The sequence below is a fragment of the Haemaphysalis longicornis genome, unplaced genomic scaffold (genome assembly GCF_048455015.1).
Source record: "Haemaphysalis longicornis isolate Haplotype H1 unplaced genomic scaffold, Haemaphysalis longicornis Haplotype H1 scaffold_1, whole genome shotgun sequence".
Classification (NCBI taxonomy): Eukaryota; Metazoa; Arthropoda; class Arachnida; order Ixodida; family Ixodidae; genus Haemaphysalis; species Haemaphysalis longicornis.
This window is the reverse complement of record NW_027526203.1, coordinates 84,772,196-84,841,211: the sequence shown is the minus strand read 5'-3', so window position 1 is coordinate 84,841,211 and position 69,016 is coordinate 84,772,196. Positions and strand designations below refer to the sequence as shown.

At 46.8% G+C, this 69,016-nt stretch overlaps 1 long non-coding RNA gene across 1 annotated transcript; it reads right to left on the bottom strand.

Annotated features, from left to right (window-relative positions):
- Window positions 1–18,084: 18,084 nt before the first annotated feature.
- Window positions 18,085–68,240, bottom strand: LOC144177844 (uncharacterized). Its single transcript, XR_013323871.1, has 6 exons — window positions 68,025–68,240; window positions 66,576–66,626; window positions 64,854–64,923; window positions 59,513–59,663; window positions 46,511–46,603; window positions 18,085–18,216 (listed from the first exon to the last, which is right to left on the bottom strand). It is a non-coding gene; the product is annotated as an uncharacterized LOC144177844 (long non-coding RNA).
- Between the last annotated feature and the right edge of the window lie 776 nt (window positions 68,241–69,016).

The following is a 69,016-nucleotide window of genomic DNA, read 5'->3' as shown; positions in this document are numbered from 1 at the left end:
TTAGCTATCTTTCATTCTTTCTGTGTTTTTTGTTCCTTTGCGCATGCTCCCAGCTAGGGCTTAGACACGATATACCAGACAGTACTTCAAATAAAAAAATCCCGGGCCACCTGCACTAACGTGAAACCTGGAGAGGGGCGAAGCATGCAGTGTATAAGTGTATTCTTGGCGCCTTGGCGTTTTTGTCAGCGGAGATTAAACCGTTGGGGGTACAGGTAAAGTCTCAGCACGAAGCTCTGTAGCGCGAGACGGAAACGAGTGTCCCGGTGATTTTTTAGTACGCGTTACGAAACGCTCCAGCCCGAGGCGTGTCCCGATGCTTTTCAGGAAGCGTTACGTTGTAGCGCGAGACGTAAACGAGTTTCTCGATGTTTTAGTACAGTGACTATATGTGACTAACGACGGTTACGACGACCACGACGACAGGATATGCCAACAGCCCAGTCCATAAGCGGCTTCGCCGCTAAAACCAGTTGCGAGTGAGCGCTTGTCCCGTTGTCTTTCTGTTGTCGTTGTCCCAGTCGCGCTATAATTTTATCACCATTCTCAAATCCGGTTCCCGTTCGGACCCGTTTGCGCGCCAACTCTCGCTGGCGCTCCCGATATGCGGCTTCTTCCGGAGGGAGGGCGGCTTTGCCCATCTTTCGAACATTCGAGAAACGACCGCCAAGCGCACTCGTCAAATATGCGCACTCGTCCGGACCATCTGTTGGAAGCGCGCTCTCCAAATGGCCGGCTCCTGTCCTCCTCTCCTTGACACCGCTCACCTGGGATCGGCGCGTGCTTTCGCCCGCGCCTTGGATCCGCGCACCTGCGCTTGGCTTCCGCTACCCCTCTCCCCAGTACCTGCGCTTGGCGTTTGCTCTCCCTCCCCCCACTACGCTGCACGTGTGCTTAGCGCTTGCTCTCCCGTTTGCCAGTCTACGCCCTCCCCACGTCGCTTTCCCCGCGTTACCACGCCTCGTCCCATGAAAGCTTTGACCAAGAACAGCTTCGCTTCGCTGTTAAAAGATGTGTATGGTCTACCATCGAAAATTGGGTGGCAGGCAGGCTAAACAGGTCGCTGCTAAAAAAATTCGCGCCAGTCCACCCTGTGAAGATGGTTGAAAACCGAAGCTGTAAACGACACCCACAACGATTACCCATGCGATGTCGCTTGAATTCACACACGTGGCTCTAAGACAAAGAGTTAAACCAGAGACAAGTGAAACGCACTTAACCACACCCTTCAGATAAGCTTCAGATATTCTTTGCTAAGGCTAAACCAATGCGTGATCCATGAATGGTGGTTGGTTGAGTTGTATTGGTGAAGCACATGAGTGGAAGCTTTTTATAAAATTAAACAAAGTTCAAACCCAGTGTTAGACGATCTCACTTCATGTCTGCCACCGCCGACGGAGGCGACGAGATCGGCAGCCGAGACGGAGAAGTGAGATGCCATGCGTTGGTGTGAGCTTCCTTTAATTTTTACTAACTCCTAGCGCATGCGCCAAGCACGCACATGGCCGCTACACGTGCCGTGGGCGGAGCGCACAGCGGCGCGAGAGGTCGCGTGACGCTATCACGTGGCATTATGCGGGAACGTAGGGGGTAAACCCGCAGATGCGTTCGGTGATTGAAATGTCTGTCTGCCCCGTCTCCGCGTGGGTTCGTATCTCAATTGGGAAGACAACGAGCTCTAGCTCCGTTTCTCTATTCGTTCCAGGTTCGATTACTGGCGGTGCCAGGAACTTCTTTTATTTATTCGCGGGAGTTTTCTGTTAACACCAATGGTCGTGACAGAACCCTTAAGGGGTAAAAGTAAAAAACTTCGCTTTAAAATGGCTGCGTCTCAGCTTAGCTAACCATGGATATGGAAAGCGAAAGCTTGGCTTAGCCTGGTTAAGTCTTGGTTTCACTCGGTTAACCTTCAATTTAGCTGTAATTATTATAATATTCGTCCAAATTCTGCCTTTGTCTACGGTTGTGGTCCCGTTTGCGGCAGTTTTCCGAGCCGAGCGGCTCGCCGGGCGATACCGCGGGATAGTCAGACGCCGCTTGTCGACGATGGTTCAAAAAAAAAGGATCGAGGTTGTATAAAACTTCTGGAGTTGAGACGGCGCTCAAAAACTGACGCCTAAGGACGCCATCTTGCCTTGTGCAGAAAACACAGCCCGTCGTAGCAGCCATGCCACATCAGTCACATTCTACCGGCTCCCCGCTGCATGTCTGGCTGATTTGATTGATTGTAGGGCTTAATGGGCCGACTCAACGCAGGCGATGAGGCGCGTCGTCATGGAGAGCTCCGGATTAATTTTGACCACCTGGCGATCTTCAACGTGCGCCTAAATCTCGTACACAGGGGCGTTTTTGCTTTTCGCCTCCATCGGAAAAGCGGCCGCCGCGGCCGGGAATCGAACCCGCGTCCTTCGGCTCAGCAGCCCAACGCTGCACGTCTGGCGATGTTGCACATTTCCACGTGTGCTTTCCACGTTTCCACGTGGTAGCGCGCTTGCGCGCTTGTGCTTGTACAAACACCTACCCACATCCATAGGTAACATATGCACATTGGCTCTTGTTGCATGTTTCCTAAAAATGAGGCGCTTCGTTTTGCGTCAGAACGTGCTGCTAGGCAAGATAACGGTAATTAAGCCGAGAGACTATACGACTGACCGCCTGTTCAATTCACTTTAAAGTAAAATTCCTTAAATTCCAATTTCTGTGAAATTCATCAAGGATATTGACTTTGTACATTGAATAAACAAACTGTTTTAACGAGCTCCAGCGCACGCTTTATATATTTTTAAAGCACAAAGAAGAGTTACAAGTGGCAGACACCAATCGAAGCAGGAAATTGTGAAAAGATGGCCGCATAGTAACTCAGCATACTACTTAATTTGGTCTTGTGCATGGGCACAGCGAGGATGTTGTATAAACCAGAAAACTCAATGTGTGTGCAAGGCATATAAACACTGCAATATCAGGGTGTAAGGCAGCGTAGCTGGCACACGGACAAAAAGAACAAGACTGGACGCACATTAGCGCACATTACTTGCAACACTGCCTAAAAACAAGTCTACTCGCTGCAGTGTTTTGACACAGCTTGCTTGCGTGCAAGAGTTGCGTAATTAACATTCATTAATTCCGGCACTGGTGCTTAAAGAAGCAAGTGTCAACTAACAACGTTGAAACAAGGTGTCTTTAACTCCCCAGCGCGAAATGCGCACATTAAAAGCCGTTTTCAGGCGGCATCTCTTGCATGGCGTGCAACCTGACGTTATTTTAATGCTTAAAGGAGCCATGAAGAGAAAATACAACTTAGTTTAATTTGAAAGAACTAGGATTCAGTATCTCACTCAGCTCCATTACAGCCACAAAATATGTTTTTTTAACGAAAAAAAAGCCAGAAGTATTTAAAAACTTTCAAATTTTGCGCCACAGTGACGTGTTATGAGCAAGAATGACGTCATACGGGCCAACAATAAAACATAATTTTCAGTGCGTTAACTGCACTTTAGCATTCAAGTGATGCGGTCAAATGGAACTAGAGGCCCTATTACAGACGTCCAGTCATGTCTCGTCGCGACAGGTCAGTTAGGCGGCCGCCAATCGCACAAACAAGGTTCCGTGACGTCATAGAAAAATTGCGGGAAATTGGCTGGGGGGTCGTGACTGCTTCACACGTTTTCTTTAATATATCTGTTATTCGTTCGAAGATTGCGATGATATTGTTATCATTGTTATCGGGACTAAGCAGTCTTTCTAATAAACCCAAATTGTTTTTTGTCTTCATGGCTCCTTTAAGAAGTGGCCTATGCCCATAGAGACGCCGAATAAACGCCGAAATGTCGAAATGCAAGCAGGAGTCTTTAGCCCAGAGCTAGGCTATTTACCGCGGAGACGGGTCGTTTCAGCACCAAAACAGATGCAAGCGCTAACTCGCTGCTCGAATCATGTGTATAGCTTACGCGTAAGGTGAAATTAAAGCTGCCATCAATTATCCTCATCGACAAAGCCAACGCAGTGGTGGTCCCAAGGCGAGGGGGGGGGGGGGCCGAAGGGGGCGATCGTTTCCACTTGTGCGAGGTCGCAAACGTGTTGCGAGAGTCAGAAATGCGGGCTCAAGCCAGCCGTTGTACCGCCTAAGAGGGACCAAAAACCACTGTGCCGCTAAGTGATTGTGCGCAAGCGGGATATATTCCGCACACGCGCGCGCGCCGGCATGGTTATCACCTTCTCCGCAAAACTGGTGCAAGGAGGGGAGCGGTTCTTCATCCCCCCCCCCCCCCAAAAAAAAAAAAAAAAAAGAAAATTCGCCCGCTCCACAACATGACCTCAGCCGCCACCGAAAAGCTGCTACGACTCGCCGAGGCACTCACCTGCCGCATAGCCGCCCTTGAGCAAACCAACAGCACGACGTGTCCCCCCGAGCCAAAGAAACACAAAGCATCACCGACTGATGACCACATACCCATCGATGACTGTTGACCCCTCAACCGTCACTCTCTACCAGTGAAATTTCCGGTCCTTTAAAGGGACACTGAAGTGATATGTAAACATTGCGGGATTACTAGCGCAAATTGTAGCCCGGAGTCCCCAGGCCATGTTTCGACCACTCTAGGCGCGTTTACGCGATTTTATTTAGTAGAAAAACTAATTCGAAAACGCTGTCCTCCTCTCTTTACGCTCGCCCATTTTCTGTGGCGTTTTCGTGTGACGTCAGGAGGGGAGGAGCTGGCAATTGGCTGCGCCACGGCTGCGCTACTGCACGGCTCCCCGGCCGACAGAGCCAGTCGGCCCAGCGTTTCGTCCGCCGGCCGCCGGCGGGTCGTCGCAATCAAGGAGGTTAAAAAAAATTGCTTGGTCGCAATTCGTTCGCTTAGTTGAAACGAAGCCAGGACACGTTTTTGAATGGAAGAATGTGCCTTTCTTTACTTGGTTTGTTTGTACACTGTATCTAGCTCCAAGTCAAGGTCGCTTCACACAAGCGCTACACATGCGACGCTTCGCTGACTGGTACGCCAGTGGAAAATATAAGGCCTCTTGAAGGCGGGAGAAGAGTCAGCGAAGTCAATACAGATACTAAGGAAATAAAATCAACTGATATTTTTACCGTACAGCGTAAAACTAGGGCGCGGGAAGCACTTTTTTGCGCTGGGCGAACAAGCACAGCGGTCAGCAGCACGACTACGCATCTGCGAATGCTTTTCCGTCTACGAAATGCAATTGCTAGACGTGAGCTACTGTGGAAACTCGGGCGACGCTTACTGCACGATCGCAGTACAACAAATAGTCACCTAAGCGGCTTGAAATGCCAAAACTAAATAAAAGTGTAAACTGGTTGTACAATATATACCCTATATTAGCAAGGCTTTCGCGTCCCGCTCCGTGGCCTAGCGGTCTGGGGCGCCAGGAATTCACCGCGAATGTTTTGCGAGTCACGAGTTCGAATCCCCGCGGGTACGTGCTTTTTTTTTTTTTTTTTGTAAGTTAACTTTTTTGTTTTCCGCCGATGTTTTCTATATTGAGTTCACCTTTTCTGGTGCCGCAACGTTCATGGCTACACGAACTAGTTCACAAAACGCGCGCAGGCTGGCACTGGCGCGCTAGCGAGTTCTCGTTGGCGTGCTGTTGCCATAAGCACCGACTGCTTGCAGGCAGTGGGCACAGGCCAGAATGAACAGACCCTTGGCCTGGTGCGAACACGCTTTTTACGATACAGGCATGAGGGAAGCAAGCTCCAAATATGGGGGAAAAGCGCATGACATTTGGGCGTCTGCGGGTACGCGGAGGGCGTTCATGCACTGCGTAGGTCTCGGCTAGTGAATGCTACGACTACAAGCCGTCCTGGGAGGCTTATCTTGTGCATTTTACAGCCGACAACATGGCAGAAGCGCGGTACGATGATTACTGAGATATTGAGAATGCCCATCCAACAAAGCCAGCGGTTATGTTTTACAGAACCGAAACCGAAACCGAAACTTGTGTGATTGCTAACCTTGGGCATCGTCCAATCACGGCGCCCCTCCTCTCAACGTCACAGCCTTAGTTGGTGCGGCCGCCGCAAACCGCGCATGGTAGTTTTTCTTCTTTCGCGCTTTATAAAATAATTACCGATTTGTCAACCGGATAAAAGATGAAAAGTGTGCTAATTTGAGCCAGACTACGCAGTGCAAGCAAAAACGGGAGCTTGACAAATTCCCTTCAGTGTCCCTTTAAAAGCCAAAAAGCCCAACTGGGGCACTGCATCTCCACCTCGCCTCCCGATATTATCGCCTTGCAAGAAACCGATGCACCGAAGCCCGAACTACAATGATACGATACCTACACCCAAGACTCTACACGCCGGACTGAAATTCTAACGGCCCGAACGCTCACCGCCCAACAGCATCACATCTCATCCCCCATAGCTCATACATCCGTCGAAGTGATCCCACGAGAACCTGGACAGCCCAGCCTGTTCATATTGAACGTATACAGCCCTCCACAGCACGCTCTCCGTGAAATTGACCCCCTTCTGTGAGAATCCATCAAGATCGCCGGCGCCATTCCACTCATTCTGCTTGGGGACTTCAACGCCCCGCACCATTCCTGGGAATATCCCACTGCCTCCGAAAAAGGCACAGCACTGCTTCACGCGACCCAGCATCATGTTTTTACTCTGTGCAATGACTTGGCGATGCCGACAAGACAGGGAACAAGCGTTACAAGAGACACCACCCCGGACCTCACGTTCGCGCGACAGACAGGCAAATGTTTTTATTTGGGACAACGTTTGCGCGACAACCACCACACTTACAATGTGCACGCCACACTTGGAAGTGACCACTACATCCTTGCCATTACTCTACCTCAACTCCCTCTTCGCCGCCAAATTGGACAAGCAACACTCCTCGATTGGCCTTCCTTTCGGGAAGACCCTACCTCCCTCCCCCCAGCTGACTCAAATCTCGACCGATGGACCACGGAGCTCATAGGCCTGGTACAAAAACACGGCAAGACCATAGCCCTTACACCGGAAAACCCATCCGTTGACTCTCACCTAGAGGCTAGACCACCTATGGGCTGCAAGACGAGGGTTAGTCAACAGATGGAAGACACGTGAACATGATCGTTCCCTGAGACGACGGATCGCCGAAATCACACAACAAGCAGCCAACTACGCCATAACACTTCAAACCCAGAATTGGCACTCATTCTGTGACCAAATAGGAGGTACGCTAACCACGAAGCGCACCTGGCACATACTTCGCACTCTCCTGTGCTCCAAACCGACCCAAACAGCTACGCAGCAGCAGCTTCGACGGCTTATCCACAAACACAAGCATCCACCACAACAGCTCTTAGAGGAAGTCCGCGAAAAACTTTTTGGTCCATCTTCCTAGTCTCTTCCCCCTGCACCCCCCACATACCTGGGGCTCCCAAATCCGAACCTCGACGCCCCCTTCACAATTCAGAAACTGGAACAAGCGCTCGCCCGTCTGACGAGAAACACAACGCCTGGCAATGACAAGATTACGAACAAGATCCTGCGCAACCGCGACAATCAGGCCCTCACCTCTCTCCTCGCACTCTACAACAAGAACTGGGAAGCAGGGACCCTTCCGCCCGAGTGGAAGCATTCAGAAATAACTCTTATACCCAAGCCACACAAACCGACAGCTCCTGACAACCTCCGCCCTATTTCGTTGACGTCGTGCGTCGGTAAGCTTTTAGAGCACATGGTACACTAAGGCTTGACTGCGTATCTGGAGAACAACGGCCTGTATCCCCCCACCATGTTTGGTTTCCGCAACCACCTATCTACTCAAGACGTCCTTCTCCAAATGAAAGATCAGGTAATTTATAATCTCAGCAAAACACAGCCCAGCTGCATACTTACCCTTGATGTGCAAGGCGCTTTCGACAACGTTACACATGGAGCCATTCTTCAGGGACTTCAAGCAACCAACTGTGGACAGGCAATTTACAACTATGTTCGCGCTTTTCTCAACCGGACAGCCACCATACGCCTCGGACCAATCCATTCTGACACTTTTCCCCCTCCTGCGAAAGGAACACCACAAGGGTCTGTATTCTCCCCTCTGCTATTTATTATCGCCCTTTTTGAACTGCCAGCCAAACTCTCCAACATTCCTGACCTTCACCATGCCTTGTACGCCGATGACCTAACGATATGGACGACAACCGGCTCCTCTGGACAACAGCAAGACAATCTCCAACAAGCTATCAACGACAACGTTCGAATACTTGGAGCAACGAGGAGTCACCTGCGCCCCTAACAAATCCGCCCTTCTCGTACTCCGGGCTAGAACACGCGGTCGACCCCCAAAACTTTCGCCGGACCCAACCGTGACCATCACCACTGCTCCCGTACCACAAGTCCGTACCCTCCGAATTCTAGGAGTCCCCTTTCACACAGATGGATCGGGGGCGGCACTTCTACCACAATTACACCAAACGAAACTGACTAATCTAATTCGACGCATCTGCACCCAGCGCCATGGCCTAAAAGAACAAGACACGTGCTGTATCATCCAAGCACTGCTGACCAGCCGCATAGCATACGGAACACCTTATGTTCAGTTGAAACCAAAAGGGCATTCCAAACTTGACGCCCTGATACGTAAGACATATAAATTATCCCTCTGACTTCCGTCCTTCACGCCGACTGAGCACCTCCTTAAACTCGGACTGCATAATCCACTGTCAGAAATACTGGAAGCCCAACGAGCCAACCAACTCACGTGATTGTCTCTAACACCTACAGGCCGCACTGTTCTCGCGACACTTGTCCGCCCCGTCATAACTCCGACAGAAGCACCCACTCGTATCCCTCCCGACATCCGTGCAAAAATTAAAGTAGCCCCAATTCCACGCCATATGCACCCCTTTTACAACAAAGGCCGACGAGCAGCGCGAGTCCGCTATCTCCACAGATACTATTCGAAGGACCCCGACACCAGATACACCGACGCAGCTGCATATCATAACCGACAATCTCACGCCCTTGTAGCCCTCAACACCTGCAGAAAACCCTCCTGACGTCCGCCACGCTATCCGCTACCACCTCCACGACAGCAGAAGAAACTGCCATAGCTCTAGCTGCAACCACAGCCACGACAGATTACACTGTTATCATCACAGACTCCCAGGAAGCATGCCGCCACTATCAAAAAGGATGTATCTCGCCTCAAGCCATCAACGTACTACGACGCATACACAAGCTGCCCTCCATCTACGTCGTGTGGACACCTTCCAGGGAATGAGGCGGCACATGCCGCTGCCCGCGAATTAACTACCCGGGCATTCCCTGAATGCAAAGAAGACCCACCGGAATGCCTCAATCACCTCCCAGTCCCGAGTCGTTACACAGACATCTTGTACCACTACCGTCGAAATCGCCTCATCTACCCCCCTCCTCATCCATCTCTCAACACCAACGACGCACGCCTTTGGCGACGACTACAAACCCAGACATACTGCAACACAACAATTCTACACAACATATCACCAACCATGTACCTCTACGAATGCCCATCCTGTAAAACCCCCAACACCACATACCACCTTGTCTGGGCTTGCTCCTATCACCCAAATCCCATCCCTTCCTCCTCCCTGGAGCAGTGGGAGTGCGAGCTGACCAGCTGCCTGTTAGAGACGCAGGTTAACCTCGTGTCTCGCGCAAGAGCAGCTGCCACGACTCGCGGCTATCCGGATTAGGAAGTGCCACCCACAACAGCACTTTCCGTTCCAATACACGTTTCTCTTTTCCTCATCCTCCCATCCAAAACCAATCTCTGGAACCGCTACTGAACAACGTAGCTACCGTTTTCTCCCATGTAAACCCTAAAAAAAAACACGAAAGAACTTCAGCGGCCCTGCCATCTCAGCGCCCTTTCTGCCCATGGCAATTTGGCCGCCGACCAGTTCGGCTTCACCCCGCTGTTGTCGCCACTCCAGAAGTTTTATACAACCACCTTGCAGCCCTTGCTCAAAGTTTCCGCCTCCCGCGCAACGTTCAGAGAAGACGGTCCAGAATCGCTCTCATTCATGGCTCTCACATGACTCTCGCTCGCACATGCATGCGGCGAGGTACGTGGTCAAGAGCGAATCAGCTGCGGAGCGCGCATGTGCCAAGCCGGTAGTGGCCAGCGAACGCGGCCTTCAACCTTCAACGCAGCTCCGAACAGCGAGTCACGTTATGCGCTGCCAAGGGTACGGCGCAGCTGCGGTCAAATAAAGGTCACGTTTACCCATGCGTTTGCCGTTACAGCGAAACTGCTCTACGAGATTAGCAAAGCTTCGATTTAAAAATGACTGGGCAGATCTAATGGGGCAGCTTGCTCGCCTGCCACGCGTTGCGCCCTGAAGTCGCGATGCCCATCTCATGTCTCGTTGGTCTCGTAGTCATGGGCGCGCAAAGACCTCAATCAGGGGCTATGTCAGTACGTCTAGAGGGGGAGGGCGGGGCGGTTGCCACCAACGCCCGTTATTCAAATCCGCCACTGATATTGGTGCAAGAACCGTGAAATGCACGAGAGTAAAACCTGGTAAACCTATCGAATAAGCTAAAAAACAAAATGGCGCATCAGAGTTAGTTTACTTTTTAATGCTTCAATTTGCACACTCTGGCGGTACTCTCAAACGCAAATCACGCAAATCTCGATAACGCAAAAACGCGTCACCTTTCTTTTGTTTTGAGGTTTTTGTCGCGACATAGAAAGTTTATATTTGCAAAATAAATTCTTTTGTTCGGTTTTTAACAAACTTTACGACCCATAAATAAACGGCATACGATCGTCTGCTGTTTAGCTCAAATCCGGCGCGACGGTTTACGGGTTTACCGTCTTTGCGGCAGCTGCGCGCGCGGGGTGGTTGGTTTGCTTTTGGTGTATCATCTGCTGCGACGTACTACCTTTAAGACGTAATTTTTTTATGATACTTCGACTACGCCAAACGTGCGTCAAAACGAAAAGATGGAGAGGGACGGCGCAGTTTTACTCATGCGCTCACCCAGCGGGAGTTGGCCGCGCAGGAGCGTCGTGCTGAAGAACTTGCCTGTCAACGGCGGCAAGAGCACTTAAAGGTGTTGTGCCACCAAATTTGTTGCTTGTGCATTCTTTGTTGCAAACGTTTTATAATTCGTTAGAAAGCATGATACATGCTCTCACACGCACATATTCTGAGTGAAAAATTTATTATCGCACGATTCATGTGAACAGGATTCGGTTTCGGTTTCTGGGCGCCGATTCAAGCAGTGACGTCACAGCGTTGCGCCATAGCCTCCTTTAGTAGGTTATATAGGAGGCTATGGTTGCGCGGACGCTCTGCCACGCGTGTCTACCATGCGGCGCTGCGGTACGTTGCGACTCTACTGCGGCGTCTGCTCCTCCACATACGTGCTTCACCACGGAAGTAAACACGCCAACTCGTCACGTCAAGCCGCGACAGCTCCGACCTGGATTCTTTGTCTGCATCCTCGGATGCAGACAAATGAAAACCATGGATTTGCAAACCATAAAAATGCTAAAAAAAAAACGCTAAAAAAAAAAAAGCTGCCCCCGCCGCGAATCGAACCGGCAACGTTGACCGGATGGGCGGAACGCGCGAGACCACTGAGCCAGCGAACAAACGATTCCGCTTCGCGATATGGCCGGTGTACTAGATGGAGGCCCATCCTTGGAGTCGTACGTCGGTGTTTACTAGCTAGTTTACAGAATTCCTGGCTTGTAAACTCACATTTTTTAAATAGCGCTTGCGCAGCAAGGTTCCGCGAAGCCCCCGCGACAGCTTATCGCCATCAACTCTGCTCTTCTGCGAAAGCGCTCGCAAAAATAAGTGTGCCCGGCTGCGACTGCGATTTTGCACTGAAGGGATAGTGCTTGCCGTACTTTGGTTTTACGTTTTACGTTAAAAACCTTTGCCGATACTGATCCCTTATTACCCAAATTACCCTACGTAACTGTTCTTCTGCACGAAACTGACCTTATATTTTCTACAGGCGAGCCGATCGCACACACATTCCGGGGTAGCGGCGTCGCCGAAGAGCACGGCCGAAGCGTCGAACGCCAAAATACGGATCGCATTAGCGCTAGTGTTGAGTTGTATGGGCTTCATGGAACTTACTGAGCTTATTACCCTCCAGAAACTAACAAAATAGAGCCGCGTTCATTGCGGCACGAATGTTGTCGGGGCGCAGTTCTCGCTTCTCGGTCGATTGACGACGCGTCGTGCGACCAGTCAGGCGACCGGTTTTGTTGGCGTCTTCGGTCGGCGAGTCAGTCACACTATGGCGACTTTCCATCGGCCGACGTGTTTGTGTCGCCGTCGGCGTGGTGTGACAACGCGGTCTGGCAATTCGGCAGTCGGCCGATGTTAACGACTCGCCGGCGTCGCGTCGTCGTCGCCGTCGTATCGGTATAGTGTGTCGATACGACCAAGCGACCAAACAAACTGTGGTAACTGGAGTTCACGTTCACGTCGCCCGAGTCGCTAGCGTTGTATGACGTCACAAACTTTGCGGCGCTGGCAATTCACTGACGTCATGGTTAGTGGCGCTAGCGATGGGTCCCGATTTCCAGAAGAGCATTTAGGTAATTTTTAGAAGCGAATTAAAATATATATTAAGCGCTTGCTGTACCCAGCACTTCGTGTTGAGGGTCGTTGCATGCAGAGGAAGCCTACAGCAGGCTTTTTACAGACTTAAAATTTGGTGGCACAACACCTTTAAACAAGGTTAAAGCGGACATTAACAAGTATGACGAACTCACCGCCAGAGTAGACAACGAACTGAGGAGCGAAACGGAAAAGTGTGAAACAAAACAGTTGTGCCTCAACTCACTGAAGCAGGAGAACGAAGCTCTGGTGAAAGAAGCCACTGAACTGGAACAGCAGCTTTTAAAGGAAAAGGAAAACTCGGCGGCAAAACAGGCGGAGCTGTCGACGCTTGAGAGCTCCACCAACACTTTGCGACGTCAGGTCAACTCCGTGACGAAGAAAATTAAGAAAGTTTACGGTGTTTGGAGCCTGGAAAAGGCGGTCGCTGCGCTGCACAAAGAATGTGAAGAGAAGCAAGCAATCGTAAATGCCATGGATAAGGAAATACGGGAGATTAGGGCTGCGGAAGCGGCGCGCGTCACCGATCGGAACAAGTTTATTGTCAAACTTGCCGAAGTAAAGGTTAGCACCGAAGCTACCAAAAAGCAAATTCACCAGGCGAGAGCCGAGGTCGTAAGACTCGAGGCCATAAAGCGCGCACTTGAGGACGAAGAAAGGGCTCGGTCGAAAAGCGCGGCTCAAGTAAGGGCACCAGCACAGAGTCCGGCCCCCCAACCCCCACAAGAAGGAGCATCTAGCATCGACTCAGCCAAGGTGCACCAAGGCCTTAATACCACTACCCAGCCTGCCCCATTGGCTCTGGCACCTCCCAGGCCAATTCACCAGCACACTTCTTCGATCCGCCATGATGCAAGACCAGATGCTTCGCCAAGCTTCCATGTAGGAAACTCCACAGCCAGTCAGAGTGCAGCTCCCCAGCCCCTGGGGGAATCCGACTCTGGCTCGCCGGTCAGTAAGCACAGCTCGGGTGAAACACCTCGAGGTCATGACTACACTTCTCCGCCTACCACTCGAGCGGCCACGCCATCCAGGCCAATTGATCAGCATACTAGCCCCACCCATCGTGACGCAAGCCAACCACCACGATCACCTTTTGCATCTCCCCAGCCCCAAGGCGTATCTCATACGGACTTACCTGCTAGGAGGTGCCCCCCATCCGAATCTCCCCGAGCCCACACTGCTGCTACTGCGCTTAACACGCTAAGCACGGCGTCCTCCGCCCCTGGTCACCAGTATGCCTCACCAAACTATCATTCCACAAGCCCACGAGCAGAAACGTCTGCAGCCCTGCAGGGCGTTGCCTCCGAGACCCAGAATAGCAGACCCAACGTTGGCACACCCGTCGCTGAACGTGTCAGCCCCGACACAGCTCAAGCGAGCGACAGGTCCGATACGTTGTCCCCCCAACCGCGCCGCATTCTGGCTCTCGTAAGGCCACTGCAAAGACCTGGCGCCGACCAAAGTGTGCAGCCACCGAGTGACCAGCGTGCGCTGCAATCACACGGTTGGGCCCCCTCCGTTGCCCCCGCCACTCAGACACAGCCTGCGCAGTCCCCGATGGCGTCTTCCCAGAGGAGCAGCCCTCCACCGACGCAGGCCACCGACACGGATCTCAGTCCAACGGATTCCGAGTTTTGTTTCAGCGCCAGCGCACAGAGCTCTGATAGCTTCAATTTGTTCGGCGAAGACGACAATGCAGGAGCGAGTGGGGGCTTCCAGTTCTTCCTCGCTGGTGCGGGCAGCAATCCACCGGCTTTCATAAGGCCACTGCAAAGAGGGAGACCTGGCGCCGACCAAAGTGTGCAGCCACCGAGTGACCAGCGTGCGCTGCAATTACACGGTTGGGCCCCCTCCGTTGCCCCCGCCACTCAGACACAGCCTGCGCAGTCCCCGATGGCGTCTCCACCGACGCAGGCCACCGACACGGATCTCAGTCCAACGGATTCTGAGTTTTGTTTCAGCGCCAGCGCACAGAGCTCTGATAGCTTCAACTTGTTCGGCAAAGACAACGATGCCGGAGCGGGGGGGGGGGGGGGGGGGGCTTCCAGTTCTCCCTCGCTGGTGCGGGCAGTAATCCACCTAGGTTCAATTTCTGAACCTGTTCCGTTCTTTTGTAGTGTTCACAAAGTTAGCTGAATAAGCTTTATTGCAGAGCATAGATTTTAGAGCTGTCCCATTTCTGTCTCACAAAGACAGTGTTATTGGCGAATGTTAGTTTTTTTCTTTTTCTTGTTTTGAGTTCGAGTTGCCGAGAGCTCCAGTTTTAGTGATGGTTGTAACAGTGACTTGACCCACCCTTATGTGAGGTATAGTTTTCAGCATTACCATGTTTCATTATTACAAGGCTGTTACAACGCTGCTATTAGTTATTATGCTTTACTGTTAGTGTTCTCCTCAAGCTCAGAAAGTTTTCTCGAGTGTGAACACAGAGCTTATGTTTCCTGTTTCCATAACTTTCAAGAAATGGTTACACTGTTTATTTCTTTTAACTAGTTAGCTGCAAGAGGAGTATTAGGTAATATTCCTTTTGCTACGTGGCATTTAACAGAACTTGCTTCAGTGCTACTAGTTACTACGCATAAACTGTTTTTTTACTGAACTGGTTTTCATTTTCAAGCTTGGCAAGTTAGCTAGAGCATGAACACAGAGGTCTGTTTGCTGTTCACATTACTATTTTAAGAAATAGTTCTGATGTTTATTGCTATGATTTCATACTACCACTACATTTTGCTATTCGTTAAAATGTGCTGCGATTTTACCACTAGTTATTAAAGCATTGTTGTCAATTTTTTTATTTAAAGTTCAGCACGTTGACTTGAGCCTTAACACAGACATCAGTTTCTTGTTCACGTTACTGTTCTAAGAAATGATGCCACGTTTTAATTTAATATTCCCAATAATGTTTGTAGCTTATGAAATGTAATGTGGTGCAATGCTGCTACTATTCGCTGAGCATTGCTGTTATTCTTTTTTTTTTTTGTAATAACAAGTTCGCTAGAACACCTGTGATTTCTGTTTCGTCTGTTTTCTGTTCACATTACTGCTTAATAATTTTGTGTCTGTTGTTCATTGGCTAGAGAGAAAACACAACTCACTCTCCTGTTCCCATAACTGTTTTCTTTTAGTATTTAACCATATGCTGTTTTAATACATTCCACATTTCATCGCAGTTCAGTGTTCTGTGAAGTGTAACATGTTGCAACGCTACAACCAGTTACTAAGCGTTATTCATTTTTGTTGTTTTTTTTAGCCAAGAAAATTAGCTTCAGCATTGACACAGACCTCAGTGTCGGTTCTGTTTGCTGTAGTGTTCTCAGAAATACTTATGTTGTGTGTTATTACTGAAGTATTCTTGTTACTGGTCAGCTTTCATGGAATGTAAGGTGTTGCATTCAACTACCGAAATAAAGTGCGAGCACTTTAGGGGCTTGCGTTGTCGTCGTAGCTCGCTCGCTGGACCCAAGTAGAGCCACATGTTGTTCCGTTATAGCGCTTGTCGTTGCGGCGTAACCCAGGGGCTTCAAAAGTCAAGCGGTCTATATAGTCGCAAGCGTTCGAAGCTTGTGAACCGCTTTGTGCTTGTCATACATCTCCCCGTTGTTTAGCACAAAGAAAACTTTAGGCACATTTGAGTTAACCAGTAGCGCTCGCGTTCATTTAGTTAGGAACGCTCGTTGGGATGGTTTTTACAATAGTAAGTGAAAAAAAAAAAAAGTGGCAGTACAACGCCGGCACGTGCAGGAAGAAAAGCACAAAGAGAACAGGACTCCCGCTGGCAGTTTCAGGCAGGGGGTGCGCGAGCACTGCGAAGGCGGGAAATTTGAAATGCGTTGGACAAACCTCCGCTGAATTCATCAGGAGAGGAGTGACAGCGAAGAGCATGATGGGGGGGGGGGTAAGAGTGGGCAGATATCGGCGCCACAGCCCATTATGGCGAATCTCTGCTTTGCACTTCTGACATCTTTCACATTGAGTGGAACTGCTTTAATTTTTTCAGCTGCTGTTCGGCCTTGTGTCTTTCTGTAAAGATAGATCACAATGTGCTTTTTTTAGCAATACCTTCAATGCTACACACTGGTTAGAAAATATGAGCTAACCTCTGTGAATGACTGGTGTGAACATTTTGCGGTAGTGAGGAAGTGGCTGAAACAGTTCTCTTCTAATGTGTTCGGTCATTGACGAGGTTTTCCGCAAAAACTGTGTTTTAACAGCAAAGCTGTTGAGGAAATCATTTGTGCAAGGTGGCCGCAGTTAGAAACACCAATAAAATGCCAAGCGCTTGTGCACGCGTTGCTATGGAAACTGATGGCTTTTGTCTGATAAACTTCAATGCAGAAACACAAACAGCTTTAAAAAGGAGAAGGTGCATAACCAAGACCGGTGAAACAAGCTTGAGTGAAAATTTGAAGGTGGCTTGCTTTGAGCGTGGAGCAGTGTAGATACCTAAGCATGTTTTTATCTTCACATTGAAATGTGAGAATCTGGAGCATTTTACGAAAGTGAAAGGACTGTAGAGTTATACAGCGGTAGGTGAGCACCAAATTTGCACCAATTGGCCATTGGCCCATAGTTGAGCAGAAGATCTCTAAATATAACATTACAATTGATGGAGGACCTGACAATTTTTGGCAAATGTTGTGCTGAAGATATAAATTTTAATCACCTCCCGCTTGCCTGCTTAACGACTCACTCGTTCAGTTTGGTTGAGGGAAAAAGTACGAGCCAATGGCAGTGGGCCTGGCAGGCACTATCAGGAGCGAAAAACGCGTGCAGCCAAGCGAAGATAGATGCAGTCTTCAAAAATAAACATGAATTCCTAAAGAATAAGCTTCGGTGCTTGTTTAAGTGATGTTCCCAATCCCAACTTTTTTTCAGTAAATATATAAATCCTGAAATCAATTGTCGGCTACTCTGACGTTATCCCCATTATCTCTGAGCTGGCTTACTCAGTAAGGTTGGTTACCTTTCCACAGGATAAATAAGTTCGATAACACATTCCGCTTAAAGGACAATGTCCGCATGGGGCGCATCAACGACAATCCAAATCCGGATGGCGGAAGTGATTGAGCTGTGACTGAGCCTTTCGGAGGCATAGGGAACTGTCACTGTTGCCACGAGCTCCATGACGAATCATACTTGTTGAAATGCGATGCGTCTGTGGTGGTACACGCACAGACACATACTCACTCAGCACTAACATGTATCATACGTTCGCCTACATTTTTTTTACAAATTTGTAGCTACTTGCAAGGTCACCAAGGCTTCACAACTCATTCACAATGTATACTGCCCTGGTATACTGTATACTGTACGGCCGTTCCACTGCAGCAGGGGTTTTAATTGTGGTGTTGCAGCTCTCATCCAGCCCTAGAATAAGTACAGCCAAGAGCAGAATTTATAACCTTGTAACAGCAATCATTCGTGCTTTTAAGGAAAAAAATAAATTCAGCAACTGACAAAGACTGTGTTTATTACAAAATGTAGGGCAGATTTATTCCCGGAATTGCTGCCCATACAGTGATGCTGCTTCCATTTGATATGACCGCTATGGTGGTCATGGACACAGTACAGCTGCTTTGCTCCAATGGAAACCACAGCTGCCATGCTCAGGAGCGCCTGCAGCACGGAACAAAAAGAAAAAAAGGATGAGTTACAACACTGCACAGCCAACAGTCCCCAGACTCAGCAAGGCAGTTCGAGGCCCCTACAGATATTTAAACTGCACATGTGCAGTGCATCTTGCTTTAAAGGGACCAAGCAACACTCTTTGAGCAGTAGAACTAAACCTGCGCGACGTTTAGATTACACTGCCAGGGATACCTGAGCCAAATATTACACATGCACGTGAAGCAGTGGGCGCGCAAATCACTGTGAAAGACGCAGAAAAACTAACCGCGCTTTCAATTTTCCTCATTATGCACCCCTGGCATGGCCTAAACGACGTCATTGCAGCCATGGCTGTCCTATTGGCTGCTGCTGGTGAACTTCGCGGCTTATTTCTCGCATTTCCTGTGACGATCCGCCGCCGTCGGCGCTGTGCACCAAACTCTTCCAAGCCTGAACCTGTATGCACAGTTTTTAGGTTTCTTTTGTGTTTTGAGTGCGCGGAGTTTGAGTGATGAACTAAATACTTCCCTTTCAACGAGACAACTCGACAACGAACGTTCACTGCTTCAAAAATGCCCTACCAGCCTGACCGCGCACTTGTGAGCAGGCTGCAATGCCTGCTTTTTTGTGGCAGCAGACCAGAAATACCCTTCCACATTGCGGAGAAACGAAGAAAACTCCCTGGCCTGTGATATAGTGAAGGCACCTAAAGAAAAGGCCGCGACCCGCCCCTACTCCAGGAGAGAGCGCACAGCTTTCGTCCGGTTGTACGCGGTTGAGTTGAGAGGGAACAATTTTGCGCGATTTCCCATCGCGCATAGTTTCGGTTATAGTGAACAGATTTTCATAATTCTTGTGGGAGGAGATTGCTGGGACAATAGACTTTAACCCAAAATACATTCCAAATAGTCGATGGTAAGTGCCGCAACGTCCCTTTTATGGTAAGTGCCGCAGCGTCCCTTTTAGAACATTTATCCTGAATCTTGAGTTACCAGTACCTGTTGTCTAGTTACAAAGAATTTCGACAACTTTTTGGAAGTTCGAACAAAGTATGGCCCAAAGCCATTTTTCAAAGATACAACTTCTTCAAACGTGCTGGTTCAAAAAAGTGAACCGGTACAGAGGAAATAATACAAAGTAACCATAGTAACAATGTTTTAGCAGACCGGGCTCCACAGCCTCACTGAGTCAAGACAAAGCTGGGAGTTTCTACATTTAAACTATAGTTACCATTTAAACCATGCTTTACTCATAACCATTACCCATGATGCACAGCTAGGCTGTTTCCCTCAGTTCAGTGGCTGCTGCCAGAACGTTTCAGTCGATACACAAATAGTCCATACTGACATGAGCTCACTGACAATGACTTGTTTGCTGGCCTAAACAACAAGCAAGACACTTCTACAAATTAATTGACGCTTGCAATGATTGTGCTTTATTTGTAGTTAACAAACCAACTGCAACTCCAAAAAGCAACATATGCTCCAACTCAATATTTTAAGGCTAAACTGCATTACTTCATTGCAAAGAAACTTGAAACCTCTTCTTGAGCACAAGTGCCACAGCTTCAAATTGTAGACTGTTGGTACGGGGAAAAAAAGTTTACTCGGCTATTCCAACTACGCAAGCTTGCTGCAATAATAAAGCCAGCTGGGCAATTCGTTCCGCGACAGTACAATGAAGGCTGTTAAAGTAATGCTTTGACCATAGAGGCACTCTGCGCCAATTAGCTAACGTGCCAGTGTACTGACCCCAAATTCGGTGTGAACAGGAATGGGGACAGAGAGTGCAAGCTGTTTAAAATTTACACTAAGCAAAACCAGCTCACCCAACACTTTTTGTGTATGGGGATGGTAACCACAACTTCACAAATGTAGCAAGAAATGAGGAGATGGTGAATTGCTTTTTCTGTTTCAATGCAAGGAAATGACCCGAGTTAAAACCTAAACTGCTGAAAATTTCATTTCTTTGCAAAGGTGCCAAGCGCAGATGGCATTTTTAAGTTATATATAGCAGATACTGAGTAGTGATCCAGATAACTTTTCCACTACAAGGCCATCCAAAAGCCCCGTTAACACAACTGAATGCATGTGAACAACTAAAACATCCTTTAGCCAGAAAATGTTCCTCCATGATTCAACTTGTCTCCGTCCCTGTACAAAGTTATTTTAGCTTCCCTGTCCCAGTTACCTAACTGCAAGGACAACTGTACACCAACAACGGCGTTATCTTGCTCTCCTTTTACTATTACATCTACAAATCAACAAATCTATCTGTCAAATGGAAGCATGACAAAATCAGTCAGGCTGACCTTTGCAAATTGATGAATAAATTTTTCTCAATCTTATGCTGGTCTGCATCAAATGTCTTCACTTCTAACTCGCTGCCACCGAGCACGTCTAGCGTGGCCTCTGCGTACTCCCCTTTCCCCATACTTTCCTCCTTGGCCTTCCGGCTTGTTCTATCTCATTTATCTTCAGTGCCCTCTTTTTCGTTTGATTACAACAAAGCCGATGGTGACGCAAAACCACAGGAGCGAAGCGGGCACTTAACTCTTTCGTTACGGCGGAAAAACGGCCGATTTTAAGTGCTTCCACAAAACGTTTTTTTTTCTCTTGAGCTACTGGACACACGTAGCCTTGCTATGCATAAAATTGTAGCTTATAGATTGCTCTTACAAACACAAAGCAGCAGTTTTGTTAAAGGTACAATTACTTACAGTTTATTCGTCAAGTAATCAGAAAAAAGCCCCCAAGAAAAGTATACAAAAAACACAAATCGGCACTTTTACCGAGACTAAAAATTATTTCAGGTATTTTAAGATATGCAAATTGTTCCTACGTTCCTTGGCTATGATTCAATATATAAATCAACAGTGTACACCAAGTTTTGGATTTTTGAGGGCCCGTCAACCTAGCACAATGGACGGCTGTGCCACGCCGCGAGGGCACTCAAGGGCAGAGGTCGGCAAACTCACTCATGAGTCCACTCACTCAGACTCATTTGGACTCAAACTCACGCGTGAGTTTGAGTTTGAGTGAGCGCGAGGCTAGTGTGGCATGGTGAGTTTGAGCTTGAGTGAGTTTGAGCCGAGTGATCACGACTGAGTTTGAGTCCGATTGAGTTTGAGTCCATTTTGAGTTCTGAGTACATTTTGAGTTTGAGTCCATTTTGAGTTCTGAGTACATTTTGAGTTTGAGTCCATTTTGAGTTCTGAGTACATTTTGAGTTTGAGTCCATTTTGAGTTCTGAGTACAATTTGAGTTTGAGTCCATTTTGAGTTCTGAGTACATTTTGAGTTTGAGTCCATTTTGAGTTCTGAGTACATTTTGAGTTTGAGTCCATTTTGAGTTCTGAGTACATTTTGAGTTTGAGTCCATTTTGAGTTTGAGTTCATTTTGAGTTCTGAGTACAATTTGAGTTTGAGCTCATTTTGAGTTCTGAGTACATTTTGAGTTTGAGTCCATTTTGAGTTCTGAGTAAATTTTGAGTTTGAGTCCATTTTGAGTTCTGAGTAAATTTTGAGTTTGAGCACATTTTGAGTTTGATTACATATTGAGTTTTGAGTACATTTTGAGTTCTGAGTAAATAGGAGTTTTAAGTCCATTTGGAGTTTGAGTACATATGAGTAGCCTAGCAGGCAGCTATGGTTGGCTGTTAAGTTTCATGCGTCACTGTGAGCTCGGAATTCAAGTTACCTGCGGGTATGGCACCAATCGCGATCTGCATGATCGGTTGGGAGGGAGGTGGTGTCTGATTTTTTTTAGTTTCTTGTTGAATTTTTATGGCCATAAGCACTTGCTGTATACCTAATTTTCGCGGCTGGGCGCGTGAGTGATAATTGACTGGTGAGGTCATAAAAAAGGGTTGTCTTAACTTTTCCTCCTGACGGACCCACTAAGAGCGTGGGAAAGGGTGGTGGGGAAGCACACGGCGGCGCTGACGTGCTGGTTGTTCGCCTGCTACTGTTAACGGCTTGATATACTAGGGGTCACAAAGGAAGAGGTGAGAGCCGGGGGGAAATGGGGGCGGGGGCTGTCCTTTCTACTGTTTCAAATGAATTAGCTGAATTGACTGGGCAGCGCCCCTTAAGACAGAATAATGACCACATTAGATTGGGTGAAAAGTGAAACTGATGGGGCTAAGGCGTGTAAGGTATCAAATGAAAGGTCCGGATTAACGGAATCACGCGGGGTAAATAAAAAAAATGCTTCCTGATTGTAGTCATCAGGCAGTCATAATGAGTCATAGATTGGGTTAAAATTCAAAATGACGCTGCGAGGGCATGTGGGGAATCAAATTCAAGGTCTCGATGTGGGGAATCATTCGGGACGAACATGAGATATGAATATATCATGACGTAGTCATGGTAAATCAAAGATTCGGTTAAAATTCAGGTTCATGACGCTAGGGCGTATCAAATTAAAGGTCTCGATGAGGGTAATCCTGTGCTTCCTGATTATTATCATGACATAGTCAAAATGGGTCATAAATTAGGTTAAAATTCACAATGATGCCACTGGGTGTCCGGGGTATCAAATTGAAGGTTCCGATAAGGAAAATCACGTGGGACAAAAATGTGGTAGGGCTATATCATGAGATAGTCATGGTTAGTCATTGATTGGTTTAACGTTCAAATTGATTCCGCTAGGATGTGATGGGTATCAAATCAATGGTCTTGATGAGCCGAATCACGTGGGAGAAATACAAAAATGCTTCCTGGTTATAACCATTAGATTGTCATGGCGAGTCTTATATTGGGGTAAAATTCGAAGTGACCCCGCTAGGGAGTGTAGGGTATCAAATTTACGGTCTTGAAGAGGGGAATCACGTGGTACAAATAAAAAAAAGGCTTCGTAGTTCGAATCATGAGATGGTCATTATGAGTCATAGATGGGGTTAAATTCAAGGTGAGGCCGCTGAAGCATGTGGGGCGTCAAATTGAAGGTTCCAGTTAGGGGAATCATGTCGGACACCTAAATAATGCGTCCTGGTTAGTCATGAGTCATGGTTAGTTTGACTGGTATGAATTCCATATGACCCTGCTAGGGTGTGTGGGGTATCAAATTAAAGGTCTCGTCGAGGGGGTCACGTGGGACAAATATGAAACTGCTTTCTGGTTATAATTATGAGGATATCGCAAAAGGTTACAGCAAAAGGTACACACTCTCACACTCACTCTCACACTCACACTCTCACTCACTCCCACTCTCACTCACTCACACTCTCACTCACTCACACTCTCACTTTCACACTCTCACTCTCTGACTGTCTCAATCTCTGTGAGGCCATGTGAGTTTTGAATTCATTTTGAGTTCTCAGCCCATTTTGAGTTCTGAGTTCATTTTGAGTTTTGAGTACATTTTGAGTTTGAGTACATTTTGAGTTTGAGTACATTTTGAGGTTTGAGTACATTTTGAGTATTGAGTTCACTTTGAGTTTGAGTACATTTTGAGTTTTGAGTCCATTTTGAGTTTTGAGTTCATTTTGAGTTTGAGTACATTTTGAGTTTTGAGTCTATTTTGAGTCTGAGTTCACTTTGAGTTTGAGTACATTTTGAGTTTTGAGTCCATTTTGAGTTTTGAGTTCATTTTGAGTTTGAGTACATTTTGAGTTTTGAGTACATTTTGAGTTTGAGTACATTTTGAGGTTTGAGTACATTTTGAGTATTGAGTTCACTTTGAGTTTGAGTACATTTTGAGTTTTGAGTCCATTTTGAGTTTTGAGTTCATTTTGAGTTTGAGTACATTTTGAGTTTTGAGTCTATTTTGAGTTTGAGTTCACTTTGAGCTTGAGTACATTTTGAGTTTTGAGTCCATTTTGAGTTCATTTTGAGTTTGAGTACATTTTGAGTTTTGAGTCCATTTTGAGTTTGAGTACACTTTGAGTTTGAGTACATTTTGAGTTTTGAGTCCAAATTGAGTTTGAGTACATTTTGAGTTTGAGTACATTTTGAGTTTTGATTACATTTTGAGTTTGAGTACATTTTGAGTTCTGAGTACATTTTGAGTTGAGTCCGAGTGAGTTCTGAGTTTTGAGCTCAATGTGAGTTTGAGTTTGAGTGAGCGCAGATGTGCTGCTCAGCATTGAGTCTGAGTTTGAGTGAGTGGTGATTCGAAAAAAAAAATTGTGAGTGAGTTTGAGTGAGCCGCGCCAACTTTGCCGAGGTATGCTCAAGGGTGAGTGAGTCTCTGTAAAACGTGCATCCAAGTACCGTACTTACCCGATTCTAACGCGCACTTTTTTTCCGGAAAAATAGCTCGAAACATCGCATGCGCGTTAGAATCAGATACGAAACCGAAACAGCGGAAATTTCGTCCCACCTATCGCCATCACCATGTCAAGATGACGCTAAACTTCTAAAGCTTTTAGCAACGATTTTTCGGACGCAGGAAGCATAGGCGCCTAGGCTTTTCTATCGGCGTTCACACAAATCGTCAAATCGTTCCACTTGCGCGCTTGATAACAGCAATGGCAGCAGCAGCTCTCACGCGTTCAAAACGAGCGGTCGGCTGAAGCGTGCGCCTCTGGAGTAGCTCGCGGGATGGGCGTGTGAGGCGTGGGCCACGATCCCATCGACCATGGTTGAACGTTAGTTCAGAAGTGTGGAACTTCGAAGTATTCGAAGTTCCCGCGGTGACGTGACCTTCAGTGACGGGTGAAATGCTCGTGCTGGATTGTATTTCACTCGTTGTTGGTGGTACCGTTGCCTGCGAACTATCCGCCATCATCGGTCGCGCCGTTGCTAGGCGCGCTCCCGTCCGCTCCGCTCCGTTGCTAGGGGAGAGGAGGCGCCTGATAACACCTCCGGAGGAGCGGCGGACGACGGCGGCGACGATTCAGGCTTGCTTAAGAAGTGCATTCGCACTTCTGTAGGTGAACAGTTGGTACTGAAAGTTGCTCAATTTACCCCAATTTACTGCCGCGTTGGGAGCACGATCATGCAAGGAAAAATGTTTATATGTGGATAATTCTTTCACGTGAAAAGTTGTAAGGCCATGACACCTTTCACTTGCATTAAAAATATCGTGCTTCACTTTACTCGAAGTAGTAGAATAATTAAGTGCAGCATCAGTTTTACATTTAAAAAATGGGTAAAATAAGCAACTCCACCGAAGCAATAAATGTTAAAAAAAATGAAAAGTATATTTATATGTTATGTTAGAGGTGGGAAAATTAAAATTCTTCATGAATAGTGTTTGCTATTCAATTCTATTTGCAACATTGTTTACGGTTTGAAGTATGTTAGAGGTGGGAAAATTAAATTTCTTCATGAATAGTGTTCGCTATTCAATTCTATTTGCAACATTGCTTATGGTTTGAAGTATTTATAATTTATAAAAATTTCTTGGGCACCAAAGTCTGCTTATGTGGCTTTAAATAGCAAGCATTGTGGCTTCAGCTGGCATTATATGCCTCCCGCACTTTGGTCATGTCATTGTACTTGCCTGGTCGACCACAGTTAGCTGGTGCAGCATCTAGCAGTACACTCGACATCGAGCACATTCCATAGCAAGACACGGTACTGGTAACTCCAATACCTTCAACAAACATCACGTAAACTGATAGGTTCGCCTGGCACGCCATTGGGGCACGAGTCATGTGGTCCCTCAACAGCTCCGACGAATACCAGGCAATATGATGGCTTCAGCTGGGTGGTTACGGAGCCACGCAGTTTTGCAAGAGCCACCAAGGACCTGCTTTCGTTTTGTATGTTATTTCTCCTTTTGGCACACTTTCGTTCATAAGCCATGCGCCACGTGTACCTGGGAAATATCAGGGCCATTCACTGCTTATAACACTAAATATTTCGCCTCATGGAGCAGACAAGCGTTGCACCTCGTTGATGATGATGATTGATGATGGTACCCTGTTTGTAGTGGGGTGATGACGTCATCTTAAAAAAAAAAAAGAACTCATATACCCATGTTTTACGTTCTTCGTTTAATATTAGCTCTGCTCTTAGGGTAGGCACAAAAAAAACTTATTAGGCACAGAATACTTATTTTTTCTGTTACACGTGGTAGCTGTCCTAGGCAATATTCCCTTTTCTGCTTTTCGTCCACCAGCATTCTAATCTTCTCTTCATAACCTCGACAGGCCTGAAGTTGACTCCCTCTGTGCTACCCTTAAATCCTAGGGCTTCTGGAAGCCGAATACTTCTCTCTAGATTTGGATGGATACCCTCGCATTCCATCACTATGTGCCGCATAGTTTGTTTCTTTTTTGCAGATTGCACATACCCCATCACTTTGTGTATACTTCCCCACAAATCTCTTAGTTCACAAGCAACCTGCACTAGCCTCAGGAAGCAAAGCACTGCCCTTAGAATTATCGCATAAATTTTCCTTTCTGATGTCTAATTTCTCAGTCCTGTACATCTCTAACGACATTTTAGCTTCCATTTTTTCCCTCCATTTATTCGTTTCTATCTGCCTTGCCTCCTTTTTGGTTACCTTGGCTGTCTTCGCTTCTCCACCATTGTTTCCATATTTCATCGTTAGTCTTCTAGTCCTCCTTAGCCACTGTGTGCCCACGTTTTTAACCTTAGCTGTCCACCTACGTCGATCCATTGCCCTCAACCTCTTCTCAAAACATATTTTACTCTGTGCTTCTCGAACTTCAAACGACGCCCAGCCCATATCTCTCTGCACTGCTTTGTTACTAGTTGTTTTTCCATGCGCTTCTAAGGGCAAATGGCCCGCCATTCTCTGGTTCACTTCAAGGTCTGATTTTAAAGGAGTACTGACACCAAATTTAGAGGCCTAAATAACGATATAATTGGCTTCAGTAGTTTGTACAGATTACCCACAGAAATTTTTGGAGCGATCCGAGGCTGGAAACGCATCAAAAATCGATTTTAATTGCCCTGGCCGCGAACTATTACAAATCGGCAGCACTAGCGAAATCGCTTAGGGTGTGACGTCAGGCTATCCGCGATTTTGCGGCCGATTCAGCATGACGTCATACAGTTGTTTCCGGAACCGGAAGCGATAGCCTGCGCTGTTGTTGTGGGCGGTCTCGCTTCGATAGGAGGTTTGGCTTTGCTGCGGTACCGCTGTGAGCAAGGCTTGCGAAGTGCGCACTTCACGTTTCCGCGCAGGTATTGCCATCTCTCGACCGGTCGGCGCACCGCCCGCCGCGCGCCGCGGGGGGCCGGTCAGCGTATACGCTTGCATCGCGGCAGATATCTGATCGCCGCTTTTAAAATAAGCCCTGATAACAATCCCAAGCACAATTTTTCACCACACTAACACCTACTTTCTCGCATGTGGAACTTCATTTTAACGATCAGATTGATTCAGAAGAGCAGCGACAAGCGGTTGCTACCGTCTTGCTACCGTGGTCTGCGCCGGATCGAGCCGCTGAGTGTCCGAGCTGGCAGGCGCGGCCGGCGTGTGCGCGAACTGTTTCCGAAGGCAGGAAACGCTTCACGATTGCCTGCTTTATCCATTTTTTGCGATTAAACGCGCGGGATCTACAAATTCAGCTCAGCGATAGTCGTAGTTGACCATGGAGCAAAAACGGTGGGCGGAGCGACGCCGACGACGCATCGCATGCACGCATCGGGTCATGTGTCTCAAATTCACGCGTACGACTAGTCGTGGTGACAGTCGTAACGATCAGTCGCATGCGAATCGAGTGTACAAATCGTACATGTGTCCAGCGCTTTAGTGTGAACCGCGTGCAATCCGTAGCAGACGATGCAGCGAACGTCCCTGACGTCACGGAGACCATGACGTCACGGTCCGACGTCACGGAGACCGTGACGTCAGGCAGTCCGCTTGCAGGCTCTCCTTCGAACGGCCATTTTCCCGCGCGGCGACCGAATTTGAAAGTGGTTGCAATAAACGTGCTATAATTAATTATATGTTGGTGGCTGACGCCTTTCGGTTCGATTTTCGTAATTACTGGGACCATAGGTATTCTTTACAGCATAAAAACTGAAAGCGAGAAATTTCGTGTCAGTACTCCTTTAAGCAGATTACTACAGAAATAAAAGTTGGCTCTGCCCCACAACATGCAGACTTGAATTTCAAGCCTGACTGCTTGGCACGTTCCTTTGGGTAGGTTTTTTAGCACGATGCCAAAGCCATGCAAGAAAGCCTACCACTAAAGCCTTGCACGAAAGTGGAACTCTTGCAGCCAATCTTGGCTGAAGTGCAATGCTACCCATTCAAAATTTATAATGCGGAAAGAACTTTCTTATAAATACGGTGGTATAAGTAAGAAATCAATAGTTATTACTTGCTGCGATGCTTAAAGGTCATACCAACCACTACATACCTTACCTCTTTTCAATGCCTGGGGTAAGCCATTCAAATGCAGTCGACTCTTGATAATTTGAAGTCACCTAATTAGAATTTTCAGTTAATTGGAAGTGATGTTCAGGTCCCGGTAATTTTACATGCAATTCAAAAGAAGAAATTGCTTGATAATTCAAAGCTAGAACAAAATATATTGGCTAGTTTGAAGCTACTTTGAAAAAAAGCATCAAGAGAATGTGAAAGCAATTGAAAAAATGAAGGTCTGCGGATAATGCAATCTCACTGGTAGTAACCCACAACGGAGAAACTTGTAATGCATGCATGTGAAGGAAGAGAAAGAGCTGCTCAGAAGAAGTTGGCCGAGGGTGGTATGTGAAACTTGTAGTTAAAGGCTGTGGGGTAAAGAGAGTAGCAATGGGACTGCTGCGATTACGGGCATTTTGGACCTCTCGTCACGGCAAACAAAAAGTCAGAAAAACCAGATGGCGAATAACTTCAGCGTATGAAATTTTAGACGTAAATATACAATGGCACAGTAGCGTAGATGGCAGTGACACTGATGCATCTGAATTATTGGACATTAGAAAAAAATTGGCCAGTGACCGTGTACGCAGAGATCGAAGTCAAACATTATGATTAATTTTTCATCAAGGAATTTGACATCTCTACTCGTTTAAAGGCACCTTTTTTTTATGAAAACTTGCACACACCTATGACATTGCCATCAAGGAACGAGAGGCCTGAATACAAAAAACCGGAACACTCAGTGGATGAGTGTGAGAGAGGAAAACCTATGGGCAACAGATGGATTTGGGTAAAGCAGGATAGGAGAAATCGGAAATGGAGCGGACAGGCCTCTGTTCTGCAGTGCGCATAAATAGGCTCAGTATGATGACTACAGCATGCGAAATGCGAGAAAAATTCTCGTCTGGCGATGTGGGACTGGTCAAGGAAGGCCCCGTGTCAGCAAAAAAGTAGCGATGGCTACCTATTCTTCGATTACCTGAGGCTCCTTTAATCTTAAAACCCCACTTGCATTGCTTGAGAAAATTTTTCCCGAAACGCAATTTCATTAGTAAACTGCAATAAATAACTGACTTCTAAAACGACCATGTACAGCAACCTCTGTAGTGCGGTCTTCGCAATAAAAAAAAGAAACAGCAGCTTTGAATGCACTCAACCCCAATGTTTGGGCACCAAATGTGAGTGCATTAGGTAAGTGCACCAAAGACAGGCTGCGAAGCGCAGATTTTGCGAAATACACCCACAACGAGAACAGCGACACCCTTAGCCCAAGGCATCGACAAGCAGTCTCTTGCGGTAGGTCTGTCTCTCTTTCGAAACGGCGCAGGTCACCCCTCGGCCAGTCGTACACGTGCGCGGGCTGTAGTGGAAATGTTCGACCAGCCCCTGTAATGAAAGCAGTGGGCGATGTCTCGATGACATACGATACCGAAATAAATATACCTCCGAAACTGTGCTCGCTTTGCATTTGTGCACGCAACCCAGTACCCCTTGACCTGCTTACCAAGGCTGTGAACGTTCACCTCGGTGTAATAACTGTCACCAGTAGTAAGCATAGTGACACCATAGCTAGCAGATTCGAGCTCAGTTATGCATATGAGCCCATAAGATAAAAAAAATCATGATGCTGTAGAGTGTACTTTCGGGTGTGCTTTCGCAAGAAATATGGCACGTAGATTATCCACTTTGAAATTAGCCTACACTTCTACCACGAACCCTTAAGCCAACAGTACCTTGTGTGTTTTCTTCGGGGTATAAAAAGTGCAATATAACATACCTCCGCACGAGCTTGTCGCTACCACCGACGTAGACGGCCTCAAAATCAAGTCTCCACCTTTGCGTCGTCGAAGCTGAATGTTTGAAGCTGAGGCGCGGACTGACGTGAGGCTCGGTAGCACTTTAGGAACGGCAGCTGGAAAACAGCTGCCATTTCAAACCACGACAGCGTACAGGCCGTCCGTCCGTTCAGTTGAAACGGTGCCGCAAAAGCACGGACGGCCGAACAAGAAATGCACAAAACAATGTTGTCAACGTTGTCAGCATGGCCAAAGCCCCTCAATTTTTCACACCAAAGTTGCAGAAGTTTTGAGGCCAAAAAGAGAGCGTTACCAGCATAGTTGGGGGCGTTTAGGCCGATTTGGTGGCGGTTGTGGTCGGGTTTTAGTCGGATGCCCGACACGGGCTGAACGACTCCCTTACTTGCGCAGATTGTTCGCAATAGGCGGTGAGCTCGACCACGGGCGGCGCTGCAAAGCGCACCTCCGTGACGTCGACTTAAGGATTCTCACATTTGTCGTCTGCTTCACGCGGGCTCGCTCTCCCTGATGTTCCTTTGCGCGCCGTTGATTCTGATGCTTGTCCGCATTAGATATTGCGTATGCGCCACTTTTTATTATAATAAAAGACTTGAAATCGCTACACTAGCTACAGGCATGATTTAAAGTATGGTTTTTGATACCGCTCCTGGTGCCGCCCCATTCCTGAGAAGCCGGTCCTGTGCGGAGCACGAAGACTCGGAGCTAGGCGCGCCAGCTTCCATATTCAGCAATCTTTCAAGCAAAGGGAACAGCAAGCTGGGTCATTCCATGCCAAACGTCCCAGCCGTAAAACCGACCATCACGGATTTGCTCAGTAAAAATTGTAGGTCATCCTCGCATGGCCCACAATGCTCCCTGAAAGTGTTTTTGTCCAAAAAACTTTTGTTCTTTTTCTAGCGGCCCTTTTACCTACAGGGTTTAAAGCAAACTTGCGTCTGTGAAAAAATTCATGAAAAAGTAACTTCGCTTACAATGGCCACCATTTTTTGTGAACGTCATGTTGAGGTCCTGGGCTGCTCTATGCCGCATTTTTAAAATATGTTTCCTTTTCTTTGCTGTGATTACGACATTCAGAAAATACACGATGTCGAGCATTTTCAAACATTTTTAGCAAATACGAGCACATTCTCTCAGCCAACGAAGCATTTGTACCTGTATCTCAGGATTCTCAGCATTGTGGAAAATTGGTAAAAACTATATTTTCACTCAAAAAAGGTGAAATGTGCGAGAAAACGTTTGACAAACTTGGAAAAATCTCCTTTCTGGCCCATATTCACCTTGAAATTGTGCATTGGTGTGCTCGTAGTAAAAATATCAAATACAAGCCATTCACTAGTAGAAATGATGGCAGTTTATTTCAGAAAGTTTAATCACAACAGTTTTTGTTTTAGCAGAGAAAAAATATTCAATTTGTACAGCGACACTACTTCACCCCGTTGTTCCACACAGCGTCTTCTCTGCACGGCATGCACCTGCCTGCATGAAAGAGGTGCTAGCCAGCGGGTTTGCGCTACAAGAATACCTTTCGCCGCAATCGTATTTGTAGCGTCAGTACAGTAAAAAGTAATAATTCGTGTGTTAGTGGGAAAAGTACAACGAGGAGCTAGCGGTGGTGCGCCCATTCCACGAGTACGGGTAACTCAACAGCTGGCTGGACATGGACGTGCATTCAAAGTAGCAGGGTATGTTATACGTGGTGTCCTTTCAGTATGCCGAAAATTACGAAATAAACAGCGGCGGAGTCATCGAGTTAAATGGATTTATTTGTATGCGTTAGCGGGAATTGCATAACCCAATGCTTTAAATGCACATCTGATGTCCAGCTTCTTTTATTCTTTCTTCTCACAATGCCTACTGGGCTTTGTGATGTTTGTTGCATTTGTATTGCTACTAATTATTAATAATTTGATGGTTATGCAACTTCTTAAACTAGTGCCATACTGAACCAACGTTACTAGAATAAGCTCAGTTTCGGAGCTCTGCATCCCCGCCAGCGGAGGAGGGTGGGCCAAACGGCGGTCGCGAGAACTAGCGGCGCTGCAGTCAAGTCTTGCGCTACTCCCGGCGCGTCGTCTGCTTCGGCGGCGGGCGGCCGCTGCAGCCGACCGCGGCGGGCCGCCGCGCAGACGTACCGCGGCAGCTTTCTAGTACTGCTATTGCTAAACTTAAACATCTATCATCGTTCCAGCCGATTAGCTTAAACGCCTTCGTCCTTCTAGTCGACGTTACCGCATCACATTTGTGCACTGTTTAAGTGGAAATGCGTTGAGCCGCCTGTATGCACTGACCTGGAAGCGCAGCTCATTGGCTAGCTAAGAATCGACGGTCGGCCTATATTTTAACTGTCTACATTGCGTTTAACTTGATCGATTGTGGGGTTTAACGCGCCGACGCAACGCAGGCGATGAGGCGCGCCGTAGTGGAGGGCTCCGGATTAATTTTGACCACCTGGGGATCTTTAACGTGCGCTGAAATCTCGTACACACGAGCGTTTTAAATGCAGAGCATTTCTTAGCCTCGCGTGTTCCTGCGTCGGACGGTGTCAATAGTTTCGCGTCCGCAGCAGGTGCGCCTCTCCTTCCCTCCTCTCTCTCAACAGCAGCTGGCGCGCGCATGCGTCGTAGTCAGCCCGTTCGCTCCGTCGCGGTCTCGGCGTAACAGGTGCGTGATAGCAGCGCGGTGGGTCGTGGAAGGGCGCGCGCTGCTTGCGCATGCGCGCTCTCCCCCCCGTACTGCTCTCCCTCTACTGCGCGCGCTGCAAATATAGCGGCTAGCGGTCGCTCGTGTTTCAGTCACTGCGCTGCTCCTTCGTTCCTTGGTTGACGCTCGTGCCCACGTTTACTCGTGTCTGCTACTCCAGCATCACGGAAGAAGCGATGGAAGCAACACTGCCTTCAATCAGCACTGAGGCCCCAATGCTCTGCATTTACTCGTGTTGCGCGGGAATTTTTTGCTTATCGCCTCCATCAGGAAAGCGGCCGCCGCGGTCTGCGTTTAACTTCATGTACGGTAGCTTCTAATCCAATTACCCCTTTCAGCGTAGTTTTTATAACTACTGCGCCGTGTTACATCGACCAAAAACAACCCAACGAGTTTGTGAAAGCAGTGCCTTTATAAGTGCTTTTATCTCCACGCGGCAATAGGACAGTTTTTCTGAATCTCGTCGGTGCAAGGTACCGCTAACCAGCATCCGATGGAGAGTTCCTATGCTCAACTTTTATATCCGCTGGGCTGGTCCCACCTCATCTCGTCTTTGTGCACTCTGTGGTGCATACGAACATTAGATCACCAAAGATGAAATTTCGATTTACAGTTCTTACGCTCAGTTAATCTGTGACAAACGCACTCGAATTTTGTGAGTTGACATTAAAGCTTTAATCCGCAATTTAAAGGTGCTCATGGTACGCCTGAATTCACAAGGATCTTTGACCGCCATTTTGATGTCTTGAACTCAAGAAATCCGTTCAGCTGGTCATACAAGACACCTCTCCGAAAGGCGAATCAGTCTTCAACGAGAAGGTTTTTTTTAAAAAAAGGCTGAATTGTACATAACACGACACAAGGATGCACAAGAAAAACCAGTGTTTGAGGGCCTCAGGAACACTGTATTTGCAGGACAACTTATATGTATGCACGGTGTCAGCACCTTTTGATGTGTTTGTGGCGACGGGAAGCTGCCGAAATCTCTCACGCTCAAGACGACTCAATGCCACATCGAAAATATTTTGGTTGCGTAAAAAGAAAAGGGTGGCTAAAACAACAGGTTACTGCCTCCCAAAGCAGCTGTTTACAGAATTACATATGGGCCGTACGCGATTGCATATGAGCGAATACTCATTCAGCCGTTCACGGTGTAAGGTATATTTGCTCGAAACGTTCAAGAGAGGCACACGGAGGAAGCAACAAACGGTACACAAATTTTATTCACCCCAGGGTTTGCACAATTTCAAAAGAAAAAAGTTACACACAATAAAAGAGTAACCAATTAAAAAAACTGCCTGATTTATCACAACGTAGGCTATGAGGCGACTTATACAAAACGCACGCACTTCAAAACCGCAAAAAAATACGAAGGCATACTAGCTAGCCAGCTTCCTTCAATTGTGGTTCTTACCTGTCGTTTGCAGATTTTACGAAATAATAGACTGTCTGCTCTGCTCATACACCGTTGTGCGTGCAAGTTTTTCTGGTTGATTTCAGTCGGAATGGGCTGAACCTGATTATTGAATACACGTTGGCAATCTTCTTCGACAAAACTTAAATGTGATTGTCGAATGCATCGCAGTTCAACAGATGAGGCTCCAACTCAGCAAGTAATATTTGTTCGGAGAGGTGTCTTGTATGACCAGCTGAACGGATTTCTTGAGTTCAAGACATCGAAATGGCGGTCAAAGATCCTTCTTAATTCAGGCGTACCATGAGCACCATTAAATTGCGGATTAAAGCTTTAATGTCAACTCACAAAATTCGAGTGCGTTTGTCACAGATGAACTGAGCGTAAAAACTGTAAACCGAACTTTCATCTTTGGTGATCTAATGCTCGTATGCACTAAAGAGTGCACAAATGCGAGATGAGGTGGGATCAGCCCGGCAGAATATAAAAGTTGAGCATAGGAACTCAACATCGGAAGCTGGTTAACGGGACCTTGAACCGACGAGATTCAGAAAAACTGTCCTATTGCCGCGTGGAGATAAAATCACTTATAAAGGCACTGCTTTCACAAACTCGTTGGGTCGTTTTTGGTCGAGGTAAGACGGCACAGTTGTTATAAAAACTACGCTGAGAAGGGCTTAGAAGCTACCGTACATGAAGTTAAACGCAATGTAGACAGTTCAAATATAGGCCGAGCGTCCCAATGAGCTGCGCATGCAGGTAAGTGCATACAGGCGACCCAACGCATTTACACTTAACCAGTGCACAAATGTGATGCGGTAACATCGACTAGAAGGAAGAAGGCATTCAAGCTGGTTGACTGGAAAGATGATCGATGTTTAAGTATTAGAAAGCTGCCGCGGTACGTCTGCGCGGCGGCCCGCAGCGGTCGGCTGCAGCGGCCTGCCGCCGCCGAAGCAGACGACGCGCCGGGAGTAGCGCAAGACTTGACTGCAGCGCCGCTAGTTCTCGCGACCGCCACGCGGCCCGCCTCTCCGGCGGAGCTTTCAAACTGAGTTTATTCTAGTAACGTTGTACTGAACAATATGTATCATTACTTTGGTGGGTGTCTTAACTCTGAAGGTAAGGAGTGTGCGAGAAATTCGATAGCCCCGTGGGATACTTTTGTTCTCTTTTATAAAACTGATCAACGAGCATTCATATTTCTGCGGTTTTTGAGTGGCCATGTGACCACGTCGTCTTGGAAACTCGCTGATTGATTGTAATGTGGCCCAATAGATGCGATAGGCCAAGATCCATTGCATCCTGGAAAGGATGGAATTCCAGCTAGATATTGTCAAAAAATTCCCTTCACGAACCCGATTATAGATGCGCGCACAATGTTTCGCAACTCAAGGACAAACCACGCCGAAGTCGTAGGCCCCACATTTCAATTAACTTTTTTTCGAGCCGCGCAACTTCCCGAATCTGGCACCAATCTCAAACCATATCCCCATGTTAATGTCACTGTTCAGAGCCACCACAGATAAAATGAATAGACTGGAACCCAGCTGATAGCGTGACATAAACCAGGGAAAATATCGGCGATGCGCACTGAGCGCGTTGGTAGCAGCCAGATCAGGCAGCGGCCGTGTTTGTTGCCACAGCGATGCCTAATCGAGAAGGCCGTTTCAGCGAACCCGGACGGAAAGCGAATCGAGTTTTAGAAGCTATCGCTTGCTTCGTTTCAGTTTTTCTATTTGTGCCATTTCTGTGTTTGCGATTGACCGACGATAAAAGCCGTCACCGGGATGTGGGAGGCTTTCGTCCCCGCAGAAACTGACATGAGCATCAAAATCCGTGCCGTTGAGGCTCTTCTGGAGCAGTTTGGCACAATTTTCACCATTTTTGTGCTTTCGGAGCAGCTTGGCGCAGAAAAATGGAATTGTATCAAAAAGGTGCAATATGCGCAGCTGTCTCACCCCTGCACTAAGCAAAACAAGCTCACCCAACACTTTTTGGGTATGGGGATGGTAACCACAACATCACAAGTGTAGCAAGAAATGAGGAGACGGTGAATTGCTTCTTCTGTTTCAATGCAAGGAAATGACCTGAGTTAATACCTAAACTGTTGAAAATTTCATTTCTTTGCAAAGGTGCCAAGCGCAGGTGGCATTTTTAAGTTATATATAGCAGATACTGAGTAGTGATGTGAACTTTTCCACTACAAGGCAATCCAACAGCCTCGTTAACACAACTGAATGCATGTGAACAACTAACTAAAACGTCCTTTAGCCAGAAAATGTGTCTCCATGATTCAACTTGTCTCCGTCCCTGTACAAAGTTATTTTAGCTTCCCTGTCCCAGTTACCTAACTGTAAGGACAACTGTACACCAACACCAGCGTTATCTTGCTCTCTTTTTACTACCGTATTTACACGATTGTAGGTCGACCCTTTTTTTCAAATTTGACAATCCAATGTCGGGGGGTCGACTTAGAATCGAAGTCGAACCGTCTATTGCTAGTAACGGCAAGAGAAACGAGAAATCGGGGATGTTACGAGGTGGGGACAGCTTTGCACCCTCGTTCCCATGGTTATGGTCTACAGTGTGAACCGCATGAGGCGTTTTCTGCTCGCGAAAATGCGCCGCGCTGACACTGCCGCAAATACCACGCGCATGCCGCGAGCTACGGCGGTGGCGGCAACATGGCGGCGTCACCAGCTGCGAAGAGGTGTGCGTAGCTCCAGCGACCGCTTCTAACCGCTCCCCAAGATATCACTGAAGGCACAAACAAAGACGTTTGTGCCGGAAGGGATCTGATAATGTGGTCGAAAACGACACTATAAAGCATTATCCGTGCCGCGAGGGAAAGCGCCAATCAAATATCCGCCATCGTGATAAGCCTAAACATCTCCGGCGCCGCCAGCCGGCAACAGCCACCATGAAGAGCGCGCCTCCCCATTGGGGCAAGTCGCCAGGCTCCTCCCGCTGCCGCGTGCAGTAGAAGCTGCCGCGCGCGGAATCGTCGACACGGACGTGAAAAAGTCGCCCGCACAACGCCGACGCGCACGAATCGCGTGTAAAAACGCGTCAAGAAGCGTTTTATTCGTCTCTAACAAACAAAATGAGTATTAGAGAACCCCTTGATTCAATGCGCTGCGCTAACGTCACCCAAATCGTATCACGTTGTTCAGTACACTTCCGAACGCAGTGGTGGGAGGTTAGTCGCTCAGAAGTAAATCGCGTGCACCGCCGCTTCCGTCAGCCGCCATGTTGTTTGTTTTGGTATCGCGCGGCAGTGGCCGCTGCCGGTTGCTTCAATGGTTGTCATCTCGCAGCGGATGTGTTCTTCCCGCTCAACCCACAGCGCATGGTTATTCTGGGTGCTTATACAAAAGCTTTTCTTTTTTAACATCTACCGCGCATACCGCGAGCGCACGGCTCTTGTGGGAGCATCGATGATGGTAGAGCCGCCGTGTGGGTTGCCGGAAGAGCTTCTCTTTGTGATACAATTTTCTGGGCGGCACTCGCTTTTTTTTTTTTTTTTGAAAGGTGCATTTTTTGGGGGTCGACCTACATTCGAGTCGACTTACAATCGTGTAAATACGGTATTACATCTACAAATCAACAAATCTGTCTGTCAAATGAATACATGACAAAATCAGTCAAGCTGACCTTTGCAAATGATGAATAAATTTTTCTTAATCTTATGCTGGTCTGCATCAAATTTCTTCACTTCTAATTGCACTCACTGAATTTTTGTATTATAAATCAAGAAACCAGTTTTTGTTGCACCAAAAATAAAGCTTTTTTTTTTTTTGTGATAGAATGCCCGTTGGCATAAAAATAACTTATTTACAAATATACATGGGCCCCCGTCTCTCGAAGGAAGTCAAGAAGGGCGCGGTGGTGGGGTCCCCAGAGCCACCGCTGAAGGTCGGGGGGTCTTCCAGGATGGAGGCCTGTGCCTCTCAGGTGTCGCTTTCTGGCTGAGGCCAGTGAAGGACACGTCCATATGAGATGGTCCGCGTCAGCTTGTGCGGCCGGAGCTGTGCAGAAGGGGCAGGTGTCGTCGAACGGGGCATGGTAGCGTGGTGGCCACGCCCGGGTCACAGCAGGTGAAAGCGCCACTCCAACGCGAAGTCTGCGCAGCAAAACCTCTTCCCAGCGAGCAAGTCTACTGGGGAGGTCCGTTCCACACGGGGGGATGAGGGCACGTGTGGCGCGATGCAGATCGTCCTTCCGTTGGAGAAAGTTTTCTATCGGACCGGTTGCTAACATTGGCAGCGGCCGAGGAATATACGTCGGGTGACAAGCCATATCCACTGCAATGTGAGCGGGGAGCGTGTTCCGCCTAACCCACACCAGCCTGAGAGGGCAGGGGTACGTGTCTAGTAGTGTGTGGATGTCCCTTGAAATGCTACAATTGTTCGATACTTGGCGTAAATCCCGTATCGCCGCGGTGGAGTCCGTATAAAGATGTAGGATGGAACCCACGGGGACGCGCTGTAGGGCCGGCGTTAGTGCCTGTAGGCCATCCCGGATGGCTGTGAGCTCCGCCACAGCCTACCTTTTCTTCAATACTCCATAAAACAAGCTGACTGTTTTTTCATTTTTATAGTGTGCCTAAAAAGATGCACACAAAGATTTTGGCCAGCAAACAAAACTAAAAATCTGATGTGGTGGAAGAAGATAATTACTAACTAAAGCAAAAAAATGGCAACTCTGAACAAAAGTAGCTTAATCGCTGGGCAGTGCAAAGGAAACAGCAAAAGCAAAATGTTCACTGGGAAGTCAGCTATGGTGATGCAGCTGGAAGAATATTCAACTGCAATTTCCAAACGCGAAGTTAAGCTTGATTTTTTTCCCTCAAGGCATTGAAATCGTGTAGTTCACTCCTTCAGTGGCAATGATTCGAAGATTTCTGAGAAGCCCAGTTATTTACACTGCCTCTTTAACTCAATTTAGTTAAACTCAAAGGCTAAATTATTTAAATTCTGTACTAACCCGTATGTACTTCATGTGTTTTTGGCCGCCTACAAAGTTAAGGTGTAACGGGATGACTTGGAGAAGCTTCCCGCATGTCCCTCCACTTTTATTCAGGCCTAGTGGATCTAGTACCAGAGATGGCAAAATTACTTCCAAAAAGCAATTAAATTACATTACTCATTACTTTCCTAGAATTTTCTAAAATGTAATTAAATTACATTAGAAATTACAGCGGTCCAAAAGTAATGACATTACATTACTACTACTTTTATAAAGTCATGAAATTACTTTAAGACGCATGAAAAGGGAATGAAGAGACACGAGAAAGCAGGCAGAGCTCTCATTGAAGCATTGTTTCCTTGGCGTTCGTAGAGTTCCAATGCCCAGATACTTTCTGGGCATTGGAACTCTACTTGTTCAACTTTTCTTGGTCAACTTTTTATGCCATAAGAAAAGCAGACAGCCTATTTTGTAGTCGGAAGTAATTGGGAAAGTAATGAGTAATCTCCATGAAATTAATGGCCTGGAGTAATTTATTACATTACTACATTGACAACACTCAAGAGTAATTCATTAAATTACTCATTGCAGCAGAAAGTAGTTTAATTGCTGTAATTTTATTACTGCCAAGTCTGTCTAGTACCAAGCAGTGTTTTATAAGTGGTAAATTCTCTGGTCCTGAAAGTACACAAACAAAGCAACAACAACAGAGCTTAGTCTCAAGTTCAGAACTGCATAGTGCTTACAGCAGAAGCACATTAAAGGGGTGGTGAAGAGATTTTCTAACAAAGTTGTGTTGTGTGGGTACTGTGGAATTTTAATAAACAATGCATAACCGTTCTGCTGCCTGATATTGGTAAATAGGAAAAAAAAGAATGCAGTTAATGTTTCAATGAGGCTTTCCTCCTCAAATCGTGAAGTGACGTCTGGGTAAGAAGCCAAACACAGTTCCCCCTTGTCTGCATATGTCGGCACAGAGCAGGCTCGCAAAGGGTCATATAAATCTGCACCATAATGAAATTCGCCTTGCAACTGAACGGGAGGTGTCTGATCTCTGATGCGACCGATCAACATGGTCGAACTTTCATATTCACAATGCGAGCGAGTGACGCAGGCAGAGGTAAGCAGGTTGAAAGTAAACTGGGTATCTGTAAACTGTTTACGCTGTTTCGCACGAGTCTAAACTGCAGACGTCTGTCTCATGTAGCCTGTAATGCGAGTTGCACGAACGTGAAACCTCTGACCTGAGGAGATAAATGACCAAAAGCTTAAAATGAGAATTTACTACCTAACACGTTCATCGAAGGAACTTCGAGTAGTGGAAACTTAAAACCAACCCGTCATTTACTCATCAAGCACAAAAATAACTAGCGAGAAGCAGGGACACAGCGCTGAGTCCCACCATCATGCAGTTTGATTAGAATTTATGAAAACACACCTCAGTGCTAGGTTACAAATGTGAAGCGGCCTTTATGCCGCAGTTTTCTCTCACGTGCACTTCTGCGTCGATAAGGTAGTGGGTGAAGTGTCTGACATCAATGCAGGCTAGCCGTAACGTTGGGCTGGCCCGGCGGCCTCAAGTTCAAATCGCACATGGGGCACTTTTTTTTTTGCTCTGACGATTTTTTGCCATTTGATATAAGAGGTACGATTCCAAAGAGAATGCAGCAAAACGTGAACTTCAAGGGACACTGAAGTGAATTTGTCAAGCTCACGATTTTGCTTGCACTGCGTAGACTGGCTCAAATTACCAGACTTTTCATCGTTTATCCGGTTGATAAGTCGTCAATTATTTTATAAAGCGGGAAAGAAGGAAAACTACCATGCACGGTCTGTGGCGGCCGCACCAACTAAAGGCCGTGACGTCGGGAGGAGCTGGCACCGTGATTGGACGATGTCCAAGGTTAGCATTCAAACAACTTTCGGTTTCGGTTCTGCAAAGCAACATGCTTGACATCCGACGGCATTGTTGGATGGGCATCTCGATATCTCAGTAATCGTCGTTCCGTGCTTCTGCCATGTGTCGGCTGTCAAATGCCCAAGATAAACCTCCCAGGACGGCTTGGAATCGCAGCAATCACTAGCCGAGGCCTACGCAGTGGATGAACGCCCTTCCGCGTCACTGCAGACGCTCAAATGTCATGCGCTTTTCCCGCATATTCCGAGCTTCCTCACTCATGCCAGTATCGTAAAAAGCTAGTTCGCACCAGGCCAAGGGTGTGCTGATTCAGGCCTGTGCCCATCTGCCCGCAAGCAGTCGGTGCTTGTGGCAACAGCACGCCAACGAGAACTCGCTAGCGCGTCATTGTCAGTATGCTCACGTTCTGCGAACTCGCTCGTGGAGCAGTGAACGTTACGGCCCAAAAATGGTGAACTCAGTTCAGAAAACATCGGCTGCATACAAAAAAATCTACAAAAAAAAAAAAAAAAAAAACATTTACACTCGGGCATTCGAACTTGTGACTCAAAACAATAATCCTAGCACCGCAGACCACTCGGCCACGAGCCAGCACTGCCGAGGCTGAATATATAAGGTCTATAATGTATAACCGGTTTACACTTTTATTTAGTTTTAGCTTTTCAAGCACTTTATGTCACTATTTGTTGTATAGTGCTCCTGCAATAAGCATCCCCCAAACTTCCACAAAATCTCACGTCTAGCAACTGCATCTCTTTGACGGAAAAGCGTTTGCAGATGCATTGTGCTGCTGACCGCTGTGCTTGTTTGCCTAGCGCAAAAAAGTGCTTCCTGCTCCCTAGTTGTGTGCTGTACAATAAAAGTTTCAGTTGATTTTATTTCCTTAGTACCTATATTGATTTTGCTGACTCTTCTCCCACCTTCAAGTGGCCTTAGATTTTCCTACTAGCGTAAAGTCAGTGAAGCGTCGCATGTGCACTAATGAAGCGCTTGTGTGGAGCGACCCGGACTCGGAGCTTGACACAGTGTACAAACTAACAATGTAAAGAAAGGCACATTCTTCCAGTCACAAAGGTGTCCTGGCTTAGTTTCAACTGAGCGAGCGAATTGCGATGACCCGTCGGCGGCCGGCGGACTAAACGCTGGGCCGACTGACTCGGTCGGAAGGTCAGCGAGCCGTGCAGTAGCGCAGCCAATTTCCAGCTCATCTCCTCCCGACGTCACACGGAAACGCCACAGAAAATGGGCGAGGGTGCAGAGAAGAGGACAGCATTTTCGAATTGATTTTTCTACTAAATATATTCGCGTAAACGCGCTCACAGTGGTCGAAACATGGCCTATGAACTCCGGACTACAATTTGCGCTTGTAATCCCGCAATGTTTACAAATCACTTCAGTGTCCCTTTCAGCAAGGAAACTGGCTACAAATCGTACAAACAGCCAGTAGGTGTGAGTTCTGTTACAATGGTTGCCACACAACAGAAGTGGTCGTGACACCGGTCACGTCAATAGAAAACTGGTTTGGTAATGAATAAAGGGTGCATTATTTTTAAAACACTGGGTTTGCAGTTGTACAGAACAATATACACAAAGAGCATTTAACTTTTGACTGTTTTTATTGCGACGTCACTGCTAGTTGGCAGCGCGATGCGCGCGTGGTCGCTTGCGATGCACCTCAAAACAAGAATTTAGAAGTCTCCAGAAGCAATGAATTGTTAAAATATTTTGGATTTATGTTCTTAGAAGGTCATTCAAGTAGACAGAATTAAGCAAAGACAAATGGATTTTCTCTTTAAGACCCTTTTACATTTCCATGAGCTTCAAATTTGAAGACATCCGATTTGAAACCAAACTTGCCTTTCTTTCACTGTGCCCTAATCCTGCCTTTTCATATACACAGAATCCTGTTAGTGCCCACGCTTTATTTGAACAATGCTGCCTATGAATATTTGCATTAGCTGTGTCTACCAATGAGCGAAAAAGTGGCTTGAAACAACACTTGTAAACACGGCAAAATATTGACAACCATTAAAGGGACTCTGCAACACTCTTTGAGCAGTGCAAGTAAACCTGCGCGACGTTTAGATTACACTGCCAGGAATACCTGAGCCAAATATTACACGTGCACGTGAAGCGGTGAGCGCGCAAATCGATGTGAAAGACGCGGAAAAACGAACCGCTTTCTCTTCAGTTGTCCTCATTATGCAACCCCTGGCATGGCCTAAGGGACGTCACATTGGCCATGGCTGCCCGATCGGCTGTCACTGGTCAACTTCGCGGCTAGATTCTCCCATTTCCGTCGTCGTCATCGCTGTGTACGAACCTCTTCTATGCTTGAACCTGTAGGCACAGTTTTGCCGTTTCTTTTGTGTTTTGAGTGCGCGCGAAGTTTGAGTGATGAGCTCAATACTTCCCTTTCAACGGGACCACTCGACTAAAACCGTTTATTGCTTCAAAAACGCCCTACCAGCCCGAGCGCGCACTTGCGAGCAGGCACCCATGCCTGCTTTTTTGTGGCACCAGACCGGAAATAGGCCCCTCCACGTTGCGGAGAAAAGGAGAAAACTACCCGGCATGTGATATATCGAAGGCCGCCAAAGAGAACGCCGCAAGCCGCCCCCCCTTTCTGGGAGAGAGCGCGCAGCTTTCGTCGCGTTGTACGCGGTCGAGTTGAGAGGGAACGATTATGAGCGATTTCTCATCGCGCGTTGTTTCGTTAATTGCGAACGGATTTTCATAATTCTTGCGGGAGGAGATTTCTGGGACAATAGACTTTATCCCAAAATACATTACTAGTAGTCGATGGCAAGTGTTGCAGGGTCCCTTTAAGAGTGAGTAGCTGACAAGGACTGGCACAGAGTACCAACTATTATGCAATGCAAGAACACAACACATGCACAAAAGAAATGTGATAAGGAAAGTTTCCACTCTTCTTAATAAACATGCTCTTCTGCATACTTCATCTCTCCGGTATACAGGCCTCTTGAAACATTCATATTTTTTCTTATGGGGTAAACCTCCTGCGTTTGCCTCAAATGCGTGTCGCCGCACTAACATTATATTTTTTCTTGCGCACAGGGGTGCTGGACTCCATATCTCCGCCAACCAGTTGAAGTCATGCCTCCACAAAGTTAAGGACCGCTTCGGCGTGCAGATTGTCAGGATAAAAGAATTGCAATTCCTGCAGTCATTTGTGTTAGCGGCAGCGCATATAGTAGTAAAAAAGAGAACCGAAAATGCAAAGAGTAACACTGAAAAGGAGCGGGAAAATAAAAACCGTGAAGTTGTGTCACAGCTTCAAAATATGTCCCACACCATAAAAATGGTAATGAATGACAGGAGTTGAGGTGCGTTTTCAACACCCATCAAGCATGCAGGAATGTGCGTCCGCAGTGTAAGTAAGCAAGATGAAAGGGACCCTACAACTTGCTTTGAGCAGTAAACAACCTACGCGATGTTTCGATTACACTGCGAAGAATACCTCAGCCAAATATTACACATGCACATGAAGCAGCAAGCACGCAAATCCCTGTAAAATACATGGAAATATTACCCGCGCTCTCTTCAATTTTTCTCATTAATTTATGCACCACTGGCACCTCTGAAATTACGTCATTACTGCCATGGCTGTCCTATTTGTTGTTTGTAACGCTCTGCCGCCATCGGCGCTGTGCACCAACCTCTTCTATGCCTGAACCTGTACGAACAGTCTCAGCGTTTTTTTTTGTTTTGAGTGCGCACGAAGTGTGAATGACAAACTCAATACTTCCCTTTAAATCAGATCCCTCCAAAACAAACTTTTATTGCTTCAAAAAGCCTGAGTGCGCGCTTGCACGCAGGTAGCCATGCCTGCTTTTTTGTTGCTCCAGACCGGAGGAAATACACCCCTCCACGTTAAGGAGAAAAGGAGAAAACTCCCCAGCCTGCGATGTATCGAAGGCCCCCTAAGAGAACACCGCGAGCCGTGGCTTGACGCCGTGGGCCCGGGCCAGGCTCGGGCTTGAATTCATAGGCACGGCCGTTAATAGGTCCAACGTGAAGTGTAGAAAAGAGCATCACAATGAATATTCTCGGTTTATTTTTGCACACTTCTTGCTGTTATTTGTACGCATTGTTTTAAAAACGTGTTTTGCTAGGTCTGATGGCCACTATACTGCAATTTTAACGACATTTCTTGTACTGCATCAAGATTTTATATTTTGGTGTATAACATACCAAAGATACAATTACAAGAAATGCCCAAGAGGGGAAGGAATTAATTCAGATATCCTGGAGCTGTGCACCTATGTCTATGTATGTACACGTGTTTTAGATGTCACACCAATCAAAATGCGGCTGCCGTGGCCGGGAATCAAACACACATCCCAGAGAAACACCACCGCTTAACGACCACTGCAGGTGAAGTATTTCAACGCGTGTACATACTCGTTGATTCAAATGCGGATCAAAAAATTTCAGCAATACCAACTTGTGGCCGAGACAACCACGTGAAGTTGCCAAGAGTCTGGTAATCAAAGGTGATGGTGTCTCTCGTCTAAGAATACGAGCTATTATTACGCCGATGTGGCGTGAACTGCTTACAGCAAAAGCTAAACTACGCGCACTTTTAAACCCTTACTTTTTGCGTTCAGTTCATGACGTGCTTGTACAGACTAGACGCTCCGTCTGATCGCCTGGAATATAATACACAAACTTTCTTCAGCGTCAAAGACTGGGCTTGGTCACACATGTGCCGGCCCTCCCTAGGCCAAAAAATAAATCACCGGGCCCGGCCGGGCCTGGGCTTGAGATGGCGGGCTCAGGCCAGGCTCACTTATGAATGCCCAGGCCCAAACCGGGCTCGGGCTAGGTGTTACGGGCCCGGGTCGGGCTCTGGCTTCGCGAAGCGGGCTCGGGCCTTAAAATCAGGCCCGTGCAGTGCTCTAGCAGTGCTCTAGCATTCCTAATTATGTAGCTTATTTGAGCGAAGTTTACGTTAAAAGTTGTGTCAGTATGATTCTAACGAGGCAATCCTTTGAATAAAACAAACTCGTGTTTTCTCTTCATGGCTCCTTTAAACACAAAGCAATCGTACTGTGCTTCATGGCTATGCCAAGGAACCCACCAGTAACTATTAACAGTAGGTATTGTCTAAAGCCTAATAAACTGCGTGTAAATTTCCTTGATTTTAAGATGCAGAAATCCCACAAACCTTGTCAGATTAACAGCAGTGACGCACAGATTTCGGCTACTCTCGTCCACAGCGGTTATGGCAGGATCAGTAGCAGGGAGCTCATGCCAGGCACTAAAAAAAAGAAAAATAATAAAAAAAGCCCCACGTATAATATACCGTACTTTGGAAATGAAAAATGGACAAGCAACCAAAACGAATAGAAAACCAGGCAAGCATATTGAATGCTTGAGCGGGGTCACAAACTGTTACAAAATTGTAAAAACAACTCTTTCTTTAGGGTCTTTGCAGCAGCCATAAATTTTATTGGAATTTGTAAGCACCAGGAAACTAGTCTGTAAACAGGTCCTCTGACACAGGGGTTCCCTCTCACAAGTGTGCAACGTAATGAGAGCATGCTTGTCAATCTTCCTACGAAAACCTGCCTTGAGTTGTTCGCAACACCCAGAAAGTTTCCATAGATGCCACCCATCCCTGTCACAAGTGAAGGCATCACGAACTGACAACCTAAGTTTGTTCAGTGCTTCATGTTCAGACGATATACGAAAATGCTATAAATCAGGGGTTGGCAGCCCGCAGCCCATGGGGCAGTATTATGTGGCCCCCGGCACAATGGTAGACCCTCTTCTCCTCTGTCACTTACTACCTGAAGGCCGACATGGCCGTTTCGACCTCAACTGGCATGAAAGCGCGTCACGTTCGTGCTGAAAATAACCATGATAAGGATTGCTATCCTAGTTTTGTACACTACTTTCAATTTCCCCCCAAAAAATTATTTGCCTGCAAAGCCCCCCTCCCCTCCCAACCAATGTGCCCTCCGGGCGCCCCCGTGTCCGTGGCATTAAACCCGGCTCTCCGCCTGAAAAGCTTGCTGACTCTTGCTATAAACTAATATTCAGCATAAGTTGCAAATTTTTAACCTGTTACTACTTCTTCAATTCGAAGTAAATGAAAATAAGTACGATCTCTCCTTTGCATGCATCACGCAAGCATACAAACCCATTAAACCCCTCGTAATTTCAATGAAGGGCCCATGAAGACTTGCTAGGGTTGAGGCTAGGCGAAGTTGATTCTAAGTTGAAAAAGACGAGACTGCAAAATGGGCGATATACATAAGACGAAGAAATGAGGAAAAACACAAGTGCCACTGTTTGTACTTATTTCTTTGTCTTTTGTGTTGCCTGTTTTGGGCATTTCTTTTCTTTTCACCCAGGACGACAGCCGACATTTTTTTTAAAGACTGGGCAGTAGCTCATGGCTCTCGACAATTATGTTCAATAGAAAACACTGGCGTCATCCCTGAAGGATCTGTGTTTTCTCAGAAGGATCAGGCAGAGCAGGCCACCTTGGATACGTCATGGGAGCCCTGACTTAGGCAGTTTGGGGAGAGGCACACATGGCATCACACTGATGTCGATGTCGAAAGGGAATCTGTCCTTAACTTTTTTGAGCATGCACACATTAAAACTGACTTAAAATATGTTCTACCGAGCAGTTACAGGTTAACCTTCCTCAGGGGTGTCTCCATTTACAACGAAAGCTTTTTATGTAGTCATCTGTGCTTTGAAATTTTGTGCCAGCACTCCTTTAGGGGCAGATTGAAGTTTTCACAATTCCCCACACTATAATGTGGCAAGGGCCCTGTGACACACTGAAAGGCAGCAACAAAAAAATGGGCAGTCAGCAAACTAGATTCCACACCACTAAGATGAAACCAAATCTTTGGAATCGCTGATAAAACCTCGTAGAGCTTTTCAGTGTTTCAAGTGCAAAATGATGTAGCCATGGTGTTCGTTCTTGCGACTCTGAGTAGAAGCAGGCAACTGACAACTGAAGCTCACCTGAACCCTCAGGGAGTTCAGAGGGAAAACCAGGCATGATTTACATGATTTACCAATAATTCTTTCAACTATAAAAGCTGCCACGCAGTTGAAGAGCCATCCAAAGAATGGTGCAACATCCCACCATTTGCAAAACAGCTTTCCTTCATTTTATGCTGCTCTCCTTATGCAGCTGCATTGTAGCTATGTTATCATTAGAAAACATTGTTAATTTTGACATGGAGCCCTAGAAGTTCTGGCAATAAGTCAACAAAACTCTTTTAATATTCAAATATTTTGGTTGTCCCCACACCATCCCTTAATTGAGATTAATACCCTAGTTACACGGCGGCAGTAACCGCAGTTACGTTTAACGATGGTTACTAAATTTTAACCCTGGTTATCACAAACTGCGGTTTTGGCTGTTACATGCGAAATTCCAAGTGTGTTGACAGCGGTCACTTGGTTGTGAGCGCAACAACAAAACTTTTAACCTCACGATAAAATCCAAAGGCCAAGCTGTGTAGACAAAAGAAAATATCGTTAAACAGCTGATTCAGACGCAAACGCGACGCACTCGCGCGCGGCGAAAAAGAGGCTTCCCCAGCAGCTCGCGACCAGCTTGTTCTCGGGTCGGTTCGGTGTTTGGAACTTAGGATCGCGGTGGATATTTGACCGGCGCTATCTCTACAACTACCGGCGCTATCTCTACAATTACAATCCATAGCACAATGTTTAACCACGCTAACGTCCACTTTCTCGCATGCGGAAGTTCTTTCCCGCGATCAGATTGATTTCGAAGAGCGGCGACAAGCTGTTGCTGCCGTGGTCTCGGCCGGTTCGAGCCGCTTTCAGTGCCGTTGATGATGATTTTGGGTTTAATGGCGCAAGGCCGACAAAGGCAAAGAGCGCCATGACAATGATGAAAGAGATTAGAAAGATTTGTAAAGGAGGCACTAGTTTAAAAAGCTTTACTCAGGGGGTTGGTGTATAGGGCCATAATTAAAGCATAGTGAGTATACTAAGATAAATAGTGTATAGGGTCATATTAAAACAGTGAGTGCAAGCACCTAAAGTGTAAAGTCTCAGGTTCCACCACTGTTTTAAAACACATAATGAACACAGGTGAGGTTTGGTCTATATGATATGTATTTTAAAAAGTCTACATCTGCCAGGTAACTAAAAACTTTTTTGTATGGGAACATTGGATGGTCTGATAAAAATAGTGAAGGGTGCAAGGGAATGTTATATGTGTAAGCTTCATTAAAATGACGTTTCCTTTCAGTGATGCACATGTCACACTCAATAAGTATATGAAGGACAGAAAGCTGACCCCCACATCGATGGCACTGTGGCTTGTTTGCGTCTGTTAAACGGTATGTGTGTGTGATGTGTGTGTGGCCAATTTTTAATCTGCATAATGCTACCTCTACAAATCTGTCATGTTTTTCAGCAGGGGGCTTTTCTATTTTGGGCTTAACTATATGTAGTTTATTCTCTACTTCTCTGTCCCATTGCTGCTGCCAGTGGTCCCGCAGCTTCCTTCTTACAAAAGGTTTCAGATCTTGATATGGGACCTCGCTTACGTCTATGCTGCTTCGAAGGGCGGCAGCTGCAGCACTACGGTCAGCAGCTTCATTTCCAGCAATGCCGCAGTGGCCAGGAACCCAGCAGACTGTGACAACGAGTTTCATGCCATAAGCCGAGTAGAGAGCTCTTAAAACACAATTAAAAGTGGGGTTTCTACTGACCTTCAGAGATGAAAGATTTGAGACGACACTCAGAGAGTCTGTGTATATAACTGAGTTCTTAATTTTGTCTTGAAAAATGTGGTTTAAAGCCAGTAGTATACCGTACGCCTCTGCAGTGAATATACTTGTGTTCGTGTTCATCGTTTTGGACACATTAAGTAGGGGGCCATTTGCAGCACAGGATACGGCTGTGGTAGTTTTTGAGGCATCTGTGTAAAATTCAGCTGCCTTGTATTTGTCTTGGAGGAACAGAAAATGCTGAGTGATGACAAAGTTTGGTACATTTTTCTTATGTATTTCTCTAAAGGACATGTCACAGTGAATTGGGAAAGTGTCCCACGGAGCGACCAAATCATAAACTGAGGTACAGTAGACATCAGTGAGAGGAACTTGGAACTCGCTGACGAGGTGTGAAACTGCCAGCGGGAAAGGTGGAGCTATGGATGGTCGGTTTTCAAAGAGATGATCAGTTGTGTTATTTTTCATTATGGTATTCAGAGGGTGTTCCTTCAAAGAAGTCATCTTTGCGGCATACATCAGAGCAGTGTAGGCGCGCTGGTACCCTAGAGACCACTGGTTTGATTCGACATGAAGGGATGGAACAGGACTTGTTCGATATGCCCCTGTGGCCAAGCGAAGCCCCAAGTTGTATACTGGGTCCAACATTTTGAGTGCTGTTTTGGTTGTAGACTGGTATACAATGCAGGCGTAGTCTATTCTTGACCTAACGACACTATTAAGAAGTGCTAGCAGACATTTTGTATCCGTACCCCAGGACTGATGAGATAGTATCTTTAAAATGTTCATTGTTTTCAGGCATTTTACTTTTAGTAATTTAATGTGTGGTATGAATGTGAGCTTGTGGTCGAGCAAAATACCTAGAAACCTGTGTTCCTTTTTCACTGGTGTGGGCTGACCTCCTAACGTGATACAAGGGAGAAGCTGTACACCGCGTATCCTAGAAAAGACAACAACAGCACTTTTATCAGCGTTAAACTTAAAACCATTTCTTTCAGCCCATGTAACCAGCCTGTTGACACTTAATTGGATTTGACGTTCACATATCGACAGATTACAGGATTTAAAGCTAACTTGGATATCGTCAACGTAGGCAGAGTATGAAACAGTCCGAGGCAGCACAGTTTTAAGAGAACTCATTTTAACAATGAACAGTGCACAGCTCAGCACTCCTCCCTGGGGTACGCCATTTTCTTGAACAAATGTTCTAGACAGGGCAGTCCCCACACGAACACGAAATGTGCGATCAGACAAATAGTCTTGAATAACATTGAGTATATTGCCACTAAGGCCAAACGACTGCAAGTCCAATAGAATGCCATATCGCCACGTTCTATCGTAGGCTTTCTCCATATTAAAGAATACAGAGAAGCAGTGCTGTTTATGGACAAAAGCGTCTTTAACATACGATTCAAACGCAACCAGATTGTCTGTAGTTGATCTCCCAGACCTAAACCCTGCCTGATTTTTGTCTAGAACACCATGAAACTCCAGAAAGTAAAAAAGTCGCCGGTTTATCATTTTTTCAAGGAGCTTACACAAACAGCTGGTCAGGGCAATAGGCCTGTAACTAGCAGCAAAGGACGGTTCTTTCCCCTCTTTTAGAAGAGGTACAACGATTGCCTCTTTCCATGCTTTTGGAAAGCGGCCTTTCTGCCATATTTTGTTAAAGAGAGAGAGTATTGTGTAAAGTGTGTCAATGTGTAAGTGCCTGATCATCTCATAGCTGATTCTGTCAGCTCCAGGGGCTGACTTACCACATGTGGACAATGCAGTAATTAGTTCGGGCATCGTAAATGGTGCATTGTATCCTTCATTTGAGCGTTTGTTCACACAAAGGGGCTGGCGCTCAGCTGCTTTCTTGTGCTGTAAGAATGTTTGTGTGTAATGAGAGGAACTGAATACGTTTTCAAAATGTTTGCCGAGAGCATCTGCTTGGTCTTTTATAGTGTTACCGACACTATTTACAAGGGGAGTAGGGTTGGTATTGTAGCCTTTTAGTTTCTTTATCCTAGTCCATACTTTGCGAGAGTCTGTGTAAGTTTATAGACGATATAAACCTTGTACAACTTTCGTTTTTTGCTACGCGCCGTGTCCGCTTTCCTTTGGCTTTTGCCCGTTTGAACTTAAGCAGGCTGTCTGCCGTAGGATAGCGGCGTAAGAGTGCCCATGCTTTATTCTGTTCGGAACGTGCACGCTTGCACTCCTCATTCCACCATGGTCTAGGTCTGGGGAGGGTTTTAGGAGTGGTCTCTGGAATGCTCTTTTAAGCACAGTCAAGAATATGGGCCGTAATAAGTGAGCTGGCTGCTTCAACATCTAAATGACTTATTAGTGAAGGAGTTAGCCTGGAAAGTTCTTTGAATGTTTTCCAGTCAGCTGCATGTTGTTTAAAAGTTCGAGGCGAATCGGTGTCTTGGGAGTTATTGCTTGTAGCTAGTAGTTTCACAGGGAAATGGTCGCTGCCAAAGGGGTTGTTAATTACTTTCCACTCACAGGTGGGCAGTAAAATTGCGGAGCCAATTGCCAGGTCTATTGCAGAATATGTGTTGTGGGCCGTGTTGTAGTATGTTGGATGTTTCTTATTAAAGATGCAACTGCTGGATGATGTGATGAACTTTTCAATTAGCCGCCCTCGCGCATCAGCTCGCGCAGATCCCCAGAGAGGGTTGTGGGCATTGAAATCCCCAATAATTAAGTAGGGTTCAGGTAGCTCATTGGTGAGGTTTTCGAATTCGACGCTGGATAGATGATAGTCCGGTGGAATGTAAAGAGAACACACTGTTATTAGTCTATCAAAAACTATGGCTCTTACGGCAACTGCTTCAAGTGAAGTTTGTAGCTGCAGGTGTTGACAGGCAACAGATTTTTGTACTATTATTGCCACACCACCAGACGGATGGTGGTAGTTCAGTCTGTCTTTACGAAATATAGTGTATTGTGTTAAAAAGTTTGTCTGAGATGGGCGTAGATGTGTTTCTTGGAGGCACAGTATGTTTGGTTTGTGATTTGAGAGTATATCATATATATTGTCAAGGTTGTTCAACAGCCCCCTACAATTCCACTGGATAACACTTTCAGCAGCCATAAACACCAAGAGAAGAGAAATACAGATCATGAGATGTTCTTTTTCCATTAAAAGGGTCATTAGTGAGGGAGTTTTGTTTTTGGGGCCCTTTCAGTAGTTTACCTACGTCGCCGAGTTAGGTCCCGGTGTAGTGATCTTGGACGACTTCGGTTTGTTTGATTTACCCCGACCAGCGGAGCTGCGGCGCTCCGGTTGTGTTTCAGAAGCCGGTGTGCTTGGAGAGGCATCCATGGCCTCATCCAAGGTTTCTGAAGGAGAAGTGTCAGTGGAGACACTGTTTGTGCTAGAGGCCGCAGCCACAGCACTGGACATTGCTGCAACAGCAGTGACCGCAGGAGCAGCCTTCTGCTGTTTTGCAGATGCCCGGGATGGAGCCAGATCACTCATCTGGACTGAGCTCGTGCTTGAGGCCTTAGGCACAGCACCAGAGCTCGTGCTGGAGGCTTTAGGCGCAGCACTGGAGCTCACACTGGGGGCCTTAGGCACAGCACTGGAGGAGGGTGTAGCAGCAGAAGCCACGGGAGCAACTTTCTGCTGCTGAACGGGGGGCTGTGGCGGGACCAGGTTGCACTGGGTGCCCGCATCCACCAGACGACGCTCCACCCCCCGGCGAGCAGCGTCTGCGTAACTTCTGCCTGAAAGCAGGGCATGCTTCAGGCGTGCTTGTGCAAAGGTTAGGTTTTCGGTAACTTTGAGTTGGATTATTTCTTTTTCCTTTTTGAATGCGGGACATGCACACGAGTATGCAGCGTGTGGTTCACCACAGTTTGGGCATTTCACTTGTTCTTTTTTGCACTCATCACTGGTGTGGTCAGCACGTGCGCAGTGAGCACAGGTGGGTCGGCCACGACAAGACTGAGTTCCGTGGCCATACTTCTGGCACTTGAAACACCTTCGAGGACTAGGTATGTAAGGGCGTACTGGACAGGATATGAAGGCAGCATGGACGGATTCAGGAAGCGTTGGACGGTTGAAGGTCAGAACAACATGCTTAGTTCGAATTTCCTCACCTGCGCGACGCATGGTGATCCACCGCACAGCCGTGACGCCCTGGTCCCTCAGTCCCTCAAGCAAATCCTCATCTGTCTCGTGAAGCAGTTCCCTCTCAGAGATCACGCCCTGCGTTGTATTCAGGCTACGATGTGGAGTGACCGTTACTGCGAGTTCAGCCAGGGTGTTCTGTTTTAGTAGGTTCTGACTTTGGTTCTTTCGTTGCACTTCTATCAGCAGATCACCAGAGGCTAGTTTCTTTGCTTGGTAATCCCGGCCGACAACGCTTTCAAGGCACTTTGCAATGAGGAAGACAGAATTTTTAGCAAGAGGTGCATTTTCGTCTTCGGAGTGGATAACAAGGTATTTTGTGAAAGTTTCACTTTGGGAGACTGGTTTCAATTGTGCTACCTCGGTGCGGCCCCTTTTCGAAGGCCGATCAGTTTTTTGGGGGGTGATAGAAAAAGCCATATGAGCATGGAATCAATTCGGCGGCAGAGCCGGTCGCCCACCACCGAGCCCAACAAGGGAACGTGACATTAAAGTACACGCTAACCGTTACCCTGCCGCTATAACCCTATACATGGTACCAAGGTAGATATCCTTGCACAGGGTTAACCCTTGCCGCCAGGAAAAATGTAGAAATCAGGAAGGAAGGAGATGACAGGACAGGGGTAGGAGAGGAGATAGGAAAGTGAAAGAGTGGAGAGAAAGAGAGGAAAAGGCGACTGGCTGATTCCCCCCGGGCGGGTCAGACCAGGGGTACCGTCTGCGAGAAGCGGGGGCCAAAGTGGAGTGTTGCCGCTGCTGGGGGGCCGTAAAGGTCCAAAACAACCCCAACTTTGGCTCAGCCACCAGGTTCCCCTTTTCCCCGGACACGGCAAAGCCACGCACAGCCGAGGGCGTGGGTGGGTCCAACCCACATGTGCTCGGGTCCGTGGTGTTGCAAGACACCAAGTGCCTACAGCAGTAGGCACCCCTGCGGAGCTCGGGACCGTGGTGGCGCTACTCACCAAAACACCTTGAGTACACAAGGTGCCCCCTGTGGGGCGCTTTCAGTGCCGTGCGAACAGACGCGCCGGCGTGTTTGCAGGCACGGCCGACGTGCGTGCGGATCGTTTCCGAGTGCTGAAAACGCTTCATGATTGCCTGCTTTGTCCATATTTTTTGGCAAAAGATGAGTGGAATCTGCAAATTTAGGCTTTTCTCATTGTTGATCGGGTGGACCGGAAAACGAGCTGCTGCTCATGGGTGGCCGTGCCGACTGCGAGAGCGATGCAGAGTGCAAGCTCCTCTTGGGGCAAGCTTTGGGGTTCCCACTATTTGAGGCCTTCGTCTCCTGCGAACGCCAGGTGATTTTTTTCGCCTCCGCTGATGCGCCGCCACTTGCGTCCAAACTGACATGTGCGATTTCTGAACACTGCGGGAGCGGCAACTGCAGTTAGCGTAACCGAACTGAAGTGGCCAAGCTCAGTTTGCGTTAGTCATAGTTACCAGGGTAACTGTGCCCGTGTAACTATGGTATAAGTGTCCCAGTCCACTGCGGGAAACCAGCAGGTGAGTTTTACTCATTACATAACCAACTGAAGTGTGTGTTAAAATAGGCATGAGTACTATTTCAATCTCTCAGTTGGAAAAACAAAGCCCATGAAATGTGTATTTTGAGAACACTCATTGATACAGTTCTGTCATTATTAAAGGGACCCTGCAACACTCTTTGAGCAGTGCAAGTAAACCTGCGTGACGTTTAGATTCCACTGCCAGGAATACCTGAGCCAAATATTACACGTGCACGTGAAGCGGTGAGTGCGCAAATCGCTGTGAAAGACACGGAAAAACCAACCGCACTCTCTTCAGTTCTCCTCATTATGCACCACTGGCATGGCCTAAGGGACGTCACATTGGCCATGGCTGCCCGATCGGCTGTCACTGGCCAACTTCGCGGCTAGATTCTCCCATTTCCGTCGTCGTCATCGCTGTGTACGAACCTCTTCTATGCCTGAACCTGTAGGCACAGTTTTGCCGTTTCTTTTGTGTTTTGAGTGCGCGCGGAGTTTGAGTGATGAGCTCAATACTTCCCTTTCAACGGGACCACTCAACTACAAACGCTTATTGCTTCAAAAACGCCCTACCAGCCCGAGCGCGCACTTGCGAGCAGGCACCCATGCCTGCTTTTTTGTGGCACCAGACCGGAAATAGCCCCCTCCACGTTGCGGAGAAAAGGAGAAAACTCCCCGGCCTGTGATATATCGAAGGCCACCGAAGAGAACGCCGCGAGCCGCCCCCCTTTCCGGGAGAGAGCGCGCAGCTTTCGTCGCGTTGTCCGCAGTCGAGTTGAGAGGGAACGATTATGCGCGATTTCTCATTGCGCATAGTTTTGGCGATAGTGAACGGATTTTCATAATTTGTGCGGGAGGAGATTGCTGGGACAATAGACTTTACCCCAAAATACATTCCTAGCAGTCGATGGTAACTGTTGCAGGGTCCCTTTAAGCATCATACTACATTTTCCCACCTGTAACTTTATCAAATTAAAGCAGTGCACCTCAGCCATGCTGCATTACATTAGCATTTATTCGAATAATCACTAACATCAAAAAGCCTCATCGCAGCCACTGAGTAAAAAGGTTTGTGCGAATGACTGGAAAGGAATCCTTCTATCATGAAAATACAAAACTTGAACCACGTACTTATATTATTGCACTTTTTTACAGCCTACATCCGTTGGCTTTATTTCAGTTGTTTCAATTACAGCATTACTGCGTTTCTCTTTAGTGTTGTGTAATAAAGTAAGGGCATTGCAAGCACACGCTGCAAAATTCTGCGCATATGTGTCCTCGCAGTGTTGAACCTCTAAATAAAAAAAAAAGAAAGAAAGAAAGCACACGCGATAAGAAACAAACAGGCCCATTTTTTTTGGCACAATGGCTATGAATGGTTAGTTGCCTAGATTCTAATACTCTGCTGCCCCAATATTGCTGAGGTCACGACATGGCAGGGAACAAATTCAGCTCAGTACGCTTGCAGGAGCGTTGCAGCCACAGAAATTGCAGTGTGCAGTCGTAGTTGACAAAGAAAGATGCCAAAAAAGGTGTGTACGTGTGTGTAGGGGGGGGGGGATGAGGGGCCATAGTAGTTGCTCACTAAACCCACCAGCGGTTGTCTTACAACTAAAGGCAGAAAAACTATTTTCTGCCAAAAAAAATGCGTGAATATATTTGACTACTCATTGTTTAGCAGTACAGCACTTTCCAAGCTCACAGACGACTTATTTTTAAAAGGTTCACAGCACTGTAGAAAGCCATGGCTTCTTTCACTCAATAACTATGACTGCTCTAAAATTACAGCCAGGCTGCATTCAAAACTTCTCTACCAGAAATACTGTTTTGCGAAGAACAAACTATTCGCCGCAGTGTTTCACTGAGCATCATCTTTACTGCTTTCAAAACAGCGGTTTATTTGAACTGCAGAAACATGGATTGCTCGAATGTTTCTTTTTTTATATTAGCTTTCTAAGGAAGGTTTGCAACCTCCATTTAAAGGCTAGCAGTGTACTGTGTTCGCAATGGGAAAAAAAAAGAAAACAACTAGCCGGCAATATTCACGTCTTTGCTTCACGGCAATATTCACTACCCCAAAGCTGGGAAGCATGTACACACCACCGTTTGCAAGCAAAATGCCTACAGGCTCCTAGAGCAAAATCTTCTGAGAAATGTCATCACATCTAAAAATCCACTTTTTTCCTTTCGTGCAAGAAAATGCCCTACAATTTCCTACTATCTTAACTGGACCTTTACAAACCGATACCTACCTCGACTTCTTAGAAGCTCTTGATCGAGTCTGTATTGTGATAATTGCTTAACTTGATCTACCTCAGCACTGATTCATTACTTCAGGCCCCCCAATGACTCCAGGGACCTGCCAGGAGAAATGCACACATGGCTTTTTCCACATTGGCATAGTGAGTGGCAAAAAAGCCGCTGCCTCTCGAGCTAGTACCGCAGCACTGACAGGAACATTGTCAGCTTGTTCTATCCCCTGGTTATTAACACAGTAAGCTTCTAGCCAACAACAGAGGCTAGAAACTTGCGCAGGAGAGGATAGCAAAAAAACTGAGCAAGCCTTGTCTACACAGTACAAGAACTTCTGAACTAGTGCTTGGTTGCTGCAATGAAGTTTCTGAGGAAGGATGAATAAACGCTGCTTAAAAGGCAATAAAGACGAATCACTGTTGAATTTACATTGGCAATATTTAGTTCTTTGTATGATCATAATTTGTTTCATCCAGCTGCCCCCAGTAAGGAAGTTTTTAAGCGCAGACTTGATTTCAGAGCACACATCGTGAACTTGTGCAAGAAGCTGCATCTCTCACGGTTTTCGATAATGCTATGAACTTTCTAAAAATAAAGCACCAATGAAGTTAGATAGCGCCATTACCATCAAACAGTGCTTACTCAATTGCATTTCAGAATTTCAGATGATTTGTCTCAGCACCAAGGTTTTGGCAAGTACGATTTTATTAAACGAGTCAGCACCCTACAGCTTAACCGTGCACTAGAGAGTGCACTCAAGGTGAGCGAGAACTAATTGCACGGCGGGTTTGCCCATGCTGTGCACAGGCTGCAAATGCACCGTGTCGCATGTTGTCTTTTCAGATTCATGGCCTCTGGGTGGTATATTTTGTCATGCCAGTCCTCTTGAATATAACCGCTGTACCCACATTTTTCAGACATTTTTTTTCCCCAGCATGCAGGTCGGCATGCCTTAGGTGAAATTAACAATGTGCAAAGGCTACTTGTGTGAGCGTCACAGCACAGTTGTTGAGTACACAAAAAAATAACAAACACAAGATCGTTATGCATTAAAAACCATAACTAAGATCTTGGGGGTCCCTGAGTGCTTCCGCCAATAGATCATCACGCCCAATGGAACATATTTGAATGTAGCACCTTTGCAACAACGCTGTTTTTAGAGCCCAGTTATTGATTCCCATCCCATTATCTATCGCTAATTTCTGTTCCCTACAGGTTAGCTCTGTTCATTTTATAGACGAGAAACAACAAACAAAAATCAGCCCTTTTCTAGTGCTACAGCTCAGCTCTGCGGGGAAGGTGAGCGCACAGCTAATTAGTAGGGTACAGGAGTCGGGTGCAGCAATGGACTGCAAAAAGCCTGGCACAGCAAAATATAGCTCCACAAACCACGATTTCGTTGAGAACCACACACAGCATGGTCCATTTGCAACCTGTGTGCTGCATACGCGATCCTCGCATGCAACAAGCTTTCACTTGCCTTTAACCCACTTTCTACTTCACTGTTAAACTGTGGGTTGCAAACTGTTGAACAATGAACTTACCGATTTTCAAATCAGATTCGGTGTCCGAATTAGCCACATGATATGCAGTCCAATGCGGCTGGTGGCATGTGGCTGGGGGCGCGGCTGCCCCCGCTGTCCCCCGGGAAATGCCTGCACGCCTCCACACCAATCCCGGGAAAATGGCGCCACCCTAAGAGGGTTGGAAAATTGTGGTCTATAGTCAGGGTGTCTACCAAACTGATGCGTCAAAACTTCCCTAGTTTTTCAAAATTTCAATTAGAGCTTCAGCAAATTTTCATGAGCAACACGAGTTCATTCATCTCTGGGCAGACTGAAAACGTCACATGATGCTGTCATGCTCAAGTATGCTGAACAATCAAAACAATAGAGGAGGTGACCAAATGTCATACATTTCTTAAATTGAATTTAAATAGTTAAATACAAATACAAATGTTACCTGTATTTAGTCGATTATAACACGTTGTCTTCTTGCAACCTGAAGTCAACACTCGCGTTACAATCGAATACCGCAACTCAAGTTGCCTAAATATTGCAATGATGCACCCAATCCGCCTCTTTCATTGCGGTGTGCTGCCACCCAGTGTGCCTAGCAGAAGTTGAAGCTGTAGGGTTTGCCGGCGTTTCCTCCGGCTGCGTTCTCGTTGTATGCACGGCAATCCCACATTACGGCGAGGAGCAGCCGAAGTTTTTCTTCTGTGTTGGTGTTATAACGCCTTAATTAAGACGACAGCCCCTGGTCAACACATAATACCAGGCGGCTTCTTATCACTGAATGAGGGCTGGCAGAGAAATCTCGGACAGATCCGTGTGCCGTCCGAGCAGCAGAGCGAGCAGTACTTGGAGTCGTCTGGCATGAATGCGATCGCCAGCTCAACAAAGGCCGGCAGTTCGCAAAATGCCTTTCAGCGCTGGACACATGTACGATTGGTACACGCGATTCACATGCGACTGATCGTTACGACTGTCGCCACGACTAGTCGTACGCGTGAATTTGAGACGGCCCGATGCGCGCATGAGATGCGTCGTCGGCGTCGCTCCGCCCACTGTTTTTGCCCCATGGTCAACTACGATGATCGCTGAGCTGAGTTTGTAGATTCTGCGCGTTTGTTCGCAAGAAATGGATAAAGCAAGCAATCGTGAATCGTTTTCTGCCTTCGGAAACAGTCCGCGCACACGCCGGCCGCGCCTGCCAGCTCGGCACACTCAGCGGCTCGAACCGGCGCAGACCACGGTAGCAACCGCGCTTGTCGCTGCTCTTCTGAATCTATCTGATCGCTAAAAAGTTCCACATGCGAAAAAGTAGGTGTTAGTGTTGTGAAAAATTGTGCTAGGGATTGTTGTCAGGGCTTATTTTAAAAGCGGCGATCAGATATATCTGCCGCGATGCAAGCCTACGCTGACCGGTCGCCGCGGCGCGCGGTGCGCCGAGCGGCCGAGAGATGGCGATACCTGCGCGGAAGCATCGAAACAGGCTACGCAGATGTCTTGATCACCGATCGCTCAAACGGCAGTTATAACTTAATTTGAGTTTCACATGCGAGAAAGGGGATGATAGTGTAGTGAAAAGTTGTGTTGCGGATTGTCATTCGCAGTTGCACAGATAGCAGCGATCAAATATCCGCCAGGATGCTAAGCTTAAAGTTCCCATCACCCGAGCCGACGCGAGCGACACAAACCGCCGTAGCCGATCGCGTGCGGCCGACGGGAAGCGATAGAAGCCGACACCGTTCCCTTTTCGGCACTCCGAGTTACAGCGGAACGCAGCACAAGTTGTGGGCAGTGTTCCGCGCACAACGAGCACACACAAAAAATCAAACGATGTAAATACAACCACGACCCCTTCCCGCTTGTGCGGGAGCTGTGGGGAATGTCGTCTGCTGCCCCTACTGGACTGCTTAGGGACTTGGCCACTAGGGGATTGCGCATGCGCAGTGGGGTTGTGAAAGAGGCGGATTGTCATCAATGGCTACAGTTTTGACCATTTCGCAATTTATGTCAGCAAGATGTGACAGAGCTGTTCGAGCCCACTACAAGCTAAGACCGACTTTTTCCTTTCCTTGCTTTTTTTTTTTTTTTTGTCGTGGTTGACAGCGTGCGCACCGTTTTTCCTTTGTTTTTGCGCCGTACTTTTGTTTTGAGGCATAGGTAACTTTCATTGCCCTCAAGTGTTTTAACACCTCTTCAACTCCCCTTGTTACGGCCACGTGTTGCACTCAGTATGACTTATGCTATTTTAATGGCTCAAGAAATCAGCAATTTGGCAGCTCCCCGAAGAGTCAACATTGACCATCTGTGGATGGCAGCTACTGCAGGAGCGCCTTTTTACATGCAAACCCTGCCCAAAAAGTTTCCGAGGGTCTTGCTACAGCTGCCACGTCGAATTACAGAGGGTGTTGTTGATTTCGTCACCAAACAGTGCAACCTCCTTTTGGTGGTCAGTGTTGAACTGATACAGCTCAAAACAAGCGAAATCGCTCGACAGATGGGCTTCCTGCGAAGTTTTAAGTGTCACAGGGGGGCGCCTTGCCCAAGTGTTTGAAAAATAAATGTGCTTTTCCATAATTCCACTGGCCTCACGTGAGTACTTGCGCGGTTTTTTTTTTTTTGGCGCGACGAAAGTTACTCCTCCAGTTACTTTTGTGGTTTTAATTTTTCTTTCTGGATGCGATGAAGTCACCCCTCACGCTACAATCGTGGTCGCATTACAATTCAGTAAACACGGTACGTGGCTGTCTTTGGCATTATTATTGGAAGGGCAAAATTCAAAATTAGCATACACTATGTTCTCTGTGCTTTTTTAGACTGATCTTGATCAGAAGAGCAAGAATATAAGCAACAACAAAACGAAATCTTATTTGTGCCCGAACATCAATGAGAGAAAAGCTTTTGAGGTATCAAAAAATGATGAAGGACTGTTTTATGTTCCCCTGCTTCACATGCTGGCCACAAAATAAGTGGACACTAAATACTGCACAGTGTAAACACACACAAAGTAATTGGTACACAGGGGTGTTGCGGCCAAATCACTAGGGAGCACTGCCTAGCTTCCCCAACATCTACCTAAAGTAGACCATGCAGGAGCACACGTCAGCATGGTCTACTAAACCTACCCATCCGTACCATTGATGCATTTTACTTGCCAGGGCTATGAGCAACGTTTGCCACCTATCCCACCAAAAGGCTCTGATAAAAATCACGTGATTACTTACGCCGTCAGATTGATTGATCGCAGGGTTTAACACGCTGAAGCTGCACATGGGCTATGAGGCGCGCAGTAGTGGAGGGCTCAAAATAAATTTTGAGCACATCGGAAACTTTAACTTATGCTGAATCTCGAGACAAGGGTGTTTTCGCTTTTCGCCTCCATCAGAAAAGCAGCCACCGTGGCCAAGATCAAACCTTCGTATGTGGGCTCAGCACCACACCTTAGCCACTGAGCCTAGCTGCGGGTGCATTATGCTGACAGTGTCTCAAGCTTGCGAATACAGTAAATGCTGCTTAGGTACTAACATTACCCTATAGTGTAAAGAAGCAAACTTTTGACTGCACTTAATTTACATTGTTTTGGTACCATTCGTGTTTTTTTTTTTTACATCCTTCGCACACTATCTAGCCAAATATATGTTCAATATGATGACCAGGCGGTTGATGCCTCGCCAGAATCACCACCCGATCAACATGTGCGGTCACTTTACTGGCCCAAAAGAATGAAATCGTCAATTCTTATGATTCGAGAAAACGAACTCGTGATCTTGAGTAGCATGTGGCTATGCCTCATTTAAAGGGACAGACAACCGATTTTTGTCGTGTATATGTTCTCTATACTCGGTTACAACTCAAGAACGGCACCACCTCATGTAGTGTATCACTCCGCCAAAGCGCCGGACCCGTGATGTCAGTGCGCGCGCGTTTTGAAAGGGGTTTGCTATGAATGCGTGATATCGTCTGCCTTGTCTCACGCAGTTTGTTTGTCGTCACTGGAGTCGTTTATAAGCATATTAAGTCCAAAAAATCACGGGAACGGCTCACGCCATGTTCAAAATATTCCCAGTAACGCCCTACTTGCGCCGCGCGGAGAAACATCCAGCTACGGTGATAAGGCACAGCGGCAACTTCTGGTGCCGTTCTTAAGTTGTCACCGAGTATAGCTCATATGAAAGCCAGCGTTTTATATAGCCCAGTAACCACAAGCAATTTCTAAACAAATCGGCAGGAATAATTTTAATTTGGAAGCAAACTTCCTGAAATCGGAAGGGTGGCGGTTCGTAGTGTCGAAACTTGGCACTACAATATGTGTCCCTGTCACGTGACCTGCAAACCTAGCAGCTACTGTAACTGCTGAAACGTTTATTTACGTATTGAAAACCTTTTAACACAAGTATTTGTGCAAGGTTAAATTGTATATGTATTTCTAAACATTATTTTGAAGATTTTAAAGACACGCCGCCCGCCGCCGCTGGGTTGCTCTCAGTGTGGCTAACTGAGCCACCGTGCCCAGAATCAACGGCAGCGTTCAGTAAACAGACCCAGTGAAGAAGCTTTTATGAGTCTGCCTGAGTCAGAGGCATTTGTTCTGCCAAAATATTTGATTTCAGTTCCCAAATACGCCAACGGCAGCTTGGGGAGAAAAAAAAAAAAAAAAACGTCGCGCCCGGGGAGAATCGAACTTCCCGCCTCCACAACGTGAAGGCAGAGTCTACCTATCGTCTATCCCAACAGATGGCGCATTCGTGCACAATAGACTGTTCCATTAAAAAACACATAACGGAACAGGAAAGCCTGCGATTCAAACTTTTTTAACTGGGGACAAGTTTTTAAATATAGTTTTTCATTTCGCGTACAGACAAAAGTATGTTGCCAAGTTACTCTGTCATGGTTGCCAGCATCATTTTTGGGAAGGACACATACAGCTTGCAGATCGAAAATTTCGATTTAAAAAGTTGTAGGGCGTTATCAGCAAAACCGTTTCTCGTCAAGGTGCTTTAAGTGATGCCCTTTCATTTGGGATGGAGAATATATACTCGACAAAAATCGGTTGTCTGTCCCTTTAAAAAACCAGAACCCAACATGTAAACTTTTGTTTTCACACATTCAGAGGCACTAAAGACATTTCATATAGATGAAAAAAAATATATATTTTTAATTAATGAGCAAGAATAAACAAAAGATGGCAAAGAAAGCATAACGGTTAGTTTTCTTTCGAGAAAAATCTATTTGGTTAAAATGAATTTGAACTCATTCATATGCTTATGCCACAATAACTGAGCCTGTGCGCATAATGTAAGCACTGTGCTTACAGCATTTTGAGCAGTCACAGTATGCAGTCGACATAAAGAAATGAAGCATAAAGATGTCTCACTCTAGGTGCCACAAACAGTGCAGCTCAGTAGCAAAGACATGATCGTAATTCAGAGAAAGGGGTGGGTGAGCTGGAATGCAAAAAAAGGAAAAAAATTTAATCGAGAGATCAACTCACAACACAACTTCACAAATAACTTCAGGACCTTGCATAACCTTCCCATTGTTTTTATTTTGCTTGACCCATTTCAAAACAGCCAGCTGATTAACCGACCACTGACAAGGAACCCTTGTAAACTCTGTGCATAGATAGCGCCAAAGTATGTCAGGAGTCTGTATTCACAGAAAAGAACAGTGCCTTCCTGTATCCACAAGAGATTCAGCTTAACTAGCTCACATTCACTGGAAGCATGCAGGCTATGCTGCCAGAAGTGTCTGCTAAGAGCACCATCACTCCACTGGCGCAGCATCCAACATCCAATGCATAATGCTCAGTGCCACGGAAATACAGAACGGTCCTTACGTATAGAGGGGTTATTGTGGCCGATATGCATGCGTATATGATATGCTCCTGTCAGTTACCACTGGTGCAGCGACACATACCCGAGTTGGGCCCCAGTTCCAGCATTCCAATTACTTCTTGCGGCACTGGTACTGCAACTGCAAGACCTTGTGCTTACTCACATTACTAGCATTATGACATAACAGCTGCCCAGCCGCAAGCAGACGTTGAAGGACTCTTAAAGGCCAACTGCACTCAAATTTCACCCTGGCTAAATGCCTTCGGAATGTGTAGTAGGTACCATGAGAACTACTGCGACGCGACCGGTAGCTCTGTGCAATGCGTGGTTATTCAGTTTCAGGCACTCAAAATAACGCCCTTGCAGGCGACAAAGCACCAGCCTGCGTGTCGCGCAAACAGCCATTTAGCGGAAGTGACATGCCAGCCGTCCAGGCCGATCGGTCTGCCTCTCAGCAGGAGAATCCAGGAAGCTCGTATTTCGAGCCGGTAGGCCTGGCCTTCATGGCTCCGGAGAGGCTTCGTTAGCCGTATGGTTTTCTCCTCTTCGAGTGTCGTCGCAACATCATGCCTATGCCGTGGGCTGCTGTCGGAGTGCACGAATAGTGTCGTGCTTGCGGGACAAGCGCTCGCTTTTATGCGCCTCCCACACCCCCGCACGCGCGCGCTCACACTCTCCTCCTGGCTGGCCGAGCAGGCCGCGTCGGCCGGTCCGCACAGCTCGCGCCGTCAGGCCAGGCTAGCCAGGCCGTCTGCCCGCTCGCGCCGACAGCTGATACGTCACTTCCGCCTGCCTGTAATGGCCGCGTTTTGGCCAGTTTCGTTTTCAAAATCGTCGATTTCTGCTGGTCGCTTGCGGCGTAATTACGCACATTTTAGGCGTCATACTTCGTACATCGCGGTCTTTTTAGTCATACTATGCAGGAACAGTGATTTCGCGCGGTCGAAATTTTGAGTGCAGTTGGCCTTTAACCCAGAAAACCTGGTTTACACAGGCACTACATCATGTGCAAATATAAAACAGGAATTCACTTTCTGCATGTATAAAAAGCTACATTCAACATAACTCAAATGTCCTGAACATGCAGAGCATCCTACCGCTGAAAGGGCTACCTACAACTATTATTCCTGTGGTAATGCAAGAATAAACAACTCCCACATGTTAGGTGGGCATAATTCGTGCTGTAAGGGCCCTACAGCACTCAAACGCATGATACTTATAGGTCCAGTTCAATTTCTGGGTCACATAAATGCGGTACGTACCTGTATTGCTTTTCATCTTACCAGACAGCCCACGTTCTGAAGCTCCAGCCACTTTGAAATGAAAAGGTTGCAAAGAAAAGTTACATAAGCACAAACGTCGTTACCTGACAAAGTTAAAAGCTCACAGTACCCTACACATTCCGAGAAGTAAGCACACTCACTCAATGATTGTTTTATGGTAGTGTCTATTATCCCGGCCACCGGGAGAATTACCGCCAGAAATTTCTCACGGCAGTCGCTTCTTATTGGCTAAGCACGCTACGCGGAGATTCAATCTGATAAACATCTCCCAAAAAGCAGCGTTTTGCAGCTGCCTCTGTAGCTCTGTGGTATAGTGCTGGGTTTTAAACGAGAAGGCGCAGGTTCGAGTGCGACGTTGGGATGTTTTTTTTTTTTTTTTAGCTTTCGGAATTTTTTGGTCATCGTGATTTTGTTGGTGCTTTTTTTACTCTGGTTTTTACTATATCAAGATATCGCCGCACAGGACTTCTAGAATTGGTTGAATTGCGTTTAATACAGGTTGTGTTCTGTGTCGTTGCGCTGAAGATTAGTTTGTTGCACTGTGGCAGGATTTGGGTAGGTTATGACGCGTAAGGTTAGGTTACGTTAGGTTCGGTCAGGTTATGTTACGTTAGGTTACGTTGGGACGTAATATTATTGAGCAAATTTTCGGCCAGCCAACTTTTATGGAAACTGCCGTGAGAATTTCCCGGAGGTAATTCTCACGGCTGCCGTGAGATTAGACGCAGCCTTGTTTTATTATCAAGACAGTTATGTTAAAAGACCTAACCACAGAATTGATGAAAGGAGCTTAAAACCAATGCTAGTAAGCGTAGATAGCGCTTACAGCAATGTGAAATATACTCCGCCTCGGTGCTCCTGAACTAAAAGCTGTTTGAAGAAAACAAATAGTTTCCAAAGAAAGAGAACGCGAAAAGGGATCAGGAAAGGTTTTCAGCCAGTAACAAGACGATAAAAAGATATTAAAACACTTTCACTGCCAAGTCAAGATTTTCAAACTATTTCCGGTTTCCTTTTTTCTCAAGGGAAGTTTTACGTCCGATAAGTTGAGCAGCCGCACATTGTATTTTGCTTTGTTCAAAGTGGCACGGCTATCGAAATAAAACAGAAGTGCGGCGAAACCGCACGGCCGCATATAGAAACAGACCTAATGCGACAAAAACCGCATACGGTACAAAACACCTCGATTCCTCACGATGTCATCAAGAGCACCGGCAATTATTTCAAGCTTCCTAAGGCCCTCCGCTGCGCCCAACACCTGTCCGTCAGCAACGCTACATATCGAGCAGCGCCAGCGTCAGTAAATTGCATTTAGCTTGCACGAACCACAGCGTGAGACTGACGCAGAAACGAGAAATCAAGCCAATAACAAGTTTCTGGCACCGAACCTTAGTAGCGCTAGAAAAGGTCCAGCAAAAAAGAACTTACCGAACTTCTTTGTCCGGGCACAGGAAAACGCCGCCGTTCTTCGATCGTTTGCCGCTGTATTTCAGCTTATCTTTAACCTCACGTGTTTCCAAAGTGACAAGCAGGCTTTATCCACAAAGGGCGAACACAATTCACGACGGTATATTGCACAAAAACATGAATAACAACACGGACAACGCGCACCCACCGTCGACCACGCCGTAAGTGCGGAGACCGTAGCACCGTAACCATGGAGGAAAAAAAAGCTATGACCGTAACCGTAGCGCCAAACCAGGGGTATGCAACTCCGCCGTTTTTCTGTCCCGCGACTGCAGCGATACTAACGTTTGGGGGCTGTACTACATACGAACATAAATGAACGTTGTTGTTGCATTTTATATTTATTACGAGGTTACGTATTAATTACAGAGTTTTTAATATGCAAGTGAACTTAAAAGTTGCAGTTCGAGATTGCGAAAATACGAGCGCCACCAAGAGTGGAAAACGGGAACCGCGCCTTTCTACTTCGCACCGCTGCAAAGGGGCGTTTCTTGTCGCGCCCACAGGTATGCTACGATCCACGGTGTTCCGAGGGCCATAGAGTTAATTTAACTACCGAGGGCCGTTTTTTTTTTTTTTTTTTTTTTTACCGTAAAGTTCATTTCATCGAAACAGACCCATGAATGGATTCGCGCCGTCATCACAGATCGTGCTGTACTGAGTGGTGTCGAAATTCGTCACGCCAGGCCGCATAAAATTCGTTTGGATCCCGGCGGACGGAATGTACGATCTGCATGCTGCTCGGTTTGCTTTTCTACGCTGGCATAAGATAGCAGGATGCGGTTGCAGCAGTAGCTTTAGAATTTAATAGTGAGCATACACGTGCACTATTTATTTATTACATTCTGATTGTCTTCCTTGACTCTTGAATTACGCCTGAAATGCGCGGCAGAGCATTTGGTAATTTATCCAATGTCTACAGTAGCTACACACGTTTGTTTATACGCGCGTTA